Source organism: Epinephelus fuscoguttatus, linkage group LG7 (assembly GCF_011397635.1).
Source record: "Epinephelus fuscoguttatus linkage group LG7, E.fuscoguttatus.final_Chr_v1".
NCBI lineage: Eukaryota > Metazoa > Chordata > Actinopteri > Perciformes > Serranidae > Epinephelus > Epinephelus fuscoguttatus.
Window position 1 is genome coordinate 45,989,623 of NC_064758.1, and position 63,109 is coordinate 46,052,731.

At 41.7% G+C, this 63,109-nt stretch overlaps 1 protein-coding gene across 1 annotated transcript; it reads left to right on the top strand.

Moving 5' to 3' along the window:
• The first annotated feature begins 1,985 nt into the window (after window positions 1–1,985).
• Window positions 1,986–58,094, top strand: slc6a8 (solute carrier family 6 member 8). The gene is made up of 13 exons (XM_049582448.1): window positions 1,986–3,568; window positions 23,002–23,133; window positions 27,623–27,890; window positions 30,377–30,509; window positions 36,882–37,016; window positions 37,613–37,716; window positions 38,435–38,559; window positions 44,122–44,234; window positions 44,950–45,087; window positions 45,291–45,393; window positions 47,242–47,342; window positions 47,856–48,026; window positions 49,328–58,094. The coding sequence occupies exons 1-13, from the start codon at window positions 3,208–3,210 to the stop codon at window positions 49,460–49,462; spliced, it is 2,019 nt and encodes a 672-aa protein (XP_049438405.1). The 5' UTR covers window positions 1,986–3,207; the 3' UTR covers window positions 49,463–58,094.
• Window positions 58,095–63,109: the final 5,015 nt, after the last annotated feature.

The following is a 63,109-nucleotide window of genomic DNA, read 5'->3' on the forward strand; positions in this document are numbered from 1 at the left end:
CATTTAGCCAACACACACACACGTGGTTACGTTTAGCCAACACACTCACACGTGGTTACGTTTAGCCGACACACTCACACGTGGTTACGTTTAGCCAACACACACACACGTGGTTACGTTTAGCCAACACACTCACACGTGGTTATGTTTAGCCAACACACACACACGTGGTTACGTTTAGCCAACACACTCACACGTGGTTACGTTTAGCCAACACACACACACGTGGTTACATTTTGCTAACACACACACATGTGGTTACGTTTAGCCAACACACTCACACGTGGTTACGTTTAGCCAACACACACACGTGGTTACGTTTAGCCAACACACTCACACGTGGTTACGTTTAGCCAACACACACACACGTGGTTACATTTAGCTAACACACACACATGTGGTTACGTTTAGCCAACACACACATGTGGTTACGTTTAGCCAACACACACACGTGATTACGTTTAGCCAACACACACACACGTGATTATGTTTAGCCAACACACACACATGGTTACGTTTAGCCAACACACACACGTGATTACATTTAGCCAACACACACACACGTGGTTAGGTTTAGCCAACACACACACGTGATTACATTTAGCCAACACACACACGTGGTTACGTTTAGCCAACACACACACGTGGTTACGTTTAGCCAACACACACACTTGATTACATTTAGCCAACACACACACGTGGTTACGTTTAGCCAACACACTCACACGTGGTTACGTTTAGCCAACACACACACACGTGGTTACATTTTGCTAACACACACACATGTGGTTACGTTTAGCCAACACACTCACACGTGGTTACGTTTAGCCAACACACACACGTGGTTACATTTAGCCAACACACTCACACGTGGTTACGTTTAGCCAACACACACACACGTGGTTACATTTAGCTAACACACACACATGTGGTTACGTTTAGCCAACACACACATGTGATTATGTTTAGCCAACACACACACACGTGGTTACGTTTAGCCAACACACACACGTGGTTACGTTTAGCCAACACACACACACGTGATTACGTTTAGCCAACACACACACACATGGTTACGTTTAGCCAACACACACACGTGATTACATTTAGCCAACACACACACACGTGGTTAGGTTTAGCCAACACACACACGTGATTACATTTAGCCAACACACACACGTGGTTACGTTTAGCCAACACACACACGTGGTTACGTTTAGCCAACACACACACGTGATTACGTTTAGCCAACACACACACGTGGTTACGTTTAGCCGACACACACACATCTGCCCCAGTCAGACTTTCGCTACCTTAACTTTCGTCCTTGTCCCGCCATATTTCTCCCTGACACCGCGAGGCACCGTTAAACTAAAATGGCAACCGGCCGTGTATCATGCCGACGTTAAAGGACAGCTTTTTTCATCGGTTTCTGACGCTGCCCAAGCACCGGATTTCGACGACCTTGCAGTGAGACCAGGCTCTACAGTGACGACTTCCAGTCTGACCAAAAGTCCAGAACTGCATGATCATGTGTGATAAAGAAAAGCATCAAATTATCACACTGAAGAAAAAAGAAAAGTGAAAAACAGTGACCCATTGATCTTCTGTTAATCGAATAATTGATTATTTGACTCACAGCTGCAGTCTGGATGTGATCTGTTATAATCTAACACTCTTCACTGATGTCTCAGCAGCAGAACATGAACGCGTCACAGAGAATACTGCAGGAACAAATCAGTGTGTGTGTGTGTGTGTGCGTGCGTGCGTGCGTGTGTGTGCGTGCGTGCTTGTCGAGAGAGAGTGAGTGGGGGGGATGGGGGACCCCTGTGACGTCAGAGATGTAGATCAAAAGGAGGGGGCTCGTGCAGGCAGAGGGAGGGAGGAGTGATCCTGATGGCGTGTGTGTGTGGAGGGGGGCGTGTTCGTGTGCGTGACGTCACCCCGAGCAGCCGCTTGTCCTTTTAAAGCCGCCGGTCGGACCGACAGACGCGCACAGTGACAGACAGACAGCGGGACTTTAAATACCTCGGAGCGTCTCTAACGGGACATCTGACAGCTGAGAGGACCGAGACGCGTTCAGGTCCCTCCGGACATCTTTTCCTCCCCCCGGCTCTTCTCCTCCTCTGATGGAGCTGCAGCAATTCCTGCACAGCCCGCACCGACCGCCCGCCGCCCGCCGCCACCGGGACTGAAGCCGCTCTCCGCTCGGTGTGTCCTCGTGACCGTGTCCCCTCCGTCCTCTCCGTCTTCCCGCAGGCCGCCGTCTCCTCCGTGACTCTCTGTTCCCATGCGATTCTTCAGACTCACATTCAAGTGTTTCGTGGATTGTTTTTGAAGGTCGCTGTCCGAGTGTTGGTTTAATTCTCTTTATTTTTTATTTTATCGTTTTATTTTTTTTATTATTTTTTCTTTTGATCGGAGCAGAACATGTCTCCTGATTATTCGTAGACATTCTTAAATTGTGACCCTTTTACACGTGAATTCGTCCCAAGAAAATTGGATTCATACATAAAACAAGAGATCATCTGTGGATCATCTGGTTCCGGCTGAAGTGATCCGGGATCCACCTGCAGCTCGCGCACAGGAACAAGAATAATAATTATAATTATTATTATTATTAGAAGAAGAAGAAGGAGAAGGAGATCCTGAACGGGACGGACTGACTCATCCGTTTCTGAGGTCTGTGAGCTGCACAACTAACGGGACAAGAGACTGAAATCACCAGTGCAACCAGTGCTCACTGACTGCTGTGTGACTGGTGTGTTAGTGGTGTGTGACTGGGAGGAAGGAACAGCAGAGCTCACCTTTTTAAAGGGACACAAATCTGCAGGATTAAAGGGGAAGTTGAGACTGAAATTATTCTGGAGGCAGAAAACAAACTGATTTAAAGTGTTTCAAGTGAGAAAAACCTGCAGGAATTAAAGGGAGCCTGAGAGGGACATTTGGAGCTACAGCTGACTGGTGTCTAACTGGTTCCTGACTGGTGTCTAACTGGTTCCTGACTGGTGTCTAACTGGTGCCTGACTGGTGTCTAACTGGTTCCTGACTGGTGTCTAACTGGTGCCTGACTGTGGGAACGGTCAGGTCTTGACACAGAAACACAACAGAAAGTTTCAGGACTTGAAGGAAACTCAGAGACAGCCGCAGACCGAGGTCTTGGACCCTGTCCTGACTGGTTCTGAACTGGTTTGTGGACTGTGAGTGATGGAGAAGCAGGCCCTGCCAGCCTCCTCCTGCTCTCTGGTTCTCCTGGAGGAGACCAAGAAGAACCCCCTCCTCCTGTCTAATGGAGGTAGTGGCGGTGGTGGTTACCCACCTGCGGCCTCTAATGGCAGCCTGGTCCCGCTGACCGCAGTGGTGGCGGGGTCCGGCAGCAGTGGCGGCAGTGTGTCAGGAGGTGCCTGTGGCGGACCGGACAAGAAAGTGGTGACGAGGGCGGGGCCAGGATACCAGGAGCGGGAGACGTGGACGAGGCAGATGGACTTCATCATGTCCTGCGTGGGCTTCGCCGTCGGACTTGGAAACGTGTGGAGGTTCCCGTACCTGTGCTACAAGAACGGAGGAGGTGAGCTTGTGTTTGAGTGACGGGGTTAAACCGAGGGTGGGCGGGGCTTAAATCTGAGGGGCGTGGTTTCAACCGGCTTTGACTCTTTTGCGGTAAAATAACAAGAACCTGTCAGACAGAATGATCCAAGTCACGAGTTCAGTTACGTCTTCAGTTTGTGATCATCGCTTCAGGTGGTCTTTTGTCTCAGACATGTGTTAAGGTGCATCAGCTACCTGTTTTTGATCTGTCAATCAGCTGATGTTAGGGAGGCGTGACTGACAGGACGATCACGCCCCCTGCTGATTGACAGATCAGCTGATAAAGATGCGTCACAACCACCAAGTGACACCAAGTTTCTGCCAAAACATGTCAACTGCAGTGATGCACAGAAGTCACTGTTTGGCATGTTGTGTTTTCAACTAATATATTTATGGGCGTTTAGTTTTTCAGCTGCCATGACAACACATCACGCTCCATCAGTCCTCTTCATACAGGCTGCTTAAAACCCAAAAAATAAAGTAAATTGGTTCTGAAGTTTAAACAGAGTCACAGAGGTGCTCCTCTCTCCTCTGAGATGTGCAGGAGCAGCATAAAGTAGAAATACTCGAGTACAAGTTCCTCAAATTTCTCTTAATTCTAACGACGGCAGCTGCAAAGTTTTGTTTCAACTCAATTCATCGTTAATTTGGACAAACCAGTGTGTCAGAGTAAACAAGAGGTGTGTCCTTAAACCCCCCCCTCACACACACACACCGCCTGTAAGATATGTGTGCTATTAATCCGAGTGACGGCAGCAGATTGTGTGTGTGTGTGTGTGTGTGTGTGTGTGTGTGTGCGTGTGCGTGCGTGCGTGCGTGCGTGTGTGCGTGTGTGTTGGCTGCAGAGTGACTCATGATCATGTGTGCACCATGCAGAGGGGGGGTCAGAGATACTGTTACCTGCACTGATGTGTTTTACTAAATATGCTACAGACAGTGTGTGTGTGTGTGTGTTTGTGTGTGCATGCGTTAGTGTGTTTCCTCTGTGTGAACACTGACAGTCAGAACTCACTTTATATGAAGAACTTTAGTCTCATCCTGTTAAACTCACGTCACAGACAGAGACAATAACAGCAGATTAAAAAAGTCAATGAGATCAAGAAACGTAACAACGAATAATAAAACTAATAATAACATAACAAAGTAATAATCATCAAAACAAGTTTACAGTGAATAAAATTCATCGACATCGTCTTTCTTTTTCTAAAACATATGAATTCATCGGTTTGTCGTATCGGCAGAAATCAGCATGTTGGCTGATTCCATTATATTTCATTTTAATGCTGATATCGGCCGATATCATCGTGCATCCCTAACATATACACACATATAGACATATAGACATGTGCAGTTTATGTTCTTACCAGTTCTCCACATTATTCTTCAGCTTGTTTTCTGCCCACACTGCTCCCAGAATCCACCTCTTTATTTTAACCAACAGCTCTCGTTTCATTTTTGACCTCGACATTATCACAAACACGTTTCCTCCCTGACATCCCGTGCAGCTTTTCTTACCGAACAACTTGATCCTTTATCCTGTTCTTTATCCACCAGGCTCATTCTTTATCCATCTTTAATTTATCCATCATTAAATCCACAGTTTATACCGACGAGCTCGGTCCTGTCTTTGTTTTCACCCATCGGCCCCGCCCTGATCCGTCTCCATCCTGTGTTTAAAGTTACTTCATTAAAGTAACCTGTTACATTACAGACGTCACTGTCAGCCCCAGTTCACTCACTATACTTAATGTTTTTTAAAGATAACTTCCATTTGAGAGTTTTAGTGGAATAAAACACAGGAACAGAAAGGTTATGAGTTCATCCAACACATTGTTGGAGGGCCCACTCTCTCTAAGGGCCCCCCACCTCAGGGGCCACAGTGTAACCGCACTGCCTGTTTGTACGCCCCTGTGTTCGTCCCTCCTGTCTTTGTCCATCCATCCGTCCGTCCTCTGATCAGCGGCTCTCTGTCGTTCTTATGACGCAGCAACAGTAACATCACATCACGTTTGAACACACATGAAAAACAAATGTGGTAGATGGACCTTAAGTGAAGATTTTCCATTAAATCCCAGTTAAGGTTTCCTTTGAATAAAATTGGTTGCACAAAACAACTTTAAATCTTCTCCTTAAGTTTTTCTTCTTATCTTGGCCTTATACTTAAGAAACTGCCTTTTAAGAGATTCTATGCAACACCCTTAAATAATGTCCTGAGCTAAGGAAAAACTAAACCTTAAGGGTCATACTCAGGGAGCAAACTTAAGGTGCTTCATGCAGCCGGCCCTGGTTGCCTTCATATATCCAGCCAGCCCAGTCACCAGGAAAATGTTTGTGCGAACCACAGGTACGTTACATTTTTACCTTATTACGTAGCCGATATGTTGAAACTGAATTTTCACGAAAATGTGGCTCATTATCTTCAGGCACAAAACACTTAGCTACGGTTCAGAAAAAATCATGCTTTGGCTTAAAACACAGCGATGAGTTTACTGGTGTTGAACGGTGTCTGCTGCTCGGCAGGCGTCTCTACGAGGTGTCGTAACATCCTCCTCCTGATGTCAGCTCGTATACGACGTCACTTTAGAAACGTTGATATGATACATCTGAAACGTACAAATGTATCTGCGGTTTGTAGAAACGTACAGTGCCAACATTTTCCTCTGACACTGGGCTGATCATTTTTTACCTGCTTCCATGTTGAGATAAAAACATCCTGCAGACACTTTCAACTTTTCTTACCGACCTGCTCCGTCCTCCGTCCAACACCACCCGCCGCAGCATCTGACACTGACTGCAGGAAGGGTTCAGGTCACAGAGCAGCTCTACTTCACTTCATCACACTTTGTGGTTTTAAACTGTATTTGTTTTGCTCTTCTGTACAAAGTTACACAGTTCTTTACAGAGAAACAAAGAAACCCTGAAATAATAAATTTCAGAGTTTCAGGACTTTGTTTTATCAGAACTCACAGATGTGAATATTTAACAGCTGAGATAATAAAACAAAAGAGGAACGTTTGTTTTTAACACTTAACTTCAGTTTTATCATTTAACTGTGTGTCTGTGGATCATTGACTCACCGTCACACGTCTCAGCCCAGCAAGTATTCATCTGCTTTACTGCAGGAAAACTACAAATACTCTGTTGGTAAAGCTCCTGCCTGTCTGCTCGAGTGAAGAGTAAAATGAAGGAGTGGGCCCTCCAACACTGTGCTGGGTGCTGCACTCTGTGGGATGAACATTTTTTGTCATAGTTTCCTTTTTACCACAGCAAGTCCTTAAAAAGTCTTAAAATGTCTTAAGTTCAATTTTATAACAATAAGAACTCATTAAAGTCATTAAATAGTCTTAAACTAAAAACTGCAACTACAAACATTTGATCTGATTTCATTCATCCATTTTAAAATGTCTTTTTATGAAAATGAGAGAAGCCTTTCTGTGTAAAAGTCCAAATCTTTAAAGAACGATAATACTGTCATTTGACTTCATACTTACTTAGTTACTCTTGGCAAAATATAGACTGACTTCACTGACTCTAATAACCATATTCCTACATGACACTGACCTCTGCACAAGATCACATAGTTCCTGCCTGCGATGCCCTCTTGTACTCCACCCCCATTTTGCAGCAAAAACGCCTAAAATGACATACCCAAATTAAAATGACTGTAGCTTCTGAACCACTCTGACTACATGCATGCATGAGGTCTTGCCAGCAAGAAAACTCCCTGAAGTTTCTTGTGAAAGTGTCAGAAACACTCTAGGTGATACAGAGACAGAGTAATGGGCCTCTGAAGTCAGTAAAAAACTTAAGATTTTGCCTAAAATAAAATACAAAATGTGTTTCAGGATGAATAACTGTCTGTGGCTTCATCTGAGCAGGTAAATGACACTGTGGGGCTGTAGGCACACTATCAATGAACACTTGTTTCAAATTTGAAGAAGACTGCTCAAAGTATGACCATTCTACAGTGTTTTTACCATGAAAAGATCCAGGCGGAGCTCCAAATGAAGTGGGTCAGTCTGCTTCAAAACAGTACTATCAGTGATCAAACAACACTCAGCCAGCTTCAAACATTGTACCTTATTGAAATCAGGTGTGATTATGATAGCTGATGTTGTTTATGACACAGAAACACCATAAAATATCACCAAATAAAGCCATATGAAACATGAAAGTTATGATCCCACTTTCTAGACGGTGTATCTCAGCCAAAAATAGTGGTAGGAGTGAGACTCTTACCTTTTATAAACCAGCTAAGTCTCTGCTAACAGCTCCACATAAGATCGTGAGTAATCCTTTAACTTTTCCCTTCGAAAAACGGCATGACATGACTTGTCACCACTCATCGCGATTTGGACTTTGTGTGTTTAGGCTGCTCTGGTGCCAAATACATAATAAATAAAAGAAAAATGATGTTATTTTTGAAAAGTCGAGAGCTTCCTGAATCCGGCAATACCAAACATCACATGGTTTGATGACTTAGTGCACCTGGGAGATACCATTTAACAGAGGAGGAGGGGAGCGAGGACATCAGCGTCCTGGTGGAGTTAGAGAGGTTAAATAAGTAAAACATGATTTGTCTAAAAATCTGTCCTGAATGTGTTTAAGAGGCGTCTTGAACGGTCTAAATTAACACTGCTGCAGAGGAAGAACCAGACTCCCAGAAAAAAAAGGTTGTGTTTTGTGAGTTGTTGAGTTCGAGGAAAGTTTATAAATGTTCTGAAACACTGTCTATGAGAACATCTTAATTATTTGTCTCCTCTGCTAGATTCAGCAAACACAGCACCATTTTTTCTTTTATCTTAACCTCACAGTGTCAGTTTGTCCTGGTGCGTTTCAGCACCGGCTTGTAGCCTGAGAACTGACAGACCTGTCAGCCAATGAGATACGAGTATCTTCAGGTATCTTCCTGTAAACCATCTCTGACTGGTCTCGTCTCGTCACCGCTCCGTTCACTGAAAAATTACAACACTGCAATTTTCTTTAGTGACAGTTAACGTCTCAGAGTGGAGAATTAATCGGGTCTAAAGACGCCTGAGTTTGGCGCCAGTGAGGCAGGCGGATCATCTGGGGGGGCGTCGCCCCTCCTTACCCATCCTTAGACTGACCTCGACTCCCGAGCATGAAGACAAACAGTCTCTCTCACTGAACTTTGACTCATTAGTTTCTTCTCACCTGAAACGTCTGGTTCACACAGTCAGCCGGTTTGAGCCGGTGACGAGAAAGGTCTGAATGTTCACACAGAAGAGGAGGCAGAGGAGGAGGAGGAGGAGGAGGAAGACGAGGAGGAGGAAGATAAGGTCAGACTTGAGTTAAATCACAGAGACTCCAGAGGAAAAGGTTCAGTTCTCACATTACACAGACACACTGATGTGCTGTAAAGGTTACCTCCTTCACACCTGATTTATCAGACCTGAGCTGCAGCCAAACGCTCTGTAAAGGACCATTCTGCTGTTTTATAGCTGCTCGTCTCCACGGTGATGTCAGGAGGTCTGTCCTCCACTTTGGACCCCACTGACCCACCAGTAAACTACTGTAACGTTAAAGTCTTCTGTGGTGCTGTGTCCACATGTTTCTGTTATAAGGAGAGATTTTAAAAACAGGATGAAGGATCTTTGACCTTCTGACCTCTGAGTGCACCTGTCCGCTGACTGAACGCTGCTCGCTCAGTCGTTTGTTGTAAACTGGCCGTTTGTCGTTGTGTTTTTAGTTAATTGTTCTTTGAGGTGAAATCCTTCATGCTGTTGTCTCTCGTGGCCGCGACTCGCTCGAAAAAGACATCTCAAATCTCAGTGAGACCGTTCCTGCATAAATGAACTTAATAAGAAATAAAATTTTGCTGAATTTTCTTCAGCAAATTTGGCTTTTCTGGTCTAGAAACACAGATTTTTTTTGGCAGTGTTGAGAACTGTTCTTTATTTATCAGAGGAGGGTGGCTAGGGTTTATTTTTTTCTTTTTGTTGACACTCTGACTTTTACAGTTTCTTGCTGTCATATTGGTGATGTTTAATGGAAACATGCCTTCCAAAATTATTTTTCTTTAAAATCTGCAGTAAAATAAATACAAAATACAACCATTTAATTTTGTATGCCCCCCCCCCCCCAAGTACTGAACAGTCCCTAATGAGAAGTTAAAGCAGAGAACTGTGTTTCTGACGGAGTCGTTCAGGCTCCAGAGATCCTCCAAGTCTCTTAAATGTCTGAGTGTCCTTGAACACACCAGCAGGGATGGTTTCCTGTATCACCTTGCGACAGCACTGATCCACCTGTTCACCTGCAGCGGCTCTGACATCACACGCAGTCACTGTGTCCTCACTTCCTGTCCTCTCTGTCTTCGTCACGTCCTCCTCGTTTTGTCCTCTCTGTCCTTCATCCTCGTCCTCTTCCTCCCTCCTCCCCAGAGTCACTCAGATTTATTATCCCGCAGAGTGTGTGTGTGTGTGTGTGTGTGTGTGTGTGTGTGTGTGTGTGTGTGTGTGTGTGTGTTACTGCTGCAGTCACCCCATCAAGGACAGGACACACACACACACACACACACACGCTCTGATTCTCTGCTCCACTGATTATAAAATGACCTGCAGCTCAGTGTTCATCTTTCAGAGATCAGCAGCGTCCTCGGGCAGCGACACTACAATACACTCTGTGTGTGTGTGTGTGTGTGTGTGTGTGTGTGTGTGTGTGTGTGTGCGTGCTTCTATCTTTGTGAGGACCAGCTGGATTTAGACCTCGTCAGTGAGGACATTCTGTCATCACTTCTTCATGTTAGTAAAAAAATGAATAAATAATAATAATCTATTTTACATCGAGGGCGTTTTTCAGTGTCCTCAAAGACATCTGACATAAGTTACAACAACTGGATGTTGTTTGAGGGTTCAGACTTTGTGTGTCATGTGTAAGGTTGAGGAGAGGTTGACAGGTTGCAGCAGTTTGTTCTCAACCTTTAAAGTTTCTGTCTGTAACTGTGGCGACAGACAGTTGATTGCTGAGTCTCATTCTCAGGTCGTCAAATACTGATGCTGTAGGTTGGTAGGTGGACCTGATGACTATCCCAAAGCGTCTATTTGAGGACCTGGGGATCTTTCTCCACAGCTCCATACAGCATCTTTAACTCTTGAAGACAGATTGATGTTCAGTTGAAAAGGTATCTTTATGTCTCTGCAGCTGCAGCTGGAGACATGATGGTTTCAGGTTGTCCATCCATACGTCTGTCCGTCCCAGTCTCATGAACAGGACGTCTCAAGACGGCCTGGAGGGAATTTCCTCAGATTTGGCACAAACGTTCACCTGGACTCAACGATGAACTGATTAGAATTTGAAGATCGATGGTCAAGGTCACTGTGACCTTACAAAATGTGTTTTTGGCCCAAACTCAATGATTCATATGCTCATTGTGACAAAACGTGACACAAATGTCCAACAGGATCAAATAATGAAATGATGACTTTTTTTTTTTTGTAGATTTAAAAACAATACCTGTTAAAGGTTTTTCCTGATCAGCTGTGACGGTCCAAAGGACAGAGGGATGGGTCTTTATAAATAGAATTGAAGTGAATTGAATACTGGATGTCAAGATGGCGCCTGTTCGTTCCAGTAGAGTTGCTCACCTCACGTATACAACTAAAAAGTTTTTAGCTTCTGGGTTTACATCTTGGTATGCGGCCCACTGAATATGTGCAGTAGTGTTTGTACCGCTCACTAGTTCCCGCTCAGCTCGTGGACTTTACATCGTGATGACGTCAAAGGTTTTTAAGTAACTTTTCTCAGCACCAGGAATATAAAACCAACCAGCCATGCATCAAAAACTCAGAACAGAAAGAGTCATGACCGACCTTGCTTCAGTTGGACGTGTCAGCAGTTTTACAGATGTCTCTTTATAATGGTGCTCTACGGGGAAATGATTTTTGGAGGGTTTTTTTGCTGCAATACTGCGAGTGGCCACTAAAAGTACGTCAGTGTAAAAATACTCTGTTAAAGTAAATGTACTGCTTTGGGCCTGGGGAGTCCTTGAGAAGCAACCAGAGATAATTGAGAATGTTCCAGAGGATGTTATAGGATGGTTTAAGGGGATCCAGTGATTTTGGAAATGGTTACAGTAGGTTCTGAGGGTCCTTGACTATGATCAAGGAGTCCTTGAGTGGTTCCAGTGGTCCTTAAGAGTCTCCAAAGGCCCCTCAGTGGATTCCAGGGGTCATGAAAGAAGTCACAATCTGCTTCGAGGAGGTTCCAGGGGTCCTTGAGAGAGGTTAAGGGTTGATAAAATGATGCACCCTCCCATTAAACCCCAACACATCAGCTGTGGTGTTGATGCAGAGCTACAGTCACAGTATTGATCAGTTAAACCATCTGATTGATCTGATCAGAGCTGATCAGGTGTTTGTTGCTGTCAGTCGGAGTCTCTCATTGGTCAGTGAGGGCGTTCATGCTCTGCTGCCTGTCTCCATGATAATGAACCTTGGCTCGGGGTCAGAGGTCGAGGGACGGATACAGTTTCCTGACAGTTGTGTGTGTGAATGATGACAGGCTGCCAAGTGTGACATCATCATCCCTCTCACCACGTGGACGAGAGATTAACAGGAGTGGCCTGTAATCTTTTAATCCTGTTGGCAGACCTCACTGCTCCTCCTCTCCTCGTTACCTCGCCTGTTTCCTCTGCCTTTCCTCTCTGGGGGTCCTGGAAGAGAAATCTGAGGTCCTTGAGGATGGTCCAGAGGCTGCTGAGAAGGTCCTTGACATGTTTCTAAGAGATATTTGGGAGGTTGAAGAGGTTTTGTGGTTCCTTTGGGAGGTTTCAGCGGTCCTGGAAAGACTCCAGGGGTCCTTGAGAGGGTTCTACTGATCCTTGAAGAGTTTCAAAGGGTCCCATATTAGTTCAGCTGAGTCCTCTGATCTGTTTCAAGTGATCTGTGAGGAGGTGTCAGAGAAGTTCTTTTTAAAGGGACAGTTTACCCCAAATCAGTTTCTTTCGACCAAACTACACATGACACTGTATCACTGCGCAGGAAGAAGCACCTACCGATGGACGAGAGGCTCGTGCTCGTGACGACGCAAGATTTAAAAAGTTATGGCGTCCTTCCCAGCTGAGTTTTACTGTTAGCTAGCCTTAGTGGCGCTAGATGAGCTAGCAGTAGATGCACGCCTCCGTCTGCGCAGTGATACAGTTACCTGGTGAAAGAAAATAGTTCCTACATAAAAAAAATTGCAAAACAAGGTTTGTGAATTGTCTTCAAGTGGGTCATAATTTCTAGAAAGAAATGTTGCTTTTGAGTTTATCTAATTAATGTTTTGGCGGTCTGTGCACCACAATCTGAGCGCCGTCTCGTTCCAGTATACTAGAGAGAAGTCAGACATCTCTGCGGCCGATATCTCCGACACTCTGTAACTCACACCAAAACTATCCAGACTGATAAAGAGCTCTACAGGTGGGACGGAAAATATGGGTTTTTGATTTTGGTTTGAACTGTCCCTTCAAGGTTCTAAAGGTTCGAGAGTTTTGGAAGTTTCTTGAAGATGTTCCAGGTGTGTTTTATAGGATATCCAGAGGTTTCCCAGAAGGTACAAGAAATCCTCGAGGGTGAAGGAGATCAGTCGGGTCCTTGAAGGAGTTCAGTGGTCATCAAGGTTTATTTAGGGGGTAACAATTACCCTTTTTCATTACCACCTTTGGCCACACCGATTTGTCTTATCATGATCAGTTTGGATGTGCCAAGCTGAGGCCATACTGCCTCCAAGTGGGTCGTGGTGACGTCTCGCTGACCGTAGCCAAACACCTCCCCTTCTCTCCCCTTCAAACAAGCGCGTGTTGCAAGACTAAACTGACATCTTTCTGATTTGACTTTTGCTTTATTGTTAGAGAAACAAATCAAAACTTTCCATTTCCTGGTCCATCTGCGTCCCAACGCTCAGCTATGGTCATGAGCTCTGGGTAGTGACTGAAAGAATGAGGTCACAGATACAAGCGTCTGAAATGAGTTTCCTCTGTAGGGTGTCTGGGCTCAGCCTTAGAGATAGGGGGAGGAGTCAGACATCTGGAGGGAGCTCGGAGTAGAGCCGCTGCTCCTTCATGTTGAGGTGGTTCAACATCTGATCAGGATCCTCCTGGTCCAGCTGGTAGGAGGCCCCGGGGCAGACCCAGAACACACTGGAGGGATTATAGATCTCATCTGGTCTGGGAACACCTCGGGGTCCTCCAGGAGGAGCTGGAGGAAGGAGCTGAGGAGAGGGACGTCTGAGGTGCTTTGCTCGGCCTGCTGCTCCCTAGGCCCGGCCCTGAATAAGCAAATGAAAATGGATGGATGGATGGATGAAAGAACTACTCAGTGGTTTGATCATTTAATTTTGATTGTCAGTTCACGAGTGGTTTGAGTGTCTGAGTGAAACTGTCTGATTCAGCTCAGTCACCACAGGAAGCTCCAGCTGTGGTCAACAGTTTAAATACGATGGTCATTTTCTGTTTCCTCTGAGACACTTTCTGCTCTCAGATGGCTGAGACAGTAAACTGTGTGGTTAAAGAACGTGACCTGAACATCAGTAATTGATACTGTCTGTGCTGACCTGTGTTGCTCAGGTCGTCCTAACAATGAATTTACTGCGGCAGCAGTCACCAGTGTTACACAACTGCTCCCACACACAACAAACAGGCAGATTTTAGAAACGCAGCTCCTTTATTTGACCTGAAGGCGGGACACCTAGAGCCAGTTAATCAAAGCTAAAGACATAAATTATAAGATGTGTGTGAGAAAAGCAGAATTTAGTCCAGTTTGGATTCTCTTTGAATGTTGTTGCAAGTGAAATTTACTTCTTTCTTGATAAAGTTCTGACGTGTGAGCGTATGATCAGTGCCTGAGGAGAAGAAGGAGCGACAGCAGTAAATAAAGTGCCGCCGCCACTGAAGCTTGTGAATGAATAAACTGTATCTGTGTGTTTAATCTGTGTACACACACACACACACACACACACACACACACACACACACACACGTGGAAACCACAGTTTGTCTTTGATCGTGAGGTTTTTTGGCACTGTTCACTTCACTTTGGATGTTTATTGATTGTCGTCTCGCCTCACTCTCCTCTGTGCTGCAGCACCTGAACATAAAGCTGGTGTTCATGTGTGTCATGTGAGCTGGCTGACTATCTGTGTGTATGAGGTGATGTATCGTGATGACGTGATGAGCGTATGACGCTAAATCACACTACTTGGGACCTTTGCACTGCTTAATTCACGTCCATCGCACCGCGTCCATCGCACTGCCTGGTGGGAACTCGCGTCTAATCGCATCTTTACATTGACTTCAGATGTGATTCACTCATGCACATTGTCTTATTCGTGCTCGGTGTGAACACAACATAACTCCTGTATTAAGAGTACTTATTACTGTAACTCCTTGTTCTCTCCCTCGCTGAGCCCAGCGCAGACAGCAAACACAATATCATCATCATACAAATCAGTCTGTTCAATGAGGTTAATGAAGTTTAACGACTCAGGTTCAGTCAGTTCACGTCTGAAGATACAGGAATCTTCTCTCAGTTTATAGCTTTCACTCCCCATTTGTATCTGTCCTTATCTACAACCATAAAATCTACATCAACATGATAATCAGCCTCCTGGTTTTACCCTTATATGGTTTAAGACGTGGTCAGTTTTGGGTCTTAAGTTTGGCAGGAATTAGTCAGGTTCAGTCTTTCTACATCTTAAATAAACAGCTGTTGCTATCAGTTTATTTCATCACTCTCTATTCTCCTTCAAGCATCAACTCTAATCTGTTCCAGGTGAGTTGGCAGAACGAACTTTATTCAGTCCAGGGCTTTATAATCAGGTTATATCTGGATTTATATCATGTAATAATAATTTAGTGTCTGATAATAATATCAGTAAAGTTGGCAGTGGATCAGAGATTAGGCGCCTTTAGCCAGACCTCGTTGACCTCGGCCCTGAGGTGCAGCGTCATGATCAGTCCAGGTGAGCGACTCAGTCTTTCTATTCAGGTATGTGGGCCAGTCGATGTTGCCAGGGGAAGCTAAACTCAGCTAAGTTAGCGTTTGGCAGAAAGTTTGGCTGCGGTCACTGTGGCTTCTGGCAGACTAAACGGAGAGCTGGAAGACTTGAAGGTTTACATTCAGTCTCGTCTGTGTGTTTATATTCTGTCGCTCTGTTTAGGGACTGATCGTCTGTTGGACGTTTGAACGCTGCCTCTGTGATGAAACTGGCTAATTTATTTATCAGCTAATAAAAGCTTTTGCTTCTCAATATCAGGATTTACTACTGTTCTCTGTTTTTATCATTGAAAACAAAATATCTGGGTTTCTGACAAAACAAGATATTTATAGACACCTCATGAACTAACACAGTTTAAATGTTTAAAAGTTAATCGTCATAATTTTATAAAATAAAATTCTGTGTTCACAGGGTGTGGAAACTGCATCAGGACAAAACAATGAAGTGCTTCAAAGTTTGGCTGCTTTATTGACAGACTTATTTTTTTAAATATTGACAAGTTAATGGTCAGTGGAAGTGATCGTTAGTCACAGATCTGTTGAGACACTTCTAAATGAAGGAGCTCAGTTCCACTGGTTCCAGTTCATTTTCATTAAACCAGCACTGAAATGTCAGACCTGGGGACTTGGTTGCTGAATCGACTCAAACACGAGTCCTTCACCATTCATCAGACGGAGCTGTTAATAATAACTGTCGAGCGTTTCACTGCACACTGTCGCTGTATGTGACAAATAAATCTCTGACTTTTAATTAAAGCTCGTTGGATCCTGCTGATCCTGATTCAGCTGGCAGCCGATCAAAACGACGTGAGCCAAATATGTTAGCTACAGTTCAGGACACAAACTGAGCTGAACTCCGTCACTGCTGAAACAAACTCATCATCTTTCACTGAAAACCTTTAAAGTCATGTTAGGGACTGTTTTTGGGCTCCAAGAACAGGGACGCATGTCAAATGAGAAAATTTTTAAGCACCAGGTGGCACCAGGCATTTTCACTGTAAAAAAATAGAAAAAAAAAAATTCTTTAAAATTTCTTGGCAATTTTTAAAGAAACATCTTTAAAAGACGTGTTTTCTTCAAAACATGTTGGCAGTTTTTTTTTCTTTAAACATTTTTAATAATAATAATGATAATAAATTTTATTTATAACGCGCTTTTACAAGTGCTCAAAGACGCTTACATAAAAATAATAACAGTTTAAATACAAAACAATATAGAGTAATAACACAATTAGAATACAGAAACAATGTAAAAGATCAGGGAGAGATAGAATATGATGGGATAAGATAGAACAGAAAATTAGACATATTTAGTTTACAGATTAAAAGCCAATTTAAAAAGGTGGGTTTTTAGGAGAGATTTGAAGGTGTGGGGGTCTGTACAGTCTCTGATGGATTTGGGGAGTGAATTCCAGAGGGTGGGGGCGGCAACAGAGAAGGCTCTGTCCCCCCAGGTTTGGTGCTTGGTCCGAGGGGGTAGGGCGAGGAGATTTCCTTCTGAGGATCGGAGGGAACGGGGGGGTGTAGTGGTGGAGCAGGTCTGTGAGGTAGGTGGGGGCCAGGTTGTTAAGTGATTTGTAGGTGAGTAGGAGGATTTTGTATTGTATGCGGTGTGAAATGGGGAGCCAGTGTAGTTTTTGGAGGACGGGGGGATGTGTTCTCGGGAGCGGGTGTGGGTGAGCACGCGGGCAGCGGAGTTCTGGATGTGTTGGAGTTTATTGAGGACTTTCGATGATGAACCGTATAGGATGCTGTTGCAGTAATCTAGTCTGGATGTTATGAAAGCATGGATGAGGGTTTCGGCAGCAGAGTAGGTGAGTGAGGGGCGGAGACGGGCAATGTTTTTGAGGTGAAAGAAGGCGGTCCTGGTGATGTAGTTAATATGGTGGTCAAACTTAAGTTGGCTGTCAAAAATGATACCAAGGTTCTGGATGTGCGGGGATGAGGACAGAGTGCTGTTGTTGAAGATGAGGCTGAAGTTTTGGGTGGTTCTGGTGTGGGATGTGGGACCAGTGATGATAATGTCTGATTTGTCACTGTTTAGTTGAAGATTAAATCAATTTTTGGTGTTTCTTTAAAAAACATTTGCCTTTTTTTTTTCAAAAATATTGGTGATATTTAAAGAAACATGTTTAAAAGGTAAATTTTATATATTTCCTTAAAAAATTTTGACCATTTTTTTTCTTTGAACATTTTTGGCAATTGTTAAAGAAACATTTTTAAAAGGAATGTTTTGTTTAAAAAAAAAATTGGCGATTTGTAGATACACTAACATGCCCCCCAAACCATCACCAAACTTACACCATTTATCAGCCAGAAACTGTAAAAACGGTCCTTGGACACATCATGTGGGATGAACGCTTCTGTCAGAAGAAAAACAAACAAACCTTGAACTAGTGATATTTCAATAAAATCACTTTATTCTACATCTCATTTGAAATTTGGCCAAAAAAAAATGTTTTTGGGCGGCACGGTGGTGTGGTGGTTAGCACTCTCGCCTCACAGCAAGAGGGTTGCTGGTTCGATCCCGGGCGTGGGAACCCTTCTGTGTGGAGTTTGCATGTTCTCCCCGTGTCAGCGTGGGTTCTCTCCGGGCACTCCAGCTTCCTCCCACAGTCCAAAGACATGCAGATTGAAGATGAATGAATGAAAAAATGTTTTTGCGCTGAGGCTTTTTCAACCCAGTTTTGGCCAAACGACTGATACAGTAAATGCATCAGAATAAATTCAGTATTAATCTATTTTTAAAGGAGCTCTGAACTGTTTGTTCAGATCTGGTTTCACTTGGTGACACGCTGCTTCAAATACACATCAAAAGCTAATTTAGGCAGTTTATATGGGGTCAGTATGGAGGTTAGCATGAGGGCTAACCACTGGGGAATATTTAGTGAACATTCCAGAGCCAGAATAAATGATGTTTTTTTCCCATTCTGCTGACAGTGCCTGAATGCAGCATGAGGCACAGCCGTGCTTTGAGCTAAACACTGACCTCAGCTCAGATTAAGAGACGTGGGGCCCCTCTTGGCACAGATACGCTGAAGGCCCCTCCACTTATCCTACACAGGGGCAAGACACAGACTTTGTGGTGGTTTTGGCTTCTTTTCTTCTTGTTTGCATCGTTTTGTGGTTGTTTCGTTCGTTTTCGAGTCTCTTCCTGGTCAGTACGTGTTAATTTGAGTGACATTTTACAGGTGAAGGCCAGAGGGGCCCCTGACACTTTGGGCACCTGGGCCTGGGCCTATTTAGAGTTTAGGGAGCGTCACACCCCAGCCACCCCTCTCCTATGATGAGTAAAGATCAGTCCCTAAATATTAAGGGAGGTGTGTGTGTGTGTCCCAAATCTATGCCTGAATGCTGCTGCTGCTGCTGATGATGGTGATGAGGATGATGATGATGATGATGATGATGATGATGATGATGATGAGGATGATGATGATGATGATGCTGATGATGATGATGATGATGCTGCTGCTGATGATGATGCTGCTGCTGCTGCTGATGAGGATGATGATGATGATGATGATGCTGATGATGATGCTGCTGCTGATGATGATGCTGCTGCTGCTGCTGATGAGGATGATGATGATGATGATGATGATGATGCTACTGATGAGGATGAGGATGATGATGATGATGATGATGATGCTGAAGATGATGGCGTTGAAGCTCATGCTCTGTCATTAGCTCTGTCATCAGTCTGTCAGTCCCTCAGTCTGTCAGTACTTAGCCCAGTGACTTACCCCGGATTAGCCAGCTTAGCTAGCTAACTGTAGCGCTGCAGCTTAGCGCGCTAACTGCAGCCGCTGCATCTATTCTGGTCTCTTTCTGTTTCTGTCTCACTGTCAGCTCCCAGCAATCATGTCACCAAACATGTGGGACACGTTGCTCAGAACAGAACAATGTCCCACCTGTTCTTCACATGAGTCCGTCCCCCCGTCCTCTTTCTGTCACTGTCGCTGTCCGTCCTGTTGACTCTAAAGGAAAAGAAAATGTTCTGCAGGTTTTAAGTAACGTAAGTAAAGTAACTAAGTACATTTACTCAGGGTACTGGTACTGTTTTTCGAGTATTTTCAGTCCAAAAAATGTGGGACGCTGTGTTCAGCCGAACATAAATAAAAACCGAGTGCCCTATATTCAGCTGACTCAGGAGCCTGTTTCCTGTCACTGTGTGACATCATCACCTCAGCCAGTGTTTGGGAACTGAGGACACTAACTGTTGAAGTTCATCTGACTTCAGTGTCTCAACAGTCCCATGATGCATCTCTCTGGGCTCGACGCTTCATCATGCTCCACACATGTTCAGTGGGAGACAGGTGTGGACTGCAGGCAGGTCAGTCTGGTACCTGCACTCTGTCCCTACGGAGACACGCTGTTGGGACACGTCACAGTGTGTCTCATTGTCTCGCTGGAAGAAGACGGGACGTCCCTGAAAGAGACGGCGTCTGGATGGCAGCGTATGTTGCTCCAAAACCTGGATGGACCTTTCAGCATTCATGGAGCCTTCACAGGTGTGACGTTACCCATGATGCACCTCCATCCATCACAGCTGCTGGCTTTGAGCTTTGAGCTGCTGGTAACAGTCTGGATGGTCCTGGAGGACAGGACGTCCATGGTCCTGGTCAGACCACTTTGTGTCAGTCTGTCTTAGATGAGCCCAGAGAAGTGGGCGGAGCCTGGTAGAGTCTGAACTGTCATTGGTAGATGCAGCGATGTGTTTACTGACAGTGGTTTTCCAAAGCGTTCCTGAACCCCTGTAGTAATATCCTTTATACAGTCTGAGGGGTCAAAGGTCACGGACAGTCGGCCTTGTCTCATAACAGTGAAGTGATTTGTTTCTCTGCAGTCGCCATGAATCAAGACGACTCCTGCAGACACACAGTGCGCTGGTTTGGGTGCTCTAAGTATTTGTATTCTAATATTTTGTACTTTTGCTCGAGTATTTTGAATGCTGGACTTTGACCTGTAACAGAGTCTGTTTGTGCTGTGAGATCACTACTTTCACTGCGGAGTATTTCTTCCACCTCTCATTATCAGCTGTTTGGTGTCTTTGTTTTTGGAACAATATCAGCTGTAAATGAAATAATGAGCCCTGAGTATCGTCTGCAGGTGTTTACATCAGGTCACAGCTCCAGCAGCTCTGTTTGGATTTATGTTGCATCAGATGTAAATGATATAATCTGTGATGTAGAATAAAGTTGTGCGGTTTGAAATAAACCTGGAAACCTGGAGTGTGTGTGTGTGTGTGTGTGTGTGCAGCTGAGTGCGATGAGGCCATAGTACTCTGTAATCCCATCAACACTGAGTTAGTGACGAGCTAACAGCATTACACCACTTAGCCCTGTGCGAGTGTGTGTGTGTGTGTGTGAAGGGGATTTTTATTGAGCCGCTGCCCCCCCCCCTCCCGCAGTCGTGACTCACCAGCAGCTTGTGTGTCTTCATGCTAAGCTACACTCGGCTAACAGAACAGAAACAGTGTGTGTGTTTCACAGCAGCAGCGAGCTAACAGGCTAACAAGCTAACAAGCTTGTGTCGTCAGTGACGCTGTCGTCATTCATCAGCAGCCAATACCTGAGCTGCATCTGAAACAACCTGTGTGTGTGTGTGTGTGTGTGTGTGTGTGTGTGTGTGTGTTCTCTGAGACACAGTGAATTCTGGAAGTGTGTCTGTCCTTCTATAACAGCTCAGTGTGTAACAGCAGCCTCTGTTATGTAACTCCCCCCCCCCATCATTCCAGTTTGATTCCATTCATACCAGTTTCCTGGTGGCACTGTGACCCAGTTACCCCCTGTGTGTGTGTGTGTGTGTGTGTGTGTGTGTGTGTGTGTGTGTGTGTGTCACACCAATTAAAATACCACCAACAGAAAGAAAGGGAGAATTCCTCATTGTTTATTCATTTCTCTCAGAAGACGAGTATTCATTCATTCATTCATTCATTCATTCATCAGAGACAGTTTATAAACACCAGCAGTAACTGTGTCATTGTGATGAATCACACAGTGTCACACACACACACACACACACACACACACACACACAGTGTGGAGACATCAGGTCAAAGTTATTGATAAAGATTAAATGTAAACTCAGAGATTTTGATTCACTCTCCGATCAGACTGAAATGTGACATGTACTCAGAGGAAATCGTGTCAGCGCCATCGATGCAGCAAAATATGTCACAGCTGAAGTTACCTCAGAACTTTGATCATCTGTGACTCTTTATAAAAAACATTTCTGCAAATGAAACAAAACATGAACATTTAGGAAATCAGTCAGAACTGACGACTGTAACAGAGACAGAGTCAGAGTTATGACTTTGTGAGTAAACACTGTGATTTATCAGCTCCAAAATTTGTGTGTCAAGAATGAGACTGTTTAGTGTGAGATGATAAATCAGCACGTTATGAGATGCTTAGTGGAGAACATGTGACACAGAGTCAATATTTGACTTTTTAAAGAAACAATTCTGAGATTCTAAGTCAACAAAATGATGATTTTAGTGTGACGACACATTTGTTCTGCATATTTTTCCTCTTCAAAGTGTGCGTCCGTAATTTACGGACTGGAATTGTTCTCTTCAGATGACCCAAGATAAATATCATAAATGAATATAATACACTTCAGAACATTTTCCAGTAAAAATAGAAATGATAAATTTCGGAGTGGTCCTGTCTCTGTAATCTGTTATTACTCCTTCAATAAACAAAATACAGTCGTTCATTCATTTTTACTCTCCAAACATTTCATTCATTCATGTGTTTGACTTCATGTTCGACTCTGTGGAGACGAAGACAGAATTAAATATGAATGAAGAGGGACAGACAGAAGAAGTGAGGCAGACAGAGGACGGAGGAAACAGAGGATGAGAGAGTCGCAGATTCACTTCCTTCCTGTTCAGTTATATAAAACTGTCGTCGTGACGCCGCTGAAATAAACATGAGACCCAAATTACAACCAGTCGCTCTGACTTGTTAAAGATGAGCAGCGGTAAAGGATCAGACCGCCGTTTACTGCTTCAGCTTCATGTCTCTGCTGATCGCCGTCAGCTGCAGACTGACTTCCTGCAGAGAATTCGTCACATCGAACAAAGACAGATTTTATTCTGAAGGGACGCAGGATTTATTTTCTGAGCTCTCATCCAGCGACTCTGTGACACTGTTCATTTATCTGCTGTTATAAACTGAAAATGTCCAAATGTGTTTAGGGACTGTTCTTTATGTATCGGGGGAGGTGTGACCCTCAAAACTGAGCCTTTGATGTTTGAAAGGTAAAAGTTGAAGATGAACTCCTGGAGTTGAAAAAGTCTCAGTTTTTCACTCTTGTCGTGCAAACGGTTTATTTTTGGACAAATTTCAAATGAGACGTAGGATATAGTGATTTTGATGAAATATAATTATTCTAACAGACTGTGTGTCCTCCTGCAGGCGTCTTCCTGATCCCCTACCTGCTGTTTATTTTTGTCGGAGGAATCCCGATCTTCTTCCTGGAGATCGCTCTGGGACAGTTCATGAAGGCCGGCAGCATCAACGTCTGGAACATCGCTCCGCTGTTTAAAGGTGCAGTACGCCATGAATAACCTCAGAACTCTGACTTGGTGTCTACATACATCAATAAAAAACATCTCTCCATGCACACACAGACTCTGACATCATCTACGATGACATCACATTTTTATCTTCAATCTGCAGCCCAGTGTCAGGAGGAAATGTTGGTGTTGTGCATTTTGTGCAACCACACATATGTTACAGTCATATGCTTCATACGAATCATATCAACATTTCTAAAGTGATGTAATATACGAGCTGACTTTGTCTTCAGAAGGTGGAGAGAGTGACACCTCAGAGAGACGCCTGCCGAGCTGCAGACCACCGGTGAACATCAAAAGGCAACTACACTGTTTGTCATTTAGCAACTCATCGCTGTGTGTCCAGCAACTTTTTAGGCTGCACATGTGGGTGTTTGTCAGCGACCACTGTGTTTCCTGTGGGGATTTTAAGCCAGTTTAGTTTTTGAGCCTAAACCTAATCACACGTTAACCACAGTGTTGTTGAGTTTCATCATATCCACTACATACAAACATATCCAAGGTTTGCAGAAACGCACAGTGCCAACATTTTTTGTAGTGATTGTGTTTGGAGACAGATAACATGGAAATCAAACACACGTGCTCCAATAAAAAAAAAAAAAAACATCAGTTAATGTCATGTGATGTGTGTTTATAATCTGGTGGAAGGATTTTTCAGTCAAAGGTGAAACAACAAAGATACGATGGGTTATAGTGAGATTTGACACCAAAGTCTGACAACTCTGACACCGTCACTGATGTCATCAAATCAGGAAACACTCCTCACACAAAAACAATAAACAGCTGGATGAAAATAAAAAAAGCTGGATGTGTTCACTTCATTTGCAGAAAAAACAAACAAACATTTGTCCTCAAGTTCACTTTGACCTTAAACAAATCAGCTGAGAACAACAACTCACAGCTCTGAGTGGACGTTACCTCAGTTGTCTCTGTGGGACGGCGGGGAAACTGTGGGACAACAGTGGGACAGCTGAGACATCGATCAGGATCAAGATTAGAATATCTCAAAGTCAGATTAACACAAAGTTTCAGATCAGATTATTTGTTTATGTAAAAAATTGATGTTGACTGTCTTTCTTAACAAAACCCTCGACATCCCCGTGTGAGGCCACGTTGCCGTGGCAACAGACATAAATCCATACAGTAAGCAGGGCTCAGTGAGTTTGAGTGGACACGTCAGTCTGCAAACACACATTGAGCTTTCTGTCGAGGTTTATCTGGAGGTGATAATCTGTGATCCCGCTGCCGTACGTGCCTGCACACACGGCTGGAAAACTACCAGCAACACACACACACACACACACACACACACACACACACACACACACACACACACACACACAGATTGCCTCATATCTCTGTTAGCTTTACACACAGTGTTTATCAGATGTGTGATCTCTATAGGTGAGCACATGACTCTTAATGGTTGTGTGATTAGCTGAGTTTACTACACAGCCCTTGTCTGACCTTAAACCTCAGGTGGAGCTGATGGAGCTGCACCTTCACATTCCTACAACCTGTCAGAGAGACGAGGGAACAACACCAACAGTCAACATCCACAACATTCGTCTGTCCTCAGAGCAGTGCAGCTGGACGGGTGGTGTTTGTCCTGAGGGTGGTGTTAGAGTGCAGATCATAAATCATTTCAATCTGAAGGTTTATCCTCTGCAGAGCAGGAACACACTCCGTCAGTCTGACTGAAGTTAGACTGTGACTTAAGCAGCAACTCAGAAACTGACTCAGTCCACAATAAATGAGCTCAGTTCAAAAAGACTTTTTCACACCTGAAAGTTTGAACCAACCATCTTGTTTTCTTGATGTGCCTCCACGCCATTGATAGCTGTGGCAGGAGGCATAATGTTTTTGGGTTGTCCGTCCGTCTCATTCTTGTGAGCACGATATCTCAAGAACTCCTTGAGGGAATTTCTTTAAATATGGCACAAACGTCCACTTTAAGTGATGAAACAATTGAGGGATGAGAATTTGGTGGTCAGAGGTCACTGTGACCTCACAAAACATGTTTTTGGCCATAACTCAAGAATTAATTTGCTCTAACAAGATAAAATGATGCTTAAAGTGCATGAAGCAGTTAGGTGCAGATTAATTTGCATGTAGCTAATGTTAATTTAAATGATAACAAATAACACTCAGTTATAGACATGAACATGCTTAGATATATACAGTATGAATAGTATGAAACGTGCAGCAGTTAAAGTCAGCAGTGTGATTTCAATTAAAGCTAACTGCACAATATAAACAACAAAAAAACAGCTGGAGGAATGATATGAGTTGGTGTATGTACACCATAGATCTGTATAAATATGAATATTTTATGTGACAATATGAAACACAGTGATTTAACCAGACTGTAAATGATGACGGAGACCATCAGCTGTTTGCTGTTTGTCCCCTGACAGAGGACGTGCGGTCGAACATCATCTCAGTGTGTCATGTTGTTAAACATTTATTTTTATGACCTAGAAACTAGAAGTTGTTTTCATACATCAACACTGTTTTCAGATACTCTGGCTCTGTGTGCACGTGGTCGCGGTCTGTCAAGGAAAAACTTTATTGTCAACCAGCGAGTACAAAGCCTGCGGCGCTGATAACGTAGGTCAGTGTGGGCTCTTACTGCTGCTCATAAATTCATAAATACATATACAGTTCTGAACTAGTTCACACAACATGGCACGTCTCATCCTCTCTGCACACGGCGTCCTGTTCTGTCTTTGATGTAATTATGACTTATAATTGATAAATGGATCAGCACAAAGTAAATATTGAGAATGTGAAAATTAATGTTACACTTAAAAAAATCACATGTGACTTTATTACATGGAAATTTCATGTAGGAACAATGAACTTTAAGGTGCTTAACGTGTGCTCTAACCTGCTGAAGGGACCTGTCACTCAGTTGCCTCACATACTGCTGAACTGTTGTATTTTTTGACACTCTGAAAAAATCAACTGTAAGACCTGTGCCCGACGTATGAGGAGCAACATCTTCCAAAGACTTTAGACCAGTTGCACTCACTTCACTGTTAGGTCAGCGTATGGAGAAAGTTGTCAGCATCCATCCTAAGTCGTCTGTAGAGGATCTACTTGACCACCAGCAACTTGCTCATGGAGGATGCAACTCTCACTACAGTGGACCAAATAGCCAGACACTGACAACAACCAAAATCAAATGCTTGTGATCTTGATTTTAACCCTGCTTTGAAAACTATGCAAATTGTTTTAGAATGACTTCTTAAGATGAATGTGAATGGTGGTCTTATTCATTGGATCAGAAACTTTTTAAGTGACCACCCTCAGATAGTTTTAATGAACGGGGTCTACTCAGATGAGCCTGTTTTAAATACTGGGGCACCACAAGGCTGTGTACCATCACCACTGCTGATTTCCAGTTATAGAAATGAAATGACTGCCCTCAGCAGTGATGTTAAACTGTTTAAATATGCAGATGCAGAGGCTGTGGTTGGTCCAGTGGAGACCTCCATCCCCCCAAAAATAGTCGTGCTTATTACCAAAATGCAAATAACCAACCCAGCTAACAATAAAAATATGTGCTAAGTTGCTTTCCGTAACATGTTGCACATATGTCATCATAATCATATAAATGGAACAGCCATCGGGAGAAATTTGGGGCTCAATGTCTTGCTCAAGGATACTTCGACATTTGGACTGGAGGAACCGGGGATCGAATAGCCGGTGTTCCCATTAGTTAATAACCTGCTCTTCACATTAGTATGGGGGAGAAATAAATTGGCAAAAAGCACTGCGAACAGAGAGGATGATGCTGCAGCCAGGTCACTGACATAAATAAGAAATAAGAGAGGTCCTAGAACAGATCCTTGTGGGACTCTATATATTACAGTGGCCCTATCATCATGCTTACACAATATACAGCAGTAGATGGAAAATAAGCAAATATGAAGGCAGGTCCCATCTTGATTCCTCATCTATTAAAAGATAAAAGATGACCTTCCCTCTGTTCTGCCTCAGTAAACAGAGCACCTGTCCTCAAATCACCACACTGGCTTCCAGTACGCACCGGAATCTGCTCATCCATAAAGCTCTGAATGGTCTCGCTCCATTATGTATGTTAGCCACCTGGTTATGGTTAGAAAAAGGTTATGTTTTTGCTTAAATTCATGTGTTTTGGGGTCACGCTCACGGCAGGAGAAAAAGCAGCAAGTCGCAAAAAAAACACCCACATTTGAAGCCTTCAAAGCTGCTGGAAAAACAGTGATGACTCACTGAATCACAGCCGGTTCTGTTGTTTGTTGGTCTCGTCTGCAACGTGTTGATATGATACCTATGAAATGTATAACTGTTGGTTAGTGATTTGCAGGAGCGTACAGTACCAACATTTTCTTCTGCGGACTGGACTGATGGTTCATATTAGACTATTCCTATTATGTCTGATCTCATGTTGTACTCTTCCTCCTCTTCCTCAGGTCTAGGTTATGCCTCCATGGTGATCGTGTTTTTCTGTAACACCTACTACATCATGGTGTTGGCCTGGGGCTTCTACTACCTGATCAAGTCCTTTAACTCAACCCTCCCGTGGTCCACCTGTGACAACGAATGGAACACGCCCAACTGCATTGAGATCTTCCGTCACGAGGACTGCAAGAACGGCAGCCTCGCCAACGTCACCATCAGCGGCAACATGACCTGCGCTGAGATGGCTGATGCACGATCGCCTGTCATCGAGTTCTGGGAGTGAGTTTTGCTCTTTGTGGGTTCTTTCTGTTGAAAAAGTAAATCAAACTTGAAATTGAAGCTGAAGCAGTGTTTTCACACGTCTATATTGGTTTTATTCTCTTATGACAAATGAAAAATGATTTAGAGTATCTGCAGCATCGTTACAGACTGCAGACTGAACATGTGACCTTTGTGTCACACGTCAGTCTTCATCTCTGTGATTTTTGCAGATTATCTTCTATTGCAGCAGCAGATTAACCTCCTCCTGGTGTTAATCTCTTGAGCTCGTCTGAAATATGATGGTGTGTTTTCAGCCCGGCTGACCGTCAACCTGCTGCGTTCTTCACAGCAACCAACACCCAAAACATCAACAGAGCCCACGTGGCTGCACAGAACACACACTTTCACAAGAGGAGCTTAAAACACCAGCTCCACATTGAAACGTCATCTGATTCAGGGACTGTTTGTCATGTATGAGAGGGGAGGGGGTGGTGCAAACAGGGGGAGGCATGTCAAAGAATTTTTTAAGCACTGGGGAGGGACTTTTTATTTTGTCTCAGGAGGGGGCATACACATTTAAATGGTTGTACTTTATATTTATTTTACCGCAGATGTTTAGAGTCTGAGTCTGTGACTACACCAAGATTTCTGGCTGTGGTTTTAATATTGTCAAGTGAAGTTGAGCACTGACTTTTCATCATTCCTCCCCAGCTTCAAAACTGTGATCTCAGTTTGTCTTTGTTTAGTTAAAGAAAATTGTTGCACATCCAATCGTTGATTTATTTGATGCTCTTAGTCAGAACTTGTATTGGACCATAGTCCCCCGGGGACATGGTTGTGTAAATTTGTGTGTCGTCTACATAATTATGGTAACATATTTTGTTATTTTCCATAGTCTGATTCAGATGATAAACAGAACAGGCCCCAGTATGGAGCCTTGGGGAACTCGACTACATGTCATTGTTGTACACTCAGACGTATAATTACCTTTAGACACAAAGTAGGCCCAGTCCTTCAAGTAGGATTCAAACCAGTTTAGTACTGTGCCAGAAAGTTCAATTGTTGGACTTAAAATGGGAGGTTTTATACAGGCCTATAAATTATCATTAATGTAATCTCAATTAATCATATCTAGATTGTTCTAGATAGAACAGTTGCTTGTTGACTGCAGTTTTCAGAGCCTGTGGAAAGACACCTGAGACAGGTCAATGAGGTGAAAATGTTCGTTAGGTGACGGAGTTCATTTGAACTCAGAGTCAAGTCAGCAGTTCTTTGTCTGACAAGGTCAGGTGATTGTAAAAGATTTAAATTAATCAAAGAGTTAATGAGTAAATGAAGGAAAAGTCCAACCTGTCTGACCCTTTTTATATCTTTGAACCATGGAGGTGCACACGTGGCTAAAGTGCTGCCCCCTCTGGGCTTTCAATAATAGTTCATTAGATTAAAAGGCACAGCACTGTGTATTTTATGTGTAGTTACATATTCTGCAATTGTTACCTTGAACAACCACAGTGCACCTAAGGTTTGAGAAAATGGGGACCAAGGTGGCGTTGTCGAGGAAACGTGTGCTTCATGGAGTGCCGATGATTTGTCCACTTATCCGACTCTTTACGCATTCACTTAGTGAAAATATCATACTTTGCAGTGGGAGTGACTCTATAATTACTCTTGACAAATACTTTTCTAAAATACCAGAAGACACGTCTAAAACCAAGAAAAAATTGACCAAGATTGCTGGGAAACTTAACAGAAAATTAACAGTTTTGAATATCATCCGTTTACATTTTCAGTCAGGCCTTTACCATTTGTACGTACGTATGGTCTGAGAAAGTTCTGATGTTGTTCAGAGTACAAACAAATTCAGGTAAGAAAATTTGATAAATTGAAGATTTCTATCAAAACATTTTACGCACGGTTTAAGCACAGATTTGTGTGTATGCACTGTTTGTGAACAAGGCCCATTGTCTTTTTGGAATAAGGGCAAAAAACAGGAATATTTATGCATGTAAATCTCGTCCTTGCAGTAGGAAGCAGAGGGGGAGGGGGCGCCGTTTATTAAAGTGATTCACTGCCCATCAAATGTCTGAGCATGTTCCTCTTTTAAAGTGTTTAGAAATTAAAATGACTTTAAGGACAAGAAAACAAAGAAAACACCCTGATAAACTAAATGAGACTGAATGTGTTAGTGAGCTTTAGAGGTGCTGGTAGGTGTGTCTTTGAACTTATGACAGAGGGGCTGCCCGGGCTAGCTGTTTCCATCTGCTTCCAGTCTTTATGCTAAGCTAGGCTAACCACGTCCTGACTCCAGCTCTGTACTTAACACAAATACATCAGATAGATATCAATCTCAATATCTCTGTCTCTCTGAGAGAAAGACAATAAGGATGTCTTACTATTTTACTATTGAAGCTTTTCATTGACCTGATGAAACCACAGATCTGCTGTCTGACGCTGATGATGTGCTGGTGTAAACGTCGTCCTCCTCTCTGTCTCTCTCTGTGCAGGAACAAAGTGCTGAACATTTCTTCTGGTTTGGAAGAAACCGGACAGTTTAACTGGGAGCTCATGTTGTGTTTGATGGCAGTCTGGGTTATGGTTTATTTCTGCGTCTGGAAGGGCGTCAAATCCACTGGAAAGGTAACACACATACATTTAAATGTATTTTTTCATACTGTTCCAGGCAGCTGTTGGTTCCCATTCATTTCTGTGCAGCATGAAATCTGATAGCACACTCTTGGCCTCTGGTGTTATCTTCATTAATAACAATCCACGCAGAATGCACAGCAGAAGATGGAACAAAAATCGTAACCATTAAGTGTCCCAAAATAAAAAAGGAATTTTTATCTCCAAATTCATCAAAACAAAAAAGTTTTGTCATTGTGCCAGATCACCCCTGCGGCAGAGTCCCTAACCCTTAACTACATGGTCTCCTTGTGGGGACCTGATAGGATGTGAGACCCCACGATGTGAGTGCCAGGTGGGTGTCCCCATAATATACTCAATTTAAGAGTGTGTAAACATGTAATACTACAGAGTGCAGACAAGAAGCATCAGGAGAAAAAAATACAAAGCAATATTAAGTATGTAAAAGAAGTAATCTGTACAAAAACAAAGCACAATATAATAAGCAAACAATATAAAAACACAAAGCAATATAATAAGTTGATTTAGAGTTAATTTGGACAGACAACCTCTAGAAGTAGGAGGGGCTTTAGTCAACCCAATACTGAGTAGTTAACTTGTGGACACCTTAGAGGAGGTGAGTCCCCACAATGTCAGTGTGTAATCAGGTCTGTGTTCCCAAAAACGTCATTAATACAAGTCTCTTTCCTTAATTAGAAATACATAATTACAAATACCCCCAAATATGACCAATATTTTACATATTTTTATAGTTTATTTTCATTTTGGTGTTACACTTAACATCTTTGCATGGACGGTGAAATGTCAATATTATTATTAATAAGGTTAATAATAATAATAATAATAATAATGATGATAATAGTCAGCGTTGGGAAGGTTTAGTTCTGAAATGTTATAGATTACAGATTACTAGTTACTCCGTTGATAATGTAATAACTAATGTAACTATTTTAACTACTTTATTAAAGTATTGTGATTTATGTCATTTGATTGCTTTTCCAACACACATTTCAAACTGGGCAATAAAACTGAAAAATGTCTGTAAACATGCTCTGCCTAAAGAAGGCGTTCCTGCACAGTGAAAAGATGCAAAGCAACAGGATGGATGTTTTATTCCACACACAAGAATATGTAACCTGTCTGTAACATTCCCATCAGTAACTGTAAATTCATTACAATTATATGTATATATATATATTTTAATTTCATCACATGTAATTAATTACTCCCCAACACTGATAATAATATTACTATAACTGTTAAATTAAATGACCCTGTGGGGGACCGGACGGGAGTCCCTACAACGATGGTGTGTGACAAGGTCCCCACAATGTACTAATACAGGAGAGCACACCCTGTGGTCAGCACACACTGTCAGTCAGTGAAGTGTGCTAACAGCTGGCGTTATTACAGTCAATTACATAACACTGCTGAAGGTCAGAGGTCACCTGACAGCTGATTGATCAGATTCCAAACAGCTGCGTCGTGTCAATAAGACAGAAAACATGAACCAAACCAAACACCTCGGCCTTTCTCTTTTCTTTTATTCGTCTGTGTGTGTATTTCTCCTGTGTATAGCAGCAGAACATAAATCCACCCTGTGTCCACAGCACCCTGAATAAAGATAGGAAAAGAAGAAGAGCATCCGTCAGTGTCTTAAGTTATTATAAAAATTTGGTCTCGTCACATATCTGCTGCAAACTGGACGTGTTTGGAGTATTTAGAAAGGAGATGTGTTTGAGACAGCAGAGTCCTCCTGCATCCAGTCTTTAATAAATGTGCGACTGTTCCTTTAAATTCTCCAGAAGAGCGTAAAGAAAAGAGACTGTATAGCTGTGAATCACTGTGTGTGTGTGTGTGTGTGTGTGTGTGTGTGTGTGTTTCATTGGCTCGTGACGATGAGACCTGTACACACTGCTGTCACATGGCAGGCCTAAGCGTTGACATGACAACGGGGGGGGGGGGGGGGGGGGGGGTGAGGTGGCAGATTGTGATTGGTTGTCCTGTGGGAGGGCAGCTTGACTGCAGTGGGACGTGACTGAGAGTCAAACAGAGAGAAATACCCCTGTACTGTACTGAGTGTGTACTGAGTGTGTACTGTGTGTGTATTGTGTGTGTACTGAGTGTGTACTGTGTGTGTACTGTGTGTGTATTGTGTGTGTACTGAGTGTGTACTGTGTGTGTACTGTGTGTGTATTGTGTGTGTGCTCCAGTGTCATCAGAGTAAATGAGATTCTAATAATAATAATTTTGGAGTGAATGAACACTTTGACCTCACAGTTCATTTTAAGTCCAGCGTGCTGGAACAGAACCAGAACGATAAAAGACACAAATCACTGACCGCATTAAAACTATCAGTGACATCACGTTCAGTGCTTCATGTGAACTCTGCAGAGTTTTATTATCAAAACACACAAACATCAGCTGCACACTTACACATACTCACACACAAATCATCAGACAAATAAAAGGAACAACAAGAGACTCCGTTGTTTATGACCACATGACGTACCGCCAAAAGACACCACATTACAGGTGGCGCGTTTTCTCGGTTTCTTAAGTGGGCGTGGTCATCTCACCCCTGCACCCCTCCCCCACCTGGTATTTTGCTGCTTGTTTCTATCTGTGAGCCAAAATCAAAATACTAAAATGCCTCTAATAAAAAACATCTGTGTGAAATCAAAACTGTAGAAAACAAGAGACAAACATGGAGGTTACAGTAAATACACCATGACTACCCACATAAATATTTATTCCATCAGTAACAAACTGATATAGAAAGATTAAAATAGAGTTTACTGTGCTAAATAAAATCAATCAATAAGATAAAGCACATATAATTCAGGAAACCAGTGATTATTGATCAGTGTGATGTCATACTGTCTTTATACTGAGCGAGCTAAAAATAGCTCCAGGTTCTGTTTACTGTGATCTGGTGACTCAGCCGAGCGGTCACTCACTTTTACCTCAGTAAAACGGAGACGCATCGTGTTGTTAGGTTTGTGCCTTCTAACAAAAATAGAATCAATACAAGTGTAGAACATGAATTCAGAAAATATGTTTTCTCACCTAAACTTTCAGTGTCACTTTAAGTCCAGAGATGAGAAGCAACTTTCAGACAATTAATTTCCTGTTTTTTCTTTTCAATATCTTTTTACAACACTGCCACCAGGTGAATTTAATCGTCATCACACGCTCTAATCAATAACGACAAAGAGCCAAACATGGGTTTTGCTGTGTTTTTAGTTCAGCAGTGTTAAAGGGTTAAAACAAGACCTGAAATAAGGTGTTTATACATCAGAGATGGAGGCAGAGTGTGTGAGTCTAAGGTCTCTGTGGATTATTCCATGTTTCAGGTGCTCTGTAGGAGAAGGACATCTTTATATTTCAGTTCAGTTCAGGGAAGACGGAGCAAAAACCTGTTCTGTGAGCGAGGACGAAAGTTTTCTGAGTTCAGAGTTAAATGTGATGAAAAACAGGCTGGAAACATCGAAGCTTCAGACATGAATAAAAAGCAGAGCTGCATCACTGTAGACTGTGTTTCTACTTTTACTGTACGTAGTGTTCAGATTTTAAGAATCAGAATCAGCTTTATGGGTCAAGTAAGATAACACACACACACACACACACACACGCACACACACTTTGACCTACAGTGTGTGTGTGTGTGTTCTGCTCTCACGGCTCTCAGTACCAACAGAAACAGTTTGTGTTGTCGATCATCAGCAGGAGGCTGAAAGCTGAGTGTTGACCAGAGTGGCAGACTGTCAGCTGGAAACCTCGTAACTCCACAGTGCTTTGTTTTCACTTGAAGTCATGAATTATAATAACTTATCTCACATGTTTAAAACAACCATTTATAAAACACTATCAGTAAAAACAGAAATAAAACGCTATTAATGATATTATAACAATAAATCTCATTTACATGATGCAGTGCATGACGAAGAGAAAAAAAACCCATTTCAGCACGACATTAAAACCTCTTGCACTGCACCCCCATTTTGTAGCAGAAACGCCTAAAATGACATACCCAAATTAAAATGACTGTAGCTTCTGAACCTCTCTGACTACATGCATGCATGAAGTCTTGCCAGAAAGAAAACTCCCTGAAGTTTCTTGTGAAAGTGTCAGAAACACTCTAGGTGATACAGAGACAGAGTAATGGGCCTCTGAAGTCAGTAAAAAACTTAAGATTTTGCCTAAAATAAAATAAAAAATGTGTTTCAGGATGAATAACTGTCTGTGGCTTCATCTGAGCAGGTAAATGACACTGTGGGGCTGTAGGCACACTATCAATGAACACTTGTTTCAAATTTGAAGAAGACTGCTCAAAGTATGACCATTCTACAGTGTTTTTACCATGAAAAGATCCAGGCGGAGCTCCAAATGACAAGTGGGTCACTCTGCTTCAAAACAGTACTATCAGTGATCAAACAACACTCAGCCAGCTTCAAACATTGTACCTTATTGAAATCAGGTGTGATTATGATAGCTGATGTTGTTTATGACACAGAAACACCATAAAATATCACCAAATAAAGCCATATGAAACGTGAAAGTTATGATCCCACTTTCTAGACAGTATATCTCAGCCAAAAATAGTGGTAGGAGTGAGACTCTTACCTTTTATAAACCAGCTAAGTCCCCGCTAACAGCTCCACATAAGATCGTGAGTAATCCTTTAACTTTTTCCATCGAAAAACAGCATGACATGACTTGTCACCACTCATCGTGATTTTGGACTGTGTGTGTTTAGGCTGCTCTGGTGAGAAATACATAATAAATAAAAGAAAAACAATGTTATTTTTGAAAAGTCGAGAGCTTCCTGAATCTGGCAATACCAAACATCACATGGTTTGATGACATAGTGCGCCTGGGAGATACCATTTAACAGAGGAGGGGGGGAGCAAGGACGTCTGCGCCCTGGTGGAGTTAGAGAGGTTAAAATCAGGCAAATGTATGAAATAAAAAAAAGAAGAACTCAAGAAGAAGGTAAAAGAGTAAAAGAAATAGTAAAACAGGTCAGACACATGAAAAGGTAACACTCAAATGTAGAGTTCCTGAAGTGATTAAGTTGCAGTTCAGACTAAAGATGAGTGACAAGACGAAACTGTTTTAGATCCATGAGTGCTAAAAGGTAAAACTTTGAAGTACATGTTGACTCTAATGTTCTCAGCATGGACTGTTAGTTTGAGATGTTGAAGGCTTTAACACAATTTTTAATAGTTTGAAGTTGTGAATTCTGGTCTGGGACGAGGCTGTTTTCTGCCACAGGACAAGTTTAGAAGTTAGAAAGTGAAAACAGATCAAAATATTTTATAAATCACGTTAATTTAATATAAATAAATCCTTTAAAAACAATCTTTGACCCCAGAAACAGAATTAGTGATACGTTGTCATTTTAAGGCCAATTCTCAAGAGTGGGTGTTCTCTTTTATTTATTTTCTATTTCAAAACTTCAAAATGGATCAATGAACCAAATATTTTTTTCTGGTTTAACCACACTGACCTTAACCACCGCAGTGCCTTTGTGAAATATGTGTGTGTGTGTGTGTGTGTGTGTGTGTTGACCTGAAGGTTTGTGGGATTCTTGTAGAAAAATGTTTCCGCTGTGATTTGACTGAAACTCGACTCCACCTGGGACCAGACGCTCTCCATGGTGCTGAAACCCCTGAAACTCTACATTCCTCTGTGTGTGTGTGTGTGTGTGTGTGTGTGTGTGTGTGTGTGTGTGCACTCGATCTCAGCAGGTCTCTTCTCCTGTTGTTTCCTCGGATCAGGTTCATGTTTGGTTTCCTCTCGTGGTTGTTTTCTTTACCTGAGCCTCACTGTTAAAGGAACATACCACCAGTTTTTTTCAGGTGGCGCCCACATGAGCGAAGGGTTAGTGTCAGAGCTGGGAGGTGGACGTTTGGAGAGAGGGGATAACCATAACTGTGTGAGACTGTTAAGCAGAGTAACTTCTGCAAATCTGACTTTAGATCAAATATTTTTATGTTTTCACCCAACAAAGGTGCAGAGATAGCCCTCAGTTTTGTCTGCAGGTGTTCCTCTCTCTGCACGCAGCCTCTAACAGGAGTGTTACTGTTGGAGACTTTGGGGCAAAATCAGTGTCTCATCTGTGTTTTCTGAAACATTTACAGAGCTGCGTTTGTTCCACCATGACAGTTCTCTGTACGTTTTAATGATGAGTCTGTTCCTGCAGCAGAGAGTATCTTCAGAGTATCTTCAGAATATTTTTAGAGTATATTTAAGAGAAAATTGGTGCAAGAAAAACGCAGTGAGCCTCAAACATCATTTAAGGGACTCTTTACCAACAACATACAGAGTCATGTGTGTTTAATGGTAACGTGTGTGTTTCAGATTGTGTACTTCACAGCCACCTTCCCTTACGTGGTCCTCATCATCCTGCTGGTCAGAGGAGTCACACTTCCTGGAGCCTACGACGGCATCATGTACTACATCAAACCTGATTGGTCCAAACTGGAGGAGGCGCAGGTCAGTTCACACTGCACGGGTACTGATGCCCTGAGTTCTGTCTCTTAGGTGAACTTGGTGTGAGCGTGAGAGTCTAAACCCAAACAGAGTTTTTTTATTTTTGGTATTTTTTTTATAATAATGACAGGAAGGAGGAGGTTGGTGATTATGTGACAGTAGTCGTTAAACTTTTGTTTCAGTTTTGTTAATCTTTATTATGTTGTTTTTATTGTTATGATTATTATTGCTAGTGTTAGTATTAGAGGCCGATAAGTATTATTACTGTAGAATTTATTATTATTATTGATAGGATGACGATGACGGTTATTGGCCTAAAGCGGGAAAGAGCAAAGATGAAGGAGGAAGAACAAAGTTAAAACAAACAAGTAACACCAAGATAAAACCAAAAAACATAAAAATATGGATCAAAGAACAGGAGATTACTTTTTTTTTTTTTTTTTGAAAAATTGTAAACACTGACAAATGAAAAAAAATGATTGTGGTTCTACCCAGACACTTCCTCCTGCCTTCGTTCCTTCCTGTTTCTGCTCTCAGTTTTAAACGTGTAAAGTTCAGCAGTGAAAACTTGACACACCTGTGACCTCTGACCCGTTCAGGTGTGGATCGACGCTGGCACACAGATCTTCTTCTCCTACGCCATCGGGCTGGGAGCTCTGACCGCTCTGGGTAGCTACAACCGCTTCAACAATGACTGCTACAAGTACGACACACACACACACACACACACACACACACACACACACACACACACATACACACACACACACACACATTTCCTGCTGCTTTCAGTAAACTGCTTATTTGATTAAAGAAATGACAGGTGATTATTGCCAACAATCTTTTGTCAAGCAAACTGACAATCGAACTTGAACACAAAATAAAAAATATTCAGTTATAAAAATGATAGTTACATTTCTACTGGTGTCCTTCAACTAACTTAAAAATATCCCTGAGTGGAATATCTTAGTCATATACAATGTGTTGTACAGGCAAGTTTACACCCCAATGACGATAATAAAACGATACAGCCGGATTATAAGTAGCTTAACTTTGTAAATTTTAACCACAGTTCTTGAGTAAATGTACTTTGTTACGTTCCATTACTGACCTTCAAACAAATCATTAACGTTAAAACAGCCATTTAAAGTAGTAAGTAGTAGTAGTAAGAGACAAAGGCCTCACAAAGACAACAAAACAAAAACAGTAATTTAACACAATAGTTAACTTTGTTTTAGAAAATGGAGGTTAAAGGATGTTTGTGGTTTATTGTGTACAGTAAGAACTAATAATTGAGACGAATGTACCTATTGAAATCAATACTGATGATCTAGTATTGACAAGGTTTTTAGGTATGTAGCCTATTTAGCACCCGTGTTAAAACAGTACCTAATTCTCCTCCTCTGTCTCCTCTCCTGCAGGGATGCCTTCGTCTTGGCTCTGATAAACAGTGGAACCAGTTTCTTTGCTGGTTTTGTTGTGTTTTCTATTCTGGGCTTCATGGCTGCTGAGCAGGGAGTCGACATCTCGCATGTCGCTGAGTCAGGTAAAAAAACACAAACACCAGCTGTTCCTCTCAAACTCTCCTGAGGTTTTTAAGTTGCAACTTTATTAAAGATATTATGGTTATTCAACAAAGGTTTGACCTACATACCTTTAAACCTCCGAGGCTGATGGAACAAAAGCTCTTTATTCCCAGTCAGAGGTTAGAGGTCCGACTGTGAGGTGAACACACAGCAGGCGAACAACGTGACGATCTGGGCCGGGGGTGAAATTGGTTGTAGATGCATTAATTGATTGATGGCCACTGAGGAGCAGAAAAAGAAGCAGACTCAGCCGACATCATATCACCAGCTCATGTTTGAGATGTAGCTAAAGTGCAAATTAGCATGAAGCTGCTTTTGTCGACCTTGTTCTGAATTCAAGGATCATTGCTAAAGAATAACTTTATTTTGGATGATTAATCTGCTGCTGTTATTTTAAACTTTCTATCTGTGCTGCGTCTCGGGAACAGCAGCAGGGCGGAGATGAGGCTCAGTGAACAGAGAATTATCACCATCTCTGCAGCTCTGCAGAGCTTTTCAGCCTCAGACTTTAGCTTTTTGAACCCACTGTACTCCACCTGCTCAGCAGGAAACAACAGACAGACACAGGTAGAGACCAGCTGGTGAACACAGCGGAGCATTTAGCAGTTCAGGAGGTGGTGGAGACCAAAAACAGAAACAGAGCTAACAGAGAGAGAATATTGGATGTGACGTTCATCACATGACACAAAAACTCTGAATGAATCAATTGATTGATCTGTAACTGCTGGGTGTGGACGTAGGTAGCTGAATGCTAACATGTTAGCTGGTCATTGTTGAGGAGCTGAATCATCCACAGAGGTCTCTTCCTCTCAGAAACAAACACATCAGCTGATTCACGCCAGGAAATTCACGATTAAAAATGGGGGGCGGTTTTCTGACACTGCTCATCATGGAGGAGCTGCTAACTATGGTGGACGATGTGAACACATGAATGTCTCTATCTAGAGTCAGTGTTTGGTTTGTCCGTTCTGGGCTACTGTAGAAACATGGCGGTGCAACATGGTGATCTCTGTAGACGAGGACCTGCTCCCTGTGGAGATATAAACATCTCATTCTGAGGGAACCAGAACACAACCATTAGATCAGATTCACTTTATGTTTATTTTATTTATCTACTTTTATTTGCACACACGTGAAACCGTGAAAGTAAAAAAGAAAAAATAAGAACTGTGTCAGGAGAGGTCGAGAGGCCACAGGCTGATACTAACAGATCTCCCCTCAACTTTCTGGAGAAAACAGACAATGACAAAAGAAATGTATCTCATGTTGTGTTTTACATTTCTGGTTTTAGCGCTGTATATTTTTTATTCTGTGTATTTGTTCTGTGTCGTCTGTCTGTAACTTTATGTTGCTGCCTGTGTCGGAAACAGAGATTTTTAACCTCAGGAGGTTTTTTTTCTGGTTAAATGAAGAACAAATAAAAATGTTTACAGACTGAAGGACGTGCAGACACACTCAGGACGATTCTGTTCTGTGATGACTGAAGTTGTAACTTTTCCTCAAACAAACTGAGCTGCTGCACAATTTGACTTTTACTGGTAATACGTCTGTGCTTTCACTTTACCTGTACCTCATACCTTTACTGTAGCAGTGTGTGTGTGTGTGTGTGTGTGTGTGTGTGTGTGCATAGTTTTATATGCGGAGCTGTCAGCCAACCGTATGTTTATTAATAGCGTTGAAGCACATGACGTGACATCACAAACTCCAGTTATATTTAGTTTCTCCACAGAAGGCCTTGCGCTGCAGGCGCTTGCTCTGACCGTCTCATCATGGATTCATATATATGTGTGTATATATATATATATATACATATATATTTATATGTCTGGTATGTGTTCACAGTAACAACTGATAAAATATTTTTGTAAAGAGAGAAGCAGATGATTCATATTATTTTAGCAAAGCTAGTCACTCAAAAATTCTTTGGAATTATAAAAAAAATAGATATAAATAAAAAATCTTGCTGATATCAGTGGGACGGACCTGTGGCAGCACCATGTGGCAGCACCATGTGGCAGCACCATGTGGCAGCACCATGTGGCAGCACAGGCAACATACAGTACAGAATCTATGGGAAAATTAAACTGTCATAAAAAGTTAAAATACAAAAATGATCGACAGATAAAACAACTCTACTTAAAATAACAATTGACGTCATAGTTTGTCACAGACCAGTTCAATACAGTATTTCCAGTTAGTTTTTGGCCCCCCATGAGCCCTATAAATTTAATGTGAGGAACCTGAGTTATCTTGATGTTGTCTATGAATATTTTGGCTCTTATCTGTTTCTGTAGATCCGCCCACGTTTACACATCAGACTGTTGACGCAGCGTGCAGGGATCAGTCTGTGAAGTGCTGCGCTATGTTTTAAAGAAAGTAGCATCAGTGCTGCTCTGACTAATGACGAGATTAACTCTGAGTGTGTGTGTGTAAATGAAAACGACAGCGTGAGGACGTGAATCTTTTTATTTTAATCTCGTTGCAAAAAGAACAAAAGCAAATCCAATTACTGACAAGTTTACAATGGTTTAAAGTATTAACATCACTCTGTGTGTGTGTGCGTGTGCATATGTGCGTGTGTGTGTGTGTGTGTGCATGTGCATGTGTGCGTGTGCGTGTGTGTGCGTGTGTGTGTGTGTGTGTGCAGTATTAACTGAAGGATTATTTAAGGTGGCCCTTTCACCTCATGACATGTGACTCATCTTTATTTCATGAGGCTCAGCTCTGAAAACGACCACAGCTGATTGGATGACCCACCTGTCAGTCAAGACAAACGTGTCTCCACACATACCTCTCTTTAAAGGCTTAAAGGGCCAGTCCGTACATTTTTAACCTGCTAAATTTACACACCTAACTCAAGAGTGTGATGTATGGATGAACTGGAACCACCACCCTGTGGTTGTATGACCCCGCCCACCAGTCCACCCTGTGGTTGTATGACCCCGCCCACCAGTCCACCCTGTGGTTGTATGACTCCGCCCACCAGTCCTCCTTGTGGTTGTATGACTCCTCCCACCAGTCCACCCTGTGGTTGTATGACTCCGCCCACCATTCCACCCTGTGGTTGTATGACTCCGCCCACCAGTCCACCCTGTGGTTGTATGACTCCTCCCACCAGTCCACCCTGTGGTTGTATGACTCCGCCCACCATTCCATCCTGTGGTTGTATGACTCCGCCCACCATTCCACCCTGTAGTCGTATGACTCCGCCCACCATTCCACCCTGTAGTCGTATGACTCCGCCCACCAGTCCACCCTGTGGCTGTATGATTCCACCCACCATTCCACCCTGTGGTTGTATGACCCCGCCCACCATTCCACCCTGTAGTCGTATGACTCCGCCCACCAGTCCACCCTGTGGCTGTATGATTCCACCCACCAGTCCACCCTGTGGCTGTATGATTCCACCCACCATTCCACCCTGTGGTTGTATGACTCCGCCCACCAGTCCACCCTGTGGCTGTATGATTCCACCCACCATTCCACCCTGTGGTTGTATGACTCCGCCCACCAGTCCACCCTGTGGCTGTATGATTCCACCCACCATTCCACCCTGTGGTTGTATGACTCCGCCCACCAGTCCACCCTGTGGCTGTATGATTCCACCCACCATTCCACCCTGTGGTTGTATGACCCCGCCCACCAGCCCACCCTGTGGTTGTATGACTCCGCCCACCAGTCCACCCTGTGGTTGTATGACCCCGCCCACCAGTCCACCCTGTGGTTGTATGACTCCGCCCACCAGTCCAGTGTCTCTGACAGTCTCCATCCATGTCAGTGAAAACATGGATGCTTCACACACAGAAGATCTATACAATCAGCACAGTTTCAAAATTAGAGTCACCAATTCAGTATCTGACCAAATGTCTCCCCTTCTGTTCCTGAGATATGACGTTAAAACATGATGATGTCACAGTCAAGCTGACCTTTGACCTTTTGACCTTCATTATTTCATCCTGTTAGACATTTGTGTCAAGTTTGGTCTGAATTAGTGAATGAATTCTTCAGTCATGGATATGTCTGAGTAATGTCAAAACATTTTAGGGAAAGAGTTGTAACATTTTGAGACAACAAAGTCGTAATATTTCGGGAAAAAAAATTACATTCATACATTTGCCAAAATATTTGAAATTTTTCATGGGAAAAAGTTGGATAACAACGAAACACTTTAGAGAAAAAAGTCTCAATATTTGAAAACAAAAAAGAGTTTGGTGAAGTGAACAGTGTCGAGAAAAATGTGGCAATATTTCAACAAAAAAGTAAAATTATTTCAAGGAAAAACGTCATGCAATGTCAAAAAAGGTATTAATATTTTGAGAAAAAAAAGTCAAGTAAAGTCAAACATTGTATTTTTTCAAGAAATAAAGTCTTCATATAATCTGACAAAAAGTAGAAATATTTTAAGGGGAAAAGTCAGAATACTCCAAGAAAAAAAAAAGTCAGGTAAAATCAAACGTGGTCGAGAAAAAAGTTGTGATATTTCAAGAAAAAAGTTTACATAATGAGACAAAACAGTCGAAATATTTAGAGGAAAAAAAGTTGGCCAATGACAAAACATTTTAGAGAAAGAATTGGAATATCTCCCGATGACATATTTGTAGTTTTCCAAAAGGAAGAAAGTCGGGTAAAGTCAAACTTGGTCGAGAAAAAAGTTGTGATATTTCAAGAAAAGAAGCCATATACATACATATATATATATATCTCGACACAAAATATGGTGGTATTTGACAAAAAGTTGTAAAATTGAAAAGTAAGTAAAATCGAACATTTAAACAATTTTTCTTCACGTTGGCCGTGTAGTTAGAAACCCGTCTGCAGCAGGCAGTGTTGGAAATACGCTGATTTTTGTACCATGAAACGTCTTTCTTCAGAGTGTGAATCAGCTGGTGTGTGTGTTTCTGAGAGGAAGAGACCTCTGAGGATAATTCAGCTCCTCAACAATCAACACTGAAGGAATTCTGACCAGGAGAAGTTTCAGATGGTTGTAATCTGTAATCTGTAATCCTCACTGATAGACGACACTAAATCCTCCTGAATCTGACACACTGGACCTTTAAATCAACATAAAATAAAATCTGAACACAATCTGGGATGACGATGGAACAATGATTCTGCAAGTTTAAGTTTATTTTCATTTTCAATGTGTAAAAGAAAAAAGGTAAGAAAACAAAACAGGACAAAACTGAGCAAACGACAAACTCTCAATAAACAACATAATTATAGATTTCATGTCAAAAGAAGAGCAGGAAGAAGTGAATACTCAATAAGTCCTTTATTTATATTATATTAATAAAGTTAAACATGAATATTCCAACTTCCTGCCTCACTGTTCACCTCAAACACTCCAATCAAATCTGTCAAATCAAATAAACATGAAACGTTCATAAAGAAAGTCAGGAGTAAGATTATCTCATAAAATACAAACGTGACAGAAAACTGTGTTGTAGATTATTAGACATCTAACATGTGCATGCATGTGTGTGTGTGTCTTTGTGTGTTGTTTGGCTGTGTGTGTGCTTCAGGTCCAGGTCTGGCCTTCATTGCATATCCGAAGGCGGTCAGTCTGATGCCGGTGGCTCCTCTGTGGGCGGCGCTCTTCTTCTTCATGCTGCTGCTGCTCGGACTCGACAGTCAGGTGATCAATACTTCTCAGTCCTGGTCATGACGTCAGAGATCGCTTTATTCTGCTTCATTATCATCATCAGAGTTACGTTATTATCATGTGGTGACGCAGCAGAGAGACTCTGCTCTGATGGTGCATTCACTGGCTCACAGATATTAAACATTTCTGCTGCCAGAAGCTTCACACAATGACCCCAAAAATTTGCAAGAAATTAGTAAAAAGACATAAATTAAAAACTGCTTGAACATTTTTGATAATTCTGTAACATAATTTTAAGATGTAATAATAAGAATTATTATAAACAGATTTTCCCCAAGCTTTTTTTCTTTTTTCCAGAGGTTTTTTTTTCATTTTTTGAGAAATATTTTTAAAAATCTAAATTTTTGTTTATTTGTTTATTTACTTTGCAATTTCTTACCAATTTTCTCAGAGTTCAAAGGTTTAAATATTTGCTAAAGGCATCTGAAAGCAGCACAAGAAAAGTGATGTCGCTCCAGGTTTCAAATGCTTTATGTATAAAGTTTTTTTTTTACATTTTCTGAAGTCATTTTCTTTTACTTATTGTTTTAGAATAAATACTTTCATTTTTTTTCCCTCGTTAATCTCTTGTGCTGTTACAATGAGAATTTCTCCCAGGATTTGAGTAAAGTTATGTCTTATACATCTGGAATAAGTCTCATGTGTTTGAGTTGTTAATATCTGAGTCTTCCTCTCTGTGTGTCTCCAGTTTGTTGGGGTGGAAGGTTTCGTAACTGGAATCCTGGATCTGTTTCCTGGAAAACATTACCATCGCTACAAAAGGGAGATCTCTGTGGCAATATGCTGTTTACTGTGCTTCATTATTGACCTCTCCATGGTGACGCAGGTCAGTTACAGACTGTCTGTTTCCTGCTGAACGTGAAAATAATACTTCAGAAACTGCTTTTATTATTGATAACTGGCAGCGATAAAAATTGAAACATCTATCTGAACTTAAAAGAAAACAGGAAACCTTTCACACTTCACTTTGTTGCAGTGAATCAAACATTTTATCGTCTTAAACACAGAACTGTGTCTCTGTCTCTGCAGGGAGGGATGTACGTCTTCCAATTGTTTGACTACTACTCGGCTAGTGGGATGACTCTGTTGTGGCAAGCATTCTGGGAATGCATAGTAGTTGCCTGGGTCTACGGTATTCAACACACACACACACACACACACACACACAAACACAGAGTGTAGTGTTTCAGGTATTGGCATGGTGTGCCACAGTAAAGTATGTCAGCGAAGCATCCTTTCTTAAAATAGGTGTGTGAATACTTTCGTCATATGATATTACAGTAATGAAGGTCACAGTTCAGCCTGTGAAAGGATCTGTCTCATGGTACAAAGTATTATAGCACACTGTGTTGTAGTGAAAAAGTTGTAGTATAGTATGTCAAAGTACAGTACATCATAGGAAAGCTTGTCTGTCCAAGGAAGGAGGGATCGATTGAATTGAGAATAAATAAGAGTGAAGGAAAAGGTGTGAGAATCTCTGTACTGCTGATCAGGTCCCAGTGAAAAACCTGTTGAAGAGAAGCTTTGGAAAATCAGCAAGGTTACTATTTCTTAGTATAGTATGACAAAAAAAACGTCATAGTATAACGTGCTAAAAAAAGTCATACCAAAGTATTTAAAAAAAAACAGAACAGTATTGTGTGTCAAATGAAGTCATAGTAAAGTAAAACAAAAACATGTCATAGTATAGTAGGTCAAAAAATGTAATAAAAAAAGTCACAGGATAGTATGTCACAAAATAAAATAAAAATCGTCATAGTATTGCATGACAAAAAACTCCATATTTTAGCATGTCAAAAATAAACAAACCAAAAAAAAAACATAGTATATTATGTCCAAAAAAAGTTGTAGTATGGGATGACGAAAAAAACATCATAGTATACTATGTTGTCCAAAATGTAATGAAAAAGTCATAGTATAGCATGTCGTCCGAAATTATAGCGTGGCAAAAAAAAAAAACGTTAAAAAAAGAAACTATCATGAAAAATAGGAAATTCTGAGAAGTGATATATTTTTTCATTGTATGGTCTTGGAAGTCCATAAAAATTTATTGTACATTGTACAAAAAATCAATTGAAAAAAATCATATAAAATATATAATTCTAAGTATAAAGTAGGAGCCATACATGAACACATTTATTTAAAACAAACAAAATATCAGACAACAAAACAAAACAAATCAATGTTACAAAAGAAAAACAAACTAATGAATTCAATAAATGTAAAAATATATCTGTATTCTGTGTCCCCTCCATTAGTATCTTTGAGAAAATGTCTTGGTATGGCATACAAAAATGCTCCACTTCCAAAATAAATGTCTTTGAAAATGTCAGTGTAATATTCCCCCTAAGAAGTCAATTTTTGTAGTCTGCCAAATAAAACATCCATAAGTCATGTCATACTGTAGTAAAACATTAAAAAGAATCATTTGAAATTTCATAGCATGGTGTGGAACGAGCAAAGAATCATGAAACAAACAGTCATTGGATAGAATACCAACAAAGCAATACAAATAAATGTATGAAAACATATAAAATATAAGATGCACAATTTACATTAAGAGGCATCAAAAATGCTGCACAGCGATTTGTGCTTCACTTTCAGTCATGTTATTTCCTTCATTGATGCATCTCTTCAGGATTATCATTTCAAAACAAACAAGAAAATAAAACAAACAAAATCAATAAACCCAACTACAGTATGTCAGAAATAAAAGTCATAGCATAATATGTCAAAAACATGTTACTGTGTTGTATCGGAAAAAAAAAATACATACTACACTAAAAAGTCAGAGTGTCGTAAATCAAAAGAATCTTTTTTCACCTCACCAGTCGTACAGAGTCACAGCTGAATATCAGAACAGGCCACAGTGACGGCTGTGTGTTGTGTGTTGTGTGTTGTGTGTCAGTGATGTCATCATCATTAACACTGCTGCAGCATCTCTCCGCCTGCTCCTCGCTGATTGAGTCGTTTGTTGCAGGTGCTGACCGCTTCATGGACGATGTGGCTCGTATGATTGGCTACCGGCCTTTCCCCTGGATGAAGTGGTGCTGGTCCTTCATTACTCCGTGTGTCTGCATGGTGAGACCACTCGTCCTACAGAAAAACAACAACAACACATTGATGAACGTACTTTTACCATTCGACTGATACGTTCATACCAACCAGTGTGGACGCAGTGATGTTCAGACCTGCACTCAGAGTAGAGACGCTGCTCTGTGGTGTTAGAAGGAGCCAGCAGAGGCAGGTGATCCCGCTGGCTCCTTCCTCAGAGGTTTTCAGAGCACGTCCAGCTGGTAGGAGACCCGGGGTCGACCCAGAACACGCTGTAGGGATTATATGTCTCATCTGGCGTGGGAACGCCTCGGGGTCCTCCAGGAGGAGCTGGGACACACTGTTGGGGAGACAAACATGTAGACGACCTTTGTTAGCTTGCAGCCACAGAGACCTGGCTCCAGATCATTTCAAGAAAATGGATGACTAAAACATTAAAAATACAAATATAAGAAATACAAAATGTTAACTGTTATTTACCAAAAACTTTTCAAAAACTCTCCTATTGTATGCTCGATGTCTCCGTCCTGTCGTCTGTAGGGCATCTTCCTGTTCCACCTGGTGAACTACAAGCCGCTGAACTACAACAACACGTACGTGTACCCGTGGTGGGGCGAGGTGATTGGCTGGTGTCTGGCTCTGTCCTCCATGCTCTGCATCCCCGTCAGTCTTCTCTACAAACTCTTCAGAGCCAAGGGAACCTTCAGAGAGGTCAGCACTCACACTGGACACACTCTGAAACAGAAAAGAAGCCTTTCAGTTAAACTTTGGTGCTCCAAGTTTCTTGACTTGTGTACTCAGGAAACATTTTCAATGCAGGGCTTTTACATGTAGCAGAGCATTTCTACACTGTGGTATCAGAACTTATGCTGCAGTAAAGATGAGAGTGCTTCTCTGCACTGATCACAGGCTCAGTTACTGTTTAAGGGAGTGTTCTCTATTTATCAGAGGACGGGGCGGCTGAGGTGTGACCCTTCCCTTGGCTGACTGGCAGTAAATGCGTGACCCTCCGTCCACCATAAATTAGTTTTTAACTAAAAATACCAATGTAGGCACTGAGGACATATTTCTACTGTAGATCAAACTATGTAAACAACTTTGCACTCTGCTCATAAAATCTCAAAAACTATATCATAAATATAGTTCAAATAACTTATAGAGAAGTATTTATAGCTCAGACAAGTTTCTGGCTGTGATAAATGGTGTTGTTTTGGTGATTTTTAAAGAAAAATGCACATGGGTTTGGAAGGCATGTTTTCTTTTAAGATTTTTTCATTAAATTTTTTTTTAAATTTATTTTGATTTAATTTTAGTTTTTTTTTTTAAATTTACAGTTTCCAACTGTGATAAATGGTGTAATTTGGCAATTCAAAGAAAAGTAAAAGTAAAGAAAATTCACTCATAGGTCTGGAAGGTATATTTCTTTTTCTTTTTTAGATTTTGTTTATTTGAATTTTTTTCTTTTTAAAAAAAAAAAAAAAAAAAAAAATCAAATTCCTTTTTTTAAATTCTAATTTACAGTTTCTGTCTGTAATAAATGGTGTAATTTTGGCATTTTTTAAAGAAAATTTGCCCATGGGTTTGGAAGGCATGATTTTTTTCTTTTGAATTTTTTTATTTTCTTGTAAAAAAATTTTTTATAATATACAGCTTCTGGTGATGTAAATGGTGTAATTCTGGCAATTTGTAAAGAAAATATACTCATACTTACATTTTTCACATTTTTTTTGAAAACATTTTTAATTATATTTTTTAAATTTACATTTTTTGGTTTTGATAAATGTGTAATTTTGGTGATTTTAAAAGGAACATGCCTTCCAAACCCGCCCACGCATGTTTTCTTTAAAAACTGGTGGTAAAATAAACAGAAAACGCAACCATTTCAATTTGTGCCCCCCCCAGCCAAATTAAAAAATATAAGTCCCTCCCCAGTGCTTAAAAAAATCAGAACAAGTTAGTGTGTCACGTGTCACCTGTGCGTGTCTCTTCATGTGTCCTGCTGTGTGTTGCAGCGCTGGGCTCACCTGACCACTCCGGTGTGGGGGGCCCATCACCTGGAGTACATGGCCCCCGACATCAAGTCCCTGAGCTCGCTGTCCCCCGGCACCGACGACAACAAGGTCATCATCTTCGAGAGCGTCATGTAGGCCACCAATCACAGCGCTCCATCTCCATCTCCGTCCATCCCACCTGCGACAAGATGGCCGACACCTCAGCACCTCCAGATTCACCTCCACCCTGTACCACACCTCAGTGATCCATCGGCCTTGGATTGATTGATTGATTAATTGGCTCCTTCCTGGATTACCTGATGGATGTGTCGTCGTCCTCGGCTCCTTCAAACGTCACCAGGCACGAGAGCTACAAAGAGTTTTCAATAAAAGAACAAAGCAGCTCCTCCAGGAGGGTTTTATAATCACAGCTGCTTCCTTTTCCCAGATTACCACTAAAGTAGAGATTAAAACCAGCAGATCACTCGGTTCTCGGACTGTAAAGGGCTTCGACTCGACTCCTCCGGTTCTCACCATGAAAATGTAAATATCATTCGTCACGTTTCACAAACCCTGGAGGAGCTGAAGAAGAACGTCCGAGAGATTCCCTAAACGCTGCTGGACGTCGGGCTTCCTCCATGTTGGACGAAGAGCATCGGTCTCGTCTTGTGGTGGGCGGGATGGACATGCAGACACACACCTGAGAGACGGCCATCACACACACACACACACACACACACACACACACACACACACACACACACACACAGCTTCATGACTTCATCATCAAACCAACTGTAAACATCAACAGATCAACAGGCAAGTCTAAAGGTGTGGGTCAAATTTAACAGGCTGTGTGTAACGTATGTCTGTGTGTGTGTGTGTGTGTGTGTGTGTGTGTGTGATGGCTGTTTATTAAGACAGAGTTGTAGACACACAGACTGACTGACCCCCAGAAAATCCCCAGAGGTCTTAAAAACCTCAGAGAACGTTCTGCTCTTCAGTCAAACGTGCGGCCGGGTTTAATTCCTGGAGTTCGTTCCTCCAGTTTCGTTGAGACAAACTCAGAGTTTGTTGGCAGGACTGAAGTGTAAAAGAATGTTCCTGTTAGGAGCAACCAGCGGTCCATGAACTCACCACGCTGCCAGGAGTCCTGAGATCAGCCAGCTGACGTCTTTCAGCCAGTTTGTGACTCCGATTGTTTCGGATCTAAATTCAGTTTGACTCAAACCGTCGTCCTGATGCTTGGCTTGTGTCGACACATCGACACAGCTCGTGCGCTCCTGAAGCTAAAAACTGTGAATCACCAGCTCCTAAATCTGATCCCAGAGCAGCGTGTGGTTCTCTGACCGCTGACCTCCGATCTGTTTTCAACAGTCACACCGAGGCTTGATTCACTCAGGCGACAACAGATCTGATATCAGAAGGAAACTTTTCATTTTCAATTTCAGTTTTTATATTTTTGTTTAAAATGAATTTTTATGTCCAGTTTCTGAGATTGTGTTCACTGACTGACTCTGTGAAGGTGATCCAGCTCTGAAGAGAAGCCTGAATCAGCAGAGTCTGCTTGGTAATAACATTTCTACTGACTGGTTCCTGAAGCTTTCGACCGCGACTCCTGAGCTTCATCTTTTACGCTCAGCTCCAGTTTGCAGTTTTCTGTGAACATAAACAAACAGAAACAAAATGTTTGACTCAATAAGCTCAACTCAACGTCCACTTGCTGTCTCCACCCGGAACAAGTTTGATCATTTGATGAACTGGTTAATTCATTTATCAAGAAGCTCTGAAGGAAAGCAGCAGTTTAAAGAAGGCTGTTGTGATATTTCACAGATCAATACTGTTGATCGATTAACAGAGAAAATAATCAGCAGATGAACCTGGAACAAAATCATCTTGACCACAAGCAGCTGATCCAGGTTCAGTCTGTGAACACAAACAGAAAATAACGTTCTCAGAATAAATGTGAGGTCACAGTGGATCTGACCTTTAACCTTTCATGTTCAGTATTTGACCTCCTCCTGAGGAGCTTCAGGCCTGTGTGAGAATCAGGTCAAAGGTCGGGCTTCGTTCTGTGTCCGCCCCCCCCCCGTCCTGCCCGCCCGCCCGCCCGCCGGGGATCGACTCAAGTGCCAAACGGAGCAGGACTGATCTGAGACCAGCGCTCCAGGCTGCCAACCTGTTCACTCTTCTTCTTCTCTGCCTCATATTCATCCGTTCATCTCTAACGCTGAGGTCGTCCCGCTCTTGTCCTTTACAGCTGATCCACGTCACCTCGCAGGAAAACACAAAGAACCTGGTTTCAAATAAAAAGTCAAATTACAGATTTGATAATAAAACTTTTTGATCTCGTCTTTAACTCAACAGCTGACCCAAAAACTGTTCCTGTTGCTCAGTTTGATTTGGACTTGATTCGTAAAAAATGCAGCAAAATGGCCGCCAGACAAACACGTGACGAACTCATCTGCAGCTCAGTTTGCTTCGTGTGTGATGACGCTGACACAAACAGAACATGTCAGCTTCTGAAAAACTTTTCTGTCCAAGAAAATCCAGATTCTGTTCAGACGTCGTCACAAAACTGATTTAAAGATTTAGATGTTCGTTTAATGGAATCCTGAACAGATGCGTCTAAAAGTTCATGTTAGAGATGCGCCGATGAAACAGGGTCAATACTGATGATTAAAATAATTGTTGGTGTGTCTTTCTGTGTTTGTTTATTCCCCCTTTGTTCCAGGGAAACAAGGAAATTACACAAATAGCTGAAGAGTTTTAAATTCATTCAGTCCTTCGTTCCTTTAAATGAGCACAAATTCACATTTACACACATTTACGAACGACCTTTCAAACAACTGCTTCAAAAGTCTTTTTACTAAATAAATCATAAAAACCTACATTTTACAAGATTACACTGAACGCATCATGAAAATATTAATGATTATTAGTTAATAATTTAGCTTCGCCCAATAAACACATCATAACGTAACTCAGCGTGACCTCCGTCAGCTGTTAGTTTTGGCCACCATCTGCTAACAGCTAACGTTAACTAGCGGCTAACAGCTAATGTTAACTAGCGGCTAACAGCTAACATTAACTAGCCGCTAACAGCTAATGTTAACTAGCTGCTAACAGCTAACGTTAACTAGCCGCTAACAGCTAATGTTAACTAGCCGCTAACAGCTAATGTTAACTAGCTGCTAACAGCTAATGTTAACTAGCTGCTAACAGCTAACGTTAACTAGGCGCTAACAGCTAATGTTAACTAGGCGCTAACAGCTAATGTTAACTAGCTGCTAACAGCTAACTTTAACTAGCTGCTAACAGCTAATGTTAACTAGCTGCTAACAGCTGACTTAAAGTAGCTCTTCCCTGCTGACGTGAACACAGGTCTGTTGTTCTTGCTGTAGCATCATTAGAGGAAATAATAGGACGCATCGGTAACACGTTACAGCGTCCTTTTGTCCCAACAGTGTCTCGAGGATGATCTGTGTTTGCTCTAAACATGTCTCCTGTTGTACCTGGTACGTCAGGACGATGGGACAACGGGACACTGCCAATCTGGAGTCCTGCTTTCTAGTCTGAGACACAACAGAAAAACATCAAACACTGCTGACGTTCAGCCGATAAATCGGTGCATCTCTATTTAATGTAAATTAAAAACAGTTCCACATTGTCATCACATTTTCTAAATGTGTCGGCACTGAAGTTGCAACAATTAGATGGACAGGAAATTAATAAGCAACGGTTTTGACCTACCTACTGTTTATTTGATGCTTCTCTTTGTGAGACATGAACAGTTCTGGATGTTTGGTCACTTTGGACACAGCAGGATGTTTCGCTGTTTTCTTATTGACAAAATCGTAAATGGAGAAAATAAATTCTGATTAATCAATAATGAAAATAAACATTAGTTGCAGAGTCGTCATCAGCCTGAGAAACAACTGATTCAAATGGTAGAAGAAGAAGTTGTTCAGTGTTTACCTGCGGTCAGCTGGTGCGGAGATGAGAGCCGGAGGACTCAGCCTGATGCCAAACGTTGCCTTACGTCGTTGTCTTAACTCTCGAGCCCGTAACGGTCGACGAGCCAAACCCAGAGCATGACAAGACATCCCGCGTTCGGCTCTGCTTCATATCCCACCAATCAGCAGTCTGCGGGGGCGTGTCTACAACTCTGTCTCCTAGCAACCACACAGTATGACGGGAAACATGATCAGAATGTAAAATATAGAAAAACTTCATACATTTGCACATTGTTGTAAAATAATGTCGCTGGCACTTTGAAAAAGAAACGTGTTGGTGTTTTCTTTTACATATTGTAAAATGAATCAGAGATTTATTTTGTGGAGGCTTTTATTTTGCTGATACAAACAGTACGACAGATCTATATTGGATATCTTTGTGCGTTATCTATATTTGATGCAGTATATGATGATGATGATGATGATGATGATTATTTCTGGCTGTTTGTTCACGTCTGAGTCGGCGAACACGAGCGCCACAGCGACACCGGCTGCAACCAACCAACGAGCTTCAGGCTACCTCACTTCTCATTCAGACTTTCAAAATAACTTCTTTTAGCTTTTTATGCAAACGCCTTGTTAGCGGCGTGGCTGCAGACAGGAGAGGATTCTGGGAAGTGTTTCTGGAAACATCTCCATCCTCGGCCTGCCTCGTGTCGCAGCTTTAAAGGTTCTCACCAACACCAGTGAAAATGTAATAATCTGAAAATCTGACCTGCAGGAAGTTCAGTTCACACTTTTTTTGTTCACACAATTTTTCAGAAAGTTTCAACTTTTGGACTGAAGGTGTCACGATTTGTGGCTGATGAAATTAAAAATCTGATGTTGTCGTGTTTTGGTGCTGCGAGACCTTTAAATGTGTCTGACCGGCTGACGTGGACAAGCAGTGAGGGACAGAGCTTTTATTTTGGCGGGTTTGCTGCGATGCAGTGATGCTGATGCTTCCTGTGGCTCTGAACACACCACGAAAGGGAATTTTTTATTTTTTATTTTTTGGATTTCTAATTTTTAAAGTGCTGAAGCGTTTGAAGAGTTTTAGTTTTAGATGATTGTTTTTCTGTGTTTTTCTGGAAATCAGTATTTTTTTTTTTATCCTCTGACCCCCCCCCCCCCCCCCTAAACACACACACACACACACACACACACACACACACACACACATAATTATTATCATAATTATTATTTTTATTCCAAAGCAAAAAGGAAAAATCTCTATCTATCTCTATCCGCCTGTGTCATTTGAAAGAATTAGTTTGCACATCTTCTCCTTTATGACAGATGATTAAATTTAAAGATAAAAATGTTTTAAAGGCTGAAAAACTGCCAACTGTCACTCTGCCATTTGTAACAATCAGAAAGTCGTCGGTCTGATGAGACGGAGACGTGAAGCACCTCAACAGTTTGCAGTAAAACAGCTACCTCAATTAAAACCAACAACATGTGGCGGACAGTAAAGAACTCCATTTCCCAGCAGTCAGCAGGAGCTTCCAGACAACAAGCAGTTAATGTGAGACATGACCATATATGGAGAGTCTCTGTAGCCAATCAGCTCAGTCTGCCACTCTGTCTCCTCAAATTACAAATAAAAACAGACCAATCTGGTGTCAGTATAAATCCTGTCTCTCAGCCAATCAGAGCGCCCGCTGGCTCATTAAGACTCAGAATGATGAAGAACAACTAGACCAGCCAATCACGTTATCGGACACTGCAGGGCGACTCAGCTGATCAGAAGTGTCTGAAACAAACATGGCCGCCTCACGTCGGCCAAAGTCATTAAAGGCGATTAAACACAAATTTAATGGACGTTAGTTCGTCACTGCTGACGAGTTTAACGAAGCTGAAAACATAACTTTTTTTTATTTCTCTGATGATGTCACAGTAAAATCTGACCGACGGCTCCTTTAAAGAAAAGATTCCTGCTCGGAGCGTCTTTATTTTCTGAGTGGAAACTTTTTGGACTGAAGACGTTTGAAGTTTGAAGTTAAACTGAGAACTTAAGATTTGACAGTTAATAAACAGTTTAATAATCAGACTAATCAGTGATTATTGATCATTAGTCATTGGCTGTTGAGCAGAGCTGAAGCTGATTGGCTGGTCTGGTGAGTGGATTTAAAGTGACGGCGTACAGAGATGATGACTGATGATTAAAAGTAGTGAGATTAGAGATCAGATGATGATATTTCACTAATCAAACTAACCCGAGGCAGAAAGTTATAAAAACATTAAACTGACGTTTGACACTCTTTTATTTTTTTAAGTTTTATCATTACTAAATGTCTCGTGTGGGCGGAGCCTGGTGGGTCAGAGCAGGAAGCTAATAAAGAAATAAAATCTGCAGCCATTTAAGACAAAAGAAATATATAAATATAAATATATATATATATATATATATATATATACATTTAAAAAAAACATCTTGGAAAAAAACCCAAAATGTACATTTAGAAAAAAAAACTGATGTTTCATGTCATTTTGTCTTTGTGCTCTCCTGCCAAAAAAAAACACAAAAAAACCCATCTTGTGACAGAATCGTTGATCCAAAGCCGCCGCGCCGAGACAGGAAGTTATATTTAATTACAAAATAAAAGAGCATGTTGCCTCTGCAGGTACAGACAGAAAGACAGACAGACAGACAGACAGACGGACTGATGATGATCGCTGACGATGCTTTTAAAAAGGGTTTGAATGTTTTTTATTCTTCAGTGTGGAGACAGACTGACATCAGACTTTAATCACATTAATTAAATTAATCATCAGATTATCAAAACATCCACTGATACATATGAATAAACGTCTTTACCAGAGTCACTTCTTTAAGATTTTTTTTTTTTAATTTGGATACTGTGAAAAGAGAAAAAGACCTTTTTGTCAAAAACTAAACTTTTTGTTTATCAGGCTAAACGCTGCGCTGTAACCTCACATATGTTTCCTGTTTTATTCTGTGCTGTGTGACTCTGTGTCGCAGTCACAGAAAACTTCTTTAATGAAACAAACACCTTCAGGTCTTTAATAACGTCCACACATCTGTCTACACGAAGTCTACCTGTCAGTGAAGGCATCACCAGTCTGTCTCAGACTCTGACAGCTGAGCTATGCAAAGAGTCGAGAGCTTTACTCTGTAGTGTCTTGCACAAAATAGTTGGGGAGCTGCAGGGCTGTGAAAAAACTTTATTCAGTGTTTATAGACGACAATCTAAAATTTTGTGTTTCTCCTCTCAGACTTTTATTCTGCACAGCTTCCAGACAAAATTTAGTGAGACAAAAATGATCAAAATGTTACTGCACAAATAAATAAATGAATAAAATTAAAAACAATAAGAATTAAAAATTTATTTTGGTGGAAAGTCAAATATTTCTTCAGGTGTCAGGGAGTCGATTTCAGCAAATTTGACCTTAGTGTTTCTAAAATCCTGCTGACAGCCTCCAATATGTGAATCCCTGAAACTTTAAAAACCAAACGAGTCTAAAGAATCCACCTGTCTGTCTGTCCGTCCATCCGTCTGTCTGTCGGCTGTTTTGATCATCGATTCTGTCTGACGAACTTCACCATCAGCTGGTTTCCGTCAGAGAGCGTCTCGCTGTTCAGAGTAGATTTCTCTCACAGCTTTTTTTATGAAATTCTAATTTTTATTTCAGCTTCATTTTGCTGTAGAGGATTTTCTTTTTTTTTTTTTTAGATATTTTTTAAAAATATTTTCAGTGATTTTTTTAGCCAAAAACATTGCCAAAGTGTTTTTAACCTCCAAAAATAAAATAAAAAACAAAAACGCAAGCTTAAAGGGAAAAAGATGATTTTTGTTTGTTTTTTTATTTTTGTCTCTCGACAGTTTTAGCGCTGGTGCTCCTAAAAAGCTAAATCAATAATCATGACATTAAATAAGTTTCTTACCTTTAAGTCCTTTGGGAAGCTGAAGTTGGATCAGTGAAACCAGCAGGGGGCGCTCTCCTCCGGTGGGAACTCCCATCTATTGTGTTTGGGCCGGAAACACCGCCGCCGGCTTTAACACACAGAGCTCGACAACGAACACGTCACTGACAGGAAACAGGAAACACGTCACTGACAGGAAACGCATCTTTCACAAAAACATCTGAAAAACATCCAAACATCAGATAAACTATTAAATGAACTAAATTACAAACGATAAAAAAGAACGTTGTGTTTAACGAAAAATGAACTCACAATAAAATAAAAACCGTCAGCATACCTCGCTGATAGTATACTTACTGTGAACATCCACTGAAGCATCATGGGAACTGTAGTCGGCCCACAGAGTTGTCGTCAGGTCTTTTCAGTCTGATATAAAGAGTCTTTGACGTCGACCAGTTTCTCATCAGAGATTTTTGTGTTTTATATTTTATCTGTTTCGAGCTTCCAGAGAACAAAACTTGTGTTTCCAGCCCAAACTCATCTCCACGGTGACCTCATTCATCTCGCCGTCCATCACTTTTGTTGTAAGTGTGTCTCTTGTGACTTCCTGTGAACCTTCAGTCTTCCATCCATAACTGTAGATCAATTAAAGGTGATTAAAGTAGCTTCATTAATGAGTAGCTGTGTACTAACGACACTCGGGGCTCCACATTAACGAGTCACCAGCTAAAATAAAAAAAAAAAAAGTCATCGATGATGTACGAGTTAACTTTGAGCCCTGATGATGTCACTGTGTCTCATTGACCTCTGACCCCTGCGAGGGTCGTCATGCTGTAAGTCACTGTGATCACTGTGCTCATTCACCGACTAAGATACGGCAATAAAAGTAACGTCATGACAAACAGCTGGTCTGTCTCCATGGTTACTGTGTTGTTTATTTTATTCTTTTGTTATCAAACATGTTAATAACATGAAAGTTTGAAAAAGTTTCAGACGTTTTGTTTTTACTTTGTTTTATTTATTGTTATTTATATTTGATTCATTACCTTACTATATAATGAGGAAAACTCTGTGTGTGTGTGTGTGTGTGTGTGTGTGTGTGTGTGTGTGTGTGTGTGTGTGTTCCATGTTTTTCTCCTCACTGACTTGGTCAATCCATGTGAAATTTGGCACAGTGGTAGAGGGTCATGGGAGGATGCCAATGAAGCAATATTACATCAATTGGCCAAAGGGGGGCGCTATAGCAACCCATTGAAATGTCAAACTTTGAATGGGCATATCTCATGCCCCGTATGTGGTAGAGACATGAAACTTTGCACAGAGATGCCTCTCCTCATGAGGAACACATTTGCCTCAAGAACCCATAACTTCCGCTTATATAGATTTTCCGCCATTTTGAATTTTTTGAAAAACACTTCAAATGGATCTCTTCCTAGGAAGTTTGAGCGATCTGCATGAAACTGGGTGAACATAATCTAGGGAGCAATATCTAAAGTTCCCTCTTGGCAAAAGTTGGAAAACTTCCTAAAACTGAGCTTCTATAAGGCAATGAATATTGCGGAGGGCGTGGCTCATCACATAAAGGTGTAGAACATCTCAAGGGTTTCACCCATCACCACGCAACTTTGTAGGCATATGACCACACATAATCTGAGGGGACCCCTCCATTATTGAGCCCATCAAACAAAATGGGGGCGCTAGAGAGCTCATTTCTTATCTAGGCCTAACCGCCATATGGATTTTTACTAAACTTGGTAGATATGTAGAACAGGACGCCTCAAGGTGACTGGAGAAATTTAACTCTAATTGGCAACTGGGTGGCGCTATAACAACAGAAAAATGCTTCCAAATGGCTAAAATGCGACCGATCGCTGTGGCTCCCCCTGTGGACCAATGTTGGTGTTGTTTCTAATGTTTGGTATGACTAAGTCATGGTATGGTATGCAATGGTACTACTGTACTTTCAATAAAGCAATCGTACTATCAAACTCACAAACACTCTGTCTGAATACATTGCTCTTCTTAATGGGTTCAGTTGACTATTTAATCTGCAATCTCCTATGACCTGTATCCCAAACACACACCATGTGAAACTGTACGTGGGCAGCTGTGCACTCAGTGGGTATGGACTAGTTATTATTACTTGTGCTTCTAGAACTTTATCCCTTCATCTTACAGAATATTAATTTGGGGATCTTCATAAAAAAGAAGTAACTTTCTGCCTTCTATATTAAATTATATATATTGATGCAGCAAATGTTACATTAACATTTACATTGTTACATAATGCTACTATTTTTTCTTATAAAATCAAAAGCATCCAGTTTTATTTATAAAGCCCAATATCACACATATCAGTTGGCCTCAGAGGGCTGTACGACACCCTGTGTCCTTTAACGGGTAAAAAAAAAAAAAAAAAAACATGGTAAAAACCTCTCTCAGGACAAATGAGTTAAAAAAAAAAAAAAGTAAAGTAAAGATCTTCACCAGAAACAGCTCCAGTGCTGAGTCAGTGATTTTCTTGCTGCAGAAGAGTCGTGTCTGAGATCTGATGTTCATCAGCAACTACAGGGATTTACAGGAGCATCAGCCTTTGGTTACTATATTTTAGCTGACAGGTTTTTCCTCCTTCATATAATTACATCTCTATAGACTGTGGTGGTCACAGACAGCCTGTCACTCAAAGAGGCCCCGCCCCTTCATTAACTGTAACTTTAATCCTTAATAAAATACAAACAGGTGAGTTCTATATAAACTCAGTCTGTACAGGCGTCATGGATGTTGAAATGAGCTCCAGAGACCAAACTGTTTTTGTACCAGGCTGTAAACATGTTTATTTCTACAGGTTTTGGATTCATTTTTCAGCCCCGAGGGTTGCTGCTTGGCTTTAGTTTCACTCTTACAATAATGCTAATGCTAATTTTGGCTAGCAAAACATGGGATTGAAATCATTAAGCTAATGTCACATCACTTCCTGTGAGTGCAAAACAGCCGCACACGATTTGAGACAACACCACCCTGTTGAAATTAGTGCACCAAGCAAGAAGCACGTAGTGTACTACATCAGTGTGTACTACATGTACGCTGACACAACAGTGATATGTGACGACCTGGGATGAGAATGTGTTGTAACACACACTGAAGAGACTTTCACCTTTTGTTCTACGTCATCAAATACCCACTGTGAATTTAGCAGCTTCTTTGTGTCTTTGCTAACAAGTGTCTGAATGAGACAAGAGAACAAACACGGCTTCACAGCCTCGTTGTGGTGGTTATGATGAAGTCATGTGACCATAGTGTCATTTGTTTATAGCCTAACGTTAGCTTTTTACCTCTGGGGTCTCATTTATAAAACAGGCCGTAGGATCCGTAATGAAAATGTACGTACGGACAAAAGCCAAACACAGCACGTACCGAAAAACAGCTATTACATCCAGGCTTCCTCCGTCTGTGTCACCGATATTCTGTCTCTAAAATGTTGGTAATAACGTGTCAGAGTTTTTATAAATGACAACTTTAGTGTGGGAAGTGACGTACGTCTCTTTCAGGCCTCTTTCTGTGCATACGCAGTGTTTATAAATGAGACTGCTGGCGATCGCATTTAGCCTTCAAAAATCATAAAGTGGAGTTCATTAGTGAAGATTATGTCGCTGAACAAAACCTGTCAGCATCATAAACGTTTGTTTGTCACAGAGTTTATTTTCTGCAATAATTAAAAATCCAATGGAAAAATCTTGGAGGCTTTTTGATGAAGAAACCAGGACGACGCTAACTTCAGGGTCAGCCTACAGACAAACGTCGTCCTTGCAGCGCTCTGTGAGCCTGAGCTCAGAAATGTTCCTCAGCTGGTAGAAACGTGAGCTAATTTAAACCTCTGATGCCAGTTCATCCTGATGAGGAAACTTTAGACATTCTGACAAACACCAGGCGTCTCACTGACAGGAGGAACTTCTGTTAGGTTTTAAATGTCGTCTTCATGTGACTTTGACGAAAACAAGTCGGGCTGAAGATGAGTAACAGTGACTCGGTGTTCCTCTGAAACCGCTCGGCTACCAGGAAGCCTTAAGACACCTGATTTCTGTGAAGGAAATGAGTCTGAGGGAGTGTCCTGAATAAAATCACCATAATGTTCGGAGGAACAGTCAGTACCTCACAACCTCTACATATCTTAAACAGGCTCAACTTCCAGGAAGCAGAAGACAGAAATACAGAAACGTTTCTCCTGCCAGTGATTTTTAGACTCCAGGGTGCTCGGCTCGGCTTGGCAGTGAAAGCTGATCTGGTGAGACGGTGGACAGACTCGGCAGAGAGGCTCAAACCGGTTTCTAATGCCTAGCAGCTGCCAGAGGGAGGTGAAGGTGGGACGCTATGTTTAGCCACGAGACGGACAGACGGGGGACACAGTCCTGCAGACAGCAGTGTCAGAGGAAGTATTCAGATCCTGTTCTGCAGTAAAACTACAAATACCACACTGTCAGAAATAATCTGAACTGACTGTTCTTCAGTTACAGTGTGTGAGTGTGATCAGGAACATGACAACGCCCTGTGGCTGTATGACTCCGCCCACCAGTCACCCAGACGAGCCTCGCGTCACCAGGCTCTTCACGTACAGGGAAGAGCCTGGTTTCCATTCACTCTGAATTTTGTCTGGATTCTGGTTCCGGTCTAGAGAACAGATCCAGAATTCACCAAATTCACAGAAGTCAAAGTGTTCACCAAAGTATAACTTTAAATTCTGGCGCACCATAGATTTACAATGAAAGAGAAAGGTTAACTTAATGGCTTGGGGCTTTTCTTGTAAATTATATTCTTTAAATTAAAAAGTTTCACTGCATTTTTATTAGCTTGGTGCTTTTGTTTTGACGCTCCTCAGGAGCTCTCTGAAGGTCTGAGATGTTCTGTGAATAACTTTTATCTTCACATGGAGCGACTCTTAGCACGAGGAAGCTTTGTGAATACGTCCCCAGGTATTTAGATGAACTCTGTGTCCGTGGTGACGGCTGTACAAATTATAGGAAGTACAATCTGTAGTTAGAGCGACAGCCTGAGAGCTGGAGGACAACAACAACAACAACAACATGACTGATGAGTTTTTAACCACAGACTGACAATGAGCTGATTTCATGTGTTAAGTGTTTTGTAATGACTTTGTCTGTGTCCTTCAATGTTGTCTTTTGTTTTTTGGAGAGTCGAAGACAAATTTCCACCCGTGGTGGACAATAAAGATGTTTCTTCTATTCTAAAAAATAATTCACTAATGAATGAGCAGGAAGATCTGGGCGCTGATATGATGGAGGAAGTTTACCACAGTTCATTTACTCAGACTGTTGTCACTTTGATGATCAGTATTCCTTTAAATAATCTTACTATATAATGAGGAAAACTGTCTGTCTGTCTGTCTGTGTGTTCGATGTTTTTCTCCTCACTGACTTGGTCAATCCATGTGAAATTTGGCACAGTGGTAGAGGGTCATGGGAGGATGCCAATGAAGCAATATTACATCAATTGGCCAAAGGGGGGCGCTATAGCAACCCATTGAAATGTCAAACTTTGAATGGGCATATCTCATGCCCCGTATGTGGTAGAGACATGAAACTTTGCACAGAGATGCCTCTCCTCATGAGGAACACATTTGCCTCAAGAACCCATAACTTCCGCTTATATAGATTTTCCACCATTTTGAATTTTTTGAAAAACACTTCAAATGGATCTCTTCCTAGGAAGTTTGAGCCATCTGCATGAAACTGGGTGAACATAATCTAGGGACCAATATCTAAAGTTCCCTCTTGGCAAAAGTTGGAAAACTTCCTAAAACTGAGCTTCTATAAGGCAATGAATATTGCGGAGGGCGTGGCTCATCACATAAAGGTGTAGAACATCTCAAGGGTTTCACCCATCACCACGCAACTTTGTAGGCAT

Coding starts and splice junctions, on each gene's coding strand:
- slc6a8 (XM_049582448.1), top strand. CDS start 3,208: ATGGAGAAGCAGGCCCTGCCAGCCTCCTCCTGCTCTCTGGTTCTCCTG. Junction 30,510..36,881: donor GCGTCAAATCCACTGGAAAG/GTAACACACATA, acceptor TGTGTGTTTCAG/ATTGTGTACTTCACAGCCAC. Junction 47,343..47,855: donor TTACTCCGTGTGTCTGCATG/GTGAGACCACTC, acceptor TGTCGTCTGTAG/GGCATCTTCCTGTTCCACCT.